This window comes from Cinclus cinclus, chromosome 8 (assembly GCF_963662255.1).
Source record: "Cinclus cinclus chromosome 8, bCinCin1.1, whole genome shotgun sequence".
Taxonomy (NCBI): domain Eukaryota; kingdom Metazoa; phylum Chordata; class Aves; order Passeriformes; family Cinclidae; genus Cinclus; species Cinclus cinclus.
In genome coordinates, this window is record NC_085053.1 from 28,875,590 (window position 1) to 28,937,423 (window position 61,834).

The 61,834-nt window shown below is 42.6% G+C and overlaps 3 protein-coding genes across 3 annotated transcripts; 2 read left to right on the top strand and 1 right to left on the bottom strand.

Moving 5' to 3' along the window:
- The first annotated feature begins 4,769 nt into the window (after nucleotides 1–4,769).
- Nucleotides 4,770–20,980, top strand: ALG6 (ALG6 alpha-1,3-glucosyltransferase). Its single transcript, XM_062497290.1, has 14 exons — nucleotides 4,770–5,614; nucleotides 8,412–8,496; nucleotides 10,222–10,311; nucleotides 10,962–11,050; nucleotides 12,723–12,805; nucleotides 13,415–13,479; nucleotides 15,342–15,527; nucleotides 15,733–15,868; nucleotides 17,798–17,883; nucleotides 18,261–18,345; nucleotides 19,362–19,432; nucleotides 19,689–19,757; nucleotides 20,168–20,366; nucleotides 20,529–20,980. The coding sequence occupies exons 1-14, from the start codon at nucleotides 5,464–5,466 to the stop codon at nucleotides 20,721–20,723; spliced, it is 1,590 nt and encodes a 529-aa protein (XP_062353274.1). The 5' UTR covers nucleotides 4,770–5,463; the 3' UTR covers nucleotides 20,724–20,980.
- A 3,104-nt stretch (nucleotides 20,981–24,084) lies between these two features.
- On the bottom strand, nucleotides 24,085–41,940 carry ITGB3BP (integrin subunit beta 3 binding protein). Its single transcript, XM_062497910.1, has 8 exons — nucleotides 41,911–41,940; nucleotides 38,070–38,112; nucleotides 35,234–35,372; nucleotides 33,064–33,136; nucleotides 32,255–32,333; nucleotides 31,443–31,536; nucleotides 30,262–30,321; nucleotides 24,085–24,197 (listed from the first exon to the last, which is right to left on the bottom strand). Exons 1-8 carry the CDS (start codon nucleotides 41,913–41,915, stop codon nucleotides 24,085–24,087), a joined length of 606 nt encoding a protein of 201 aa, XP_062353894.1. The 5' UTR covers nucleotides 41,916–41,940.
- Nucleotides 41,941–42,368: 428 nt separating this feature from the next.
- Nucleotides 42,369–59,708, top strand: EFCAB7 (EF-hand calcium binding domain 7). The gene is made up of 14 exons (XM_062497907.1): nucleotides 42,369–42,443; nucleotides 44,242–44,411; nucleotides 46,975–47,186; nucleotides 47,550–47,636; nucleotides 48,054–48,243; nucleotides 48,960–49,087; nucleotides 51,993–52,134; nucleotides 52,619–52,728; nucleotides 53,262–53,419; nucleotides 53,600–53,733; nucleotides 55,167–55,315; nucleotides 57,017–57,226; nucleotides 58,447–58,554; nucleotides 59,601–59,708. Exons 2-14 carry the CDS (start codon nucleotides 44,243–44,245, stop codon nucleotides 59,673–59,675), a joined length of 1,872 nt encoding a protein of 623 aa, XP_062353891.1. The 5' UTR covers nucleotides 42,369–42,443; nucleotide 44,242; the 3' UTR covers nucleotides 59,676–59,708.
- Nucleotides 59,709–61,834: the final 2,126 nt, after the last annotated feature.

Genomic DNA, 61,834 nt, shown 5'->3' on the forward strand with positions numbered 1-61,834 from the left:
AATGCAATATCCATGCTAATCTTGCCTTTTTCTAAATCAGAAATGAAAAATAGGTCAGGAAGGTAGAACCTTCCCCTTCCATTTAAAATGTGACATTTAATCTATTTAAATAACTAAGTAAACTTTATTAATCCGGGATTTGGTAAGCAAGACGATGAAGCAGGAACCGCGCGACTTTATTAAGACGGCAAAATATGAGAGGGAACGTCCTTGAACTCCAGGTGCGATAAAATCTCAGTTTTCTTGAGGTTCAGCGAAATGGGAAAAGCCGGGACACAGGAAAACCGCCCAACCTCTCCTCTCCAGGAAAGGATGGAATGTCCCGCTCTGCTTTACCGAGAACTCGGAGCATCCCTCGGGCTGGGATCCCCCGGCCGGAGGAGGGAAACTCCGTGTCCCTCAGGTGCCCAGAAAATCGCAGGGACTCCAGAGAAAACCCCAAACCCTCAATAATTTATAATTACTTTATTAAGTGCCAATATTTAATTGGAAAAAAAAATAAAAATAAATCCATCTCCCTGCGGGCTCAGGGAGTGGTTTCTTATACGTTTACTCCCGGTTTTGCTCGGCAAAGGAGGGTGCGAAAGAGCCGAGGCTCCTGAGGGTTCAGCTCGGGGTTCTCAGCGCCCGGCTCTGTGCCCGCTAAATCCCGGGCCATATCCTGGGGTCGGGATAATCTGGGAATCTGCAGATTGGGAATCTGCAATTTCAAAAGCCTCCAGAGTTTTTTCCCCTCTCGCTCCGGCAGCACGGCTCCGCTCAGCAACGAAATCGTGCAGGAGCTGGAACTTTTTATGAGCGCAGGCTTTTCCCCCCTCGCCCACCCTAGGAAAGATTTTCTCATTATTCTGGCCTCATTTCACTCCAAATTTATGGAATACCCGCCAGATTTTTGCCTTGCCACCGCTCGGCTGCCATCAAGCCATAGAGCCGGGGTGGAGGAGAGGAGGCAGCGGAGCTCCGAAGCCTCCCGAGAACGCCAAGGGTTAAGAAAAGCCGTTTATCTGCTCATTATCGGCTTCTCTTTACTCCCGAGCACCAAACCCCGCTCGTCTCCTACCCCGCGGTATCAATGTGTCCTGAATGCCTTTTCCAGTCATTGATCTGGTCAAAGTCACCGCAGAAACACAAGTGACAGAGACTCAATTCCAGCCGACGCGCCCGATGCGAGTATTTAGAAAGCATTCAATAAAAAAGCCTTCCCGGGGAGTGAATGATTTCACCTTGCAACAAAGAGCGCTCGGCTAATTGAAATAATGCACTTGAATGTGCGGCCGCGGGCTCCTGCTCGCCCATCTCAGCTCCAGCACAGAATTAGCAATAATCTCAAAGAAAAAATTCAAAAACTCCTTTTCTTCTTTTTCATTCTCTCTCTCTCTTTTTTTTTTTTCTATTTTTTTTTTTTTTTTTCCCGATTGGAGCCCACCGGCAACGGGCAGGGACTCGGGGGTGGCTGAGTTATCAGCGTTCCCCGGCCTTGCTGTTTAGGGAATTCCGGGCATGGAAAATCCTGGAGGGGAGAGTAGAAGGAGAGGAGAGAGGTAGTGAAATAGGTATCTCTGCCCTGGTGATTCTCCCCCGGGCTTAGGCTGGGAATTCACTTCGCATCGCGTGTTTCAGCGCCATAAAGCAGCTCCAGCCGCTGTGGGTTCAGGAGGTGTAACTCTAAGTTAGTTTGTAATTGATGAATTTGTAGGATTGTCCTTATTTTACAGACTTGTCATTTCCAGACATCCTGTCAAAATCCTGAAATGGACGCAATTTACCTAGTAGGAATATAAATTATTAATATCAGATTAGGCAAACTATAAAATTTGATGGTCATAATCTGCCCTTTCCTACAGGATTATGGCTCCAAACACCTTGGCGAACCAGCAGATGTCACAGGTGTGACAGTTTTCAGTCTCTTCACACCATCCCACCTGAGGCAACACCACAAGTGGCTGAAATAATTATGTCATGATTATGACAATTAGGTAAGAGGGACCAGGATTTTCACTCAAAAATGGTTGGGATAGTGGAAATCAGCATCCTGCATTGGAAGAATATCAAGGAAGAAAAGTTATGTCTGCTGTTATACAATATTATATTTATAGTGCTTATATATTTAAAAAAACACATCTGAAAAAAAAATCGCTTTGTTTTCCAGTAATCTCTATTTACTTTAATATTTCTGTTGTGAGTGATCAGACATTTCCTGATCACATTTGCTGTTTGTAGCAGCTGTGTTTAAATCCATCACAACTTTCAGCCCTTGGATTTCAGTCCAAGGAGAGCACTGCTGCCAGCTCACCTGGCAGGTGTGGCCGTGAAACCCTCAGTATGTGGTGTTAGTTTTAAGAATAAACAGTTTTCTATTCAGTTTCATGTCCGGACCTCAGTCAGACACACAACCAGAAGAAAACTCCACCAGGCTGGGTGGGGTTTGGAGTACCCCGGGATGGTGGAAGGTGTCCCTGCCCATGGCAGGGGGTGCGATGGGATGAGATGAGCTTTGAGATCTCTTTCATCCTGTGATTGTCTGATTTTTTGTGATGCTCTGTACTTTGTCAAGGCCTTCAAGAGAATGAAAAGGGCTAAGACTGAAAGGTTTAAAAGTGGGGCCTATGGTGCATCACAGAGAGATGCTGGACTCTTCCTTGCTGGAGATAATCAACCACACAGCCCTGTGTCCTGCGTCCAGGGATGGCCCCACCATGGTCCCTTCCAGCCTGACCCAGCCTGGGATTCTGTGCCAGGAGCTTTATGGAGCAATCGGTTCCCAGACGTCGCCTTCAAGTTGTAAAGGCTGAGGAGCTGCTCCTAGCCAGCTGGCAGGGTAGAAAAACATGAATCCCAGACTGGTTTAGGTTGGAAAAACCTTAAAGCCCATCCAGTGCCATAGCAGAACACCTTCTACTGTCCCAGGTTACTCCAAGCCCCGTCTAACCTGACCTTGGAAACTTTTAGGGATCCAGGGGCAGCCACAGCCTCTCTGGGCACTCTGTGCCAGGGCCTGCCCACCCTCACAGCCAAGAACTCCTTCCCAATATCCATCCATCCCTGCCCTGTGGCACTGGGAACCGTTCCGCCTTCCCCTACTACTTGTCCCCAGTCCCTCTCCAGCTGTCCCGGAGCCCCGTTAGGCGCTGGACAGGGCTCTGAGATTCCTCTGGAGCGCTCCCTCCCCGCGGAGCTGTCCCCGCACTCCCCAGTGCCGGCTCCAACCATGGCGGACCCTCCCTGAGGCGCTCCCGGCGCCCGCCCCGCGCACGCGCACGCGCGCAGCCCGCCCGGAAGGCGCCGCGCAGGCGGAAGCGCGCGCGCGCCGGCCCGAGCCCGGTAAGAGCCGCGGGCGGGACGGGCTGAGGGAGACGGGGACACCGAGCGGGGCTGGGGGAGGCTCGGGGAGGTGAGGGGGCTGTGCGGGGACGACCATGAGGGCGGTCAGGGGCTGGAGTGGCTCAGGGAGGCGAGGTGGGCTGTGCGGGGATGAGGGTGAGGGCGGTCAGGGGGCTGAGGGGACTGAGAAGGGTGAGGGGGCTGAGCGGTGAGCCGGATAAAGGCGCCGGGGGGTCTGAGAAGGGTGAGGGAAGGAGAATAGACTGAGGGGGAAGGGGCTTGGGGGGCTGAGGGAGAAGGGGTTTGGGGGGCCTGAGGGGCTGGGGAGCTGAGGGGGAAGGGGTTTGGGGGGCCTGAGGGGCTGGGGAGCTGAGGGGGAAGGGGTTTGGGGGGCTGGGGAGCTGAGGGGGAAGGGGCTCGGGGGGGCTGAGATGACTGGAAGGCTGAGGGAGAGCTGGTCGAGCAGCAGCCGGACCCGCTGGTGGCCAGGGGCGGCTCGGGTGGGCTCGCAGCTTGGCCCCGGTGCCAGCCCGCTCTGAGGAGGCTGAGGCAGAGTGGGGGTGATGTGAGGAATAAAGTCATCTCCTCACACGATTCGGGGAACAGCAGTGTTGTAGACAGGTATTGCTGCAAGAAATTAAGTTCTTTGTGCAGTGGGTGCATTTTTCGGCTGCTGAAATGTGTGCTGGCACTTCTTTTAGAACAAGTTCTGTTCAGGGCTGTGCATCTCTGGCTGAGTTCTTTCAGCTTCTTTGGGCCAGCAGCGGGTGGTTTGTATTGGTGTTGTTTACCTGAATCTTCGGGTGGTTTGTATTGGTGTTGTTTACCTGAATCTTCACTGTAGGTAGTGTGGAAGGATAGCTTTTTTGGGGTTTTTTTTAGTTGTGATTTTCACCTCACACTTACAGGTGGGATCTTGAGAGACCCTCAGGTGTTGCACATACAGAGGAAGGTGAAAAGTTTGGGATCGGCCAAACTGGCTTTATCGTCCCCTAAAAACTATTCCTTGTCTAACATTGTTGCCCAAGGCATACCAAGAATTAAGTGTTCAGTGCTTTAGAATCTAATACAAGCATAGCTTTTTATTTTAGGTACGATGTGGCAATTATTAAAGGCAAAAAATAAGTAGGAAAGAGTATTTTAAGAGCCACTTTTGGGAGCAGAGAAAAAAAACTCGATATCCCAGAAAACAATTGTTATTCCAAACATAGGGAATGGCAAAAGTAAACTACACAGAAAAGAAGGACAGCTGTATCTTTTATTTAGATAAAAGTGCCTCCCCTGTGGCTTAGGCACAGGTGAAAACATGCAAATATAAGTGTTCACCTTTCTACCTATAGATGGAGATCTACTGCCACAGATTTATATTATTAATTAATTTCTTTTTTCCCCTTGGTGGTGGTGTTGGGTCACACCTTTCTGTGAATAGTAAATAAATATGGGTGGAATTGGAGAAGAATAACCTGAACATGCCTTAGATGTTGCTTATCTGTTACTAAAACAGCAGCTCAGTGCTTCTGCTGTATGGGATTTTTGGTTTTGGCCATTGACAAGTGTATTAAACTCCCTTAAATCAAATTATGGCTTTTCTACAAGGAAAGTCTGTGGTGGTTGTGTCCTTCAAGACTGGAGTAGTTTCTTCCTCACTTTTTTTCCTGGTTCAGACTAAAATTTTTTTGATTTTTTGGGTCGAAGTTTGCATTTTCTGTAGCTAGTGGTTTGATTTTTTTTTTTCTTTTTTCTTTCCCCCCATAGGGCAACATAATAACTTTCCTGTTTCTTGATTTCTGAGTTGGATTCAATTTGACAGGCCTGGCAGTATTTCTTACTTTTACTGGGTCCTTAGTGGTGAAATAAGCTTGGTGGGACATCAGCCCTGTTGCTCTGTGAGTGTAGAAGGATCGATAATAATGTCTCCTGACACTAATGAAATTCTAAATGAATTTTATTTTGTTTAAACTAACAGTGGTGCCTATACCAGATGTGCACTTGGCATAATCTGGCCATGGTGCTCTTAACTGGGGAAAGACGTGGCATTAACTTAATAATGGGGCATTTACCCACTCTTTAACCCCTGTGCTTGTTAATAATGTAGTGAGTTGTTAATGCAGGGGTTGTTCAGCAGCACTGGCTGAGGACAGAATGCTGGCTGGTGCTGTAGCAATGTCCCTGCTGTGTTCCCAGGTCCCTGGAGTGTCCCAAAGGCCAGGCATGGAGAAGTGGAGCCTGATGACAATCACGGTGCTGCTGGCACTCACCGTGCGCTGGGCTGTGTCCCTGGGCTCCTACTCAGGTAAGGCAGCAGCCTCAGGGACAGGGTTATGGGGCTTCTGAGGGATCATTTATTCTATTGCTGTTTATTTAAAGTCATACATAGGTGGTGATGTGTTATTTCAACTGTTATATTTTAGTTCCTCTTGATTTCCCCGAGAATTCCTTTTTCTTATTTTTTGAAGTGTGCCATGATTAACATCACAGTTTGGAGCAAAACACTGGAAAGAACCACCAGAGTTTTTTTTTTTTTTTTTTTTTGGGTGGTGCTGATGATCATTAATGTTTTAGGATCAATGTTTGGCTGTTTTCCCCTGTGCCTTTATTTGCAGAATAATGCAGTCCACTTGTGCATTTGCCTCATATTGTCTTTTAAATTCTGTAGCAGATGTAACCTTATTATTTATATTTTTATTTAGCTTATATTTAGCTGATCCTGGTGCTGATGAAGACAGTGCAGAGGTGACATGAAGTGAACAGTGACTCTGCCTTGTAGCTGTAACTCCTTAAGCTTGTTTACAGCAGCAGCCAGAGCTACATTCTGGTAATGGACGAGTTTTTTTCCTCCTCATATCAGAAGGCTTGCAAAGAATTAGCAAGTTCCTTTCCAAGCCTCCCAGTTCCATTGCCACTCTTGGAATAAGCCTTCACAAGGCTTGCTCTCTGCAAATTTAAAAAAAAAAAAAAAAAAACCAAAGGAAAAAAGTGAACCAATACTTCCAATCCTCATCAGCCCAAAGAATCCCAAGCTGAATTCTACTCTGTTTTTTTGTGGCAGGGGGGAGCCTCATCCCCTGAGTAGCTGGAGCTGCTCAGGAGCATTCAGGTGATTTTAAACTGGCAATTCTGGGTTTCATTTACTTGAAGAATTTGCTTGAAGCTGAACAGCATTTCCAATTGTTGTGGTCTGAGTAAATACCATTTCTGAGAGATCTGAGGTTTTTAACCAGCTCTAGGCACCCTGCCTTTAGGCATACTCTGAATTTCTCTTGCAGTGTAAGAGGATTTATTTAGAGTTCTGTTGCTAACTAGATTTCTGTAAGTTGATTTAATTTCAAACCAGTCAAGATTGCGGAAGAGTGTCTAAAATAAAGCCTGAGCTAAAATAACAATTTTAAAATCTTACTTCCTCCACAGTGCTGATTTTGATAACTGCTTTTATAATAGTCCAGCAAATTATTAAAGCTTAACTTTGAGCATTAGCTGGCTGTAAAGAGACAAACCCCAGTGTTAGAGCTATCAAACACATAAATCCACTTGGATTATTTTTTTTCCTCTTTGACTTCCTGCAGATGTGATAAACTTTTAATTCCACCCTCATTTACTGTGCACCCTTGGATCTCTGTCTCATTCCCACCCTGCTCCTTGCCATCAGCTTGCTTTTGGATCTGCTTCTGGAATTAAATGAAAAAGTGGAAACTAATACCTGGTTTTGAAAAGTTACCATTAGTGATGACCTGGTCGTGAAGAATTATTGAGGAAAAATTTGGTTTCATAGGTTAATGCATAATTTTTAAAATGTATTGCCAGATTCCTGCTAAATCTAGGTGTTTGAGAGTCAGCTTCAAACCCTTAAAAAGTCTGTTCCCAGGTTAACAATTAAACTGAATAAGATCACTACTTTTGAGGTATTTGTGAGCCTTTTAAAATAAAATATTCCAGTTTTGTTAATTTTTTAAGTCTGTGTACTTGGTGCTTTCTGTAGATGGAGAAGCTAAATGTGCATTCTCAAAGACTGATCAGTAGCTGGCTTTTCATAACCAAACCTTTGCATTAAGGTATTTTGATCATTCTGAAGCCAGTTCATTTTTTTAATCTTTTTTTTTTTCCCCTAGAGATTGAGAGATTGATAGACACACACTCTAAAATTTGGATACTAACTTGTTTGCATTTCAATAATCCAGTGGCAGATTCTTTGTTCCACTGGGCTTACAGCTACAGAATTGACACTGATGTAACTCCAGTGCTCCAGTGACCTCACTTATCTGGGAAACTGAGTGTGTGAGTGGAGATAATCTGCTGTCTCCACCACCCAGGAAGGAATTAGCAGAGATAAGAGGTCCTTTCCACTTTCTGGGAATAATTTGCACATTGCAGAGCTCGTGGGATTCCCACATAGATCATGGGTAAAACCAGAGATGGCTTTCCTATATTTTAAAGGACCTCTTAAATCTCTGTCTGGCTCATGTCAATATTTCACTGGGTACACAATCAGTCCAGTTTCTGTTCTCAGTGATCAGGTTAATAGAAGTAAATAAACTCTGGGAAGGTGCTTTGCATGCTGCCATTATCACAGTTAGGCTCCATCAAGGGGGGTATTTAACATCTGAAGTATTTGCACTGCTAAAGCTTTTTTACCCATTAAAATGACAAATAATAATATTATAATGCTATTAATAGTAAGGTACCATGACATGGCTGAAACACAAGTGAGAATATTGACAATTATCACATACCAAGGGAGTGCAGCAGTTCCCACAGAATCACTATAACATGTCCATTATGTGCATTTTCCTAGTTCAGGGAAAGGACCACATTTTTCATCTGCACTTGGAAATGATTTTTTTTTTTTTTGTCAGATGAGGAAGCAGTTCTTCACAGCAGAATATCTTGATAAATGCTCATTGCAGAAATCTCCAGAAAGCCAAAAGAACATGTAACTTTTTTTTTTCTCTCTGTTAGACTGCATGATGAGGTCTCTATTTGCTCTCAATATAGAGGAATGGAGAATAAAGTTAATCATTAATATGCAATATATAACTGGGGGAAAGCAAATATAAACCAAATCATGTCCTGGATTCTGTGTCCTCTCTTTTTAGGGGCAGGAAAACCACCCATGTATGGAGACTACGAGGCTCAGAGGCACTGGCAAGAAATCACCTACAACTTACCCATCAGGCAGTGGTAGGTGGTGCTAACAAAGGGAGAATGGGAGCAAATCCTGCTTGGATTTTACACCTCTGGGTTCATTGTTTGCTCCCGTGATCCATGAGATTTTTACATGTGGGAATTCTGAATTCTAGATGTAACAGTAGCGAGCTTCATTTGTACAGATCATGTAAAACAGGAGGAGAATTATTCTAAATATTTTTATTTGTTTTTGCATTATTTCTAATATTCTTTAGAGTAAAAATTTAGTCTATATGTGTGGTGCAACTCCAATTGGAATATATTAGAATTCCAGCTCATCTTCCAACAAGGACAGAGGTGTTTTGTGTGTGTGTGTGGTGTAACTTTTCCCTGGCTGTCTGCTGGGGAGCAGACTAATCTGACAAAATAGAAAATTAATTCACTTGTGTTCTGTAAATACATGTGAACTCTGCAGATGGCTCAGAGTGACCTCAGATCATCCTGTTGTTCCTCTATTATCATTTTAGCCCTTTTTTTTTCTTTCTGGGATATCCAAACCCTGACTGTGCAGTTGGCATAAGAGGTGTTACATAATAATGGAGTTGACAACTTTGATCCACTCTGCTACACTGAACTGTATCTCCTTAAAATGAGGAGTTATAGCAGCCAATATTGCCAGGCATTCCCAGGAGGCAGATCAGACACTGCTGCAGGCTGGGTTTAGCTGAGGGGCTGCCAGGTGGGCACCTTGGCCTTGTATTTGCTCTCTGGTTTTATAATTGATGTAATTTTATATTCATAATTTAAGGATATTTTTGGGTTGGGTTTGCTTTGGGAATTGAATCTCTAATACAGCAAAGTGGGTGTTTGGAGCAGCACATCTTGGCCTGATGTGCTAGGGATTGCATGCTAGAATTTAAATATTTCTGGTTTATATTATTCTTTAAAGTCTTCACATTATTTACTAAAGGCTGCTTTAGGAACATCCTTTCTTATTCTACTGCTAGTTACAACTCTGGAAGCTTCCTTACTAAATATTACTGGATATATAAGGGTGTTTTTTCTTTTTTTTTATTGAAAACTTTATGGAAGGTAAAATGAAAATAAACCTCCAAAACTGGCAAGTTCCCTGAAAGTTGCAAACTGTGACATTCTGCATGAAGAATCTGCACTGCCTTGGCAGGAGCAATCTTCAGTTGTAGGATAAGAGACAGAGATGCAACTCAAAGAAATATGATTTATCATCAGCTCAGAAGACACTTCAGGCAGCTCATAAAGAATTCAAGAAATCTCATTTACTATAATAAATGTCAAAAATTGGCTGCATTTGAAGAGAGGAAGTGGAAAAGCCAAGAGCCTGGCCCGTGGCAGTGGGAGCAGCCAGGCAGTGGCACTGGGAGGTGGGAAGGGGCTGCTCCTCCTTGTGGAACTTTTCCTTGCACAAACCCCTCTGATCTCCTTGGGAAGTTTTGACTGCTGCCATAGAAATCCTGCCACAACATAATCCCAAATGGGAAAAGCCTTTTCTTTCCTTTCACGGGGTCCACCTGGGTTTGGAGGTAGAACCAGAAGTTCAACCACAAACGTGTGAACTCTGCATCACCTTTGTTGTTATTTTGTTGCTTGAGACTTACTTCATGTGAATTAAAATTAAGCAGGTGTAGATGTTGCCATCTGCTGTTTTGGATTTGGGATACATTTAATATTCAGCCTTTTCCTTGGGTCAAAACCAAGCTGGAAATGTCATCTTTAAACTGAATTTTGTTGGGTTTTTTTTAGGTACTTCAATACCAGTGACAACAACCTGCTGTACTGGGGCCTCGATTACCCACCTCTCACTGCCTATCACAGTTTTTTGTGTGCTTACATGTAAGTTCAGTGTTTTAAATCCTGTGTTACAGTTTTCTTTGTGGATATTCAGCTTTCCCTGCAAGCCACTGCTGGATGTGGGATGCCCAGGGAAAAGTGCTGTAGGAACAGGGGGCATTGCCTGGGAAAGCTCTCGTGTGTGCAGAGCCCAAGTGACATTTGATGAGTGGAGATCATGTAAATAGAATTCTGTTATTGGAATACTTTTTCCACAAGGGCTTTGCTAGTGGTGGAATGAGACTTATGGAATAAGAATGTAGGTTAAAGTGCACAGGCACAGCTATGTGGGGCATCTGTGTGAACTGTAAATGGTTTATATTTAATACTTAAGCATGAAAGGTATTTACAATTGTTTTTTTTAAAGTCCCTGGAAGCAGACTGGAGGTGGTTATCTTGTCCTAATAAATATTGTATTCCATTTTTACTGTTTCCAAAGGTTATTTTTTTTAATTGTGAAATAGTCTATAGTGTAAACTGATCTAGTGGTGAGGAAAAGCTTTCATTGATCACTATTGCTCTCTGAAATATTTCTTCTCATTCATCTTAATTCTTGGAATCTGCTCCCATGTGTGTCATCTTTATTGCTGCAAGGAGTGTAAAGGGAAATGAGAACTGTCTGCATTTTGATGTGTCTGTACTTTGTTTTACAGTGCAAAGTTAATAAATCCTGATTGGGTTGCTCTGCACACATCTCGGGGCTATGAGAGTCAGCCCCATAAGTTATTTATGCGTACAACAGGTAGGAAGATTATATTTCCTTGGGATCATCCTGCACATTTGTCTTGCTTACTAATTCAGCATGTTTAATATGCAGCTTCTCTGTCTTTGCTTTTAATGGGGTGGCTTTGCAGGCTCACTTCTGAGCCAAATTCCTGCATTATTTCCTCTTCTGCCACCATTTGGGAAGCTAATAAATAGGAAATATAGAAACAAATTTTCAACCCAACTTATTAATTAAAAACTCTAAAGCACAACTAGTCTTCGTAGCATAGACCCACTTTTTATTTTTGAAAATATTCCTGTTTTCCCTTCCATTCTGATAAACAGTCTTTTTATTTTTAGCATAACTTGATTCTTACTGCAAGATTATTTTACATGTAGCTTGGCATTTACTCACTTAAACCTCTGGAGGTATCAGAGATCTTCATTAGGAGCTGATCTCAAAGGCAGAGATATTTGATATTATTACTGTGAGCAGAAAAGCAAAAATTAATTTTACTACTTGTATTCTAAATCTGTCTTTCACCACTTGATTATTTTGAACTGCAAACAAATGCAGAAGAAGCTTTGTACCATTATTTAGTAGCTGTAGCAGTAGGACAGCAAACAATGTGGGCAATGAGCTCTTGTTTCTTGTTACTCTTTTCTTTCATTTGAAATGCTTTTTCTAATACAAAATGCTCTCTGATTGCAACAGCAGAATTTGTTGTTCATCAATAGCTTTTCTGTACTTCACAAACCTCTCAGTCTGCTCTCTGGTAATTGATTGAATTGAAAAAAAAATAAAAATCACTAGTATTTAATTACCCTTGAAATGGTCTTTATTAATTTTGAAATCAACTCACTTGACACAACACTGATGGATCTGGAGAGCTGATAAACACTTTTTAACCGGGGCCGTTAGAAGAGTGCATTAAAATAATTCAGGGTGGTCAATGGCAGCTTTATTTTAGGCATCAGTGTATTTGTTTTGCTAACACCTTGGGTACATTTGTATAGTTGTGACTTAAGCTGGCAAAACAATTCAGCCCTGGAAAACTGAAATATTTATACTTCTCCTTTCCCTCTTAGAGCCACTGCATGTTTGCTGAGAGTGGTTTGTACAAATAATCTGGGGTTTTCCTTGAGTTTTAAAGAGGACTCAAGAAGAATTCTCCTGCTGGACATACTCTGGCCAGGGGAACCTGCTGGCTCTGTTTTTTTTTTTTTCCTCTTTCACAGATCCTTGCTATAGGCAGGTGGTCAAAGCCAAATCCCTGCTTTCAGTCTCTTTATCCCCATCACTGGTAATTCCCACAGGGATTGGGATTGGCTGGAGTTTCTCCATTGTGCCCCAGCCTCTCTGTGCTGTCCCACAACCTGGGTCCGGGCAGGGCTGGTTTCTCTGGGGCATTCCCATGCCCCAAAATTCCAAATGCCTGCCCTGCTTGTGGCATGTGAGGAACTAGAGAGTGACTGAGGCTGTGCCAGGAGCCAGGACAGCTGAACACATGGAAGCAGCAGCTTTGGGACATCAGAAATGAGCCTTAGAAACATTAACAAGATCAAATTCTGTAGACCTGGTTCTTTTTGTCCTTTGAAGTGGAACTGCTCAGTTTGTTTCTGATGTTTTGATGTTTATTTGCCTGTGCTTTTTCCTTGCTTCCTCTTTGTGGAAGGATTCTAATGGAAAGTTAATCTTTATTTTTCAGTGTTTGTTGCTGATTTGCTGGTTTATATCCCTGCAGTTATTTTATATTGTTTTTCCTTGAAAGAAACATCTGCTAAAAAAAAGGCAAGTACCTGGTGTGTGCAAATTAAACAAAGGAAACACTGTTAGAACAGGGTAGAAATGTAACCCTGGGTTAATTAACACCTAGAACACCCTGATGGCTTCCATGTAAAACTGATTACAACCACTGTATCTCATATTACAGGCTTTTAACTTTAAAGTATTTTAAAAACCTTGTTTTATCTTACAGCAATTCTTTTAATGCTTTTAATAACAAGATTTTCCATGGATTTATTACTTGAGTAGTAAAAAAAAAAAAAGTTGTGGTGAGGCAGGGGGGATTTGGGAACTGCTTTGTCTTGAACATTCCTTACAGTAGATTTTGGGATAAAAAGTCTCCTGATTTTTGGAGTGGTTTAAGATAGGTGTAGGTGAACTTTGAGCTATAATAAAGGGCAGGCAATATTCAATATTTTGTCATTTATGGCAAATCTTGATCCTTTTTTATTCCTCAAAATATTCCTGACAGATGATGACTTGTAGAGAATAAGATTCCTACATATAGGATGCACCATGGAGGAGCACATTTTTGTACTGGAGAAGTTACTCTGTCTAATGTCTAATTTTGGACTAATTATATTCCCCCCTCTCTATTCTGATCCTTCTTGCCAGGTTTCCAGTGCTCTCTGCATCCTGCTTTACCCAGGCCTCATTCTTATTGACCATGGGCACTTCCAGTATCCTTGTTCTGCATGGAAATGAATTCCTGTTTATGGACTGCTCCTTAGCACTTGTTAGCTGAGCACGGGGTGACTTTTGTGTGCAAAGTCATCGGGGGTGTTCTGCCCACCCCAAGCAGATATGTCAAAGGAAGCTGCAATCCTGAAACATATTGGAGATAAAAATTATTGATATTGGCACAAATCAATCCCAACGTGAATATCATTCTTCCCATGCTCCACCTCATCTCCCTGTCAGTCACTTCACTGCAGGCAGCATCAGTGGGGTTGTGACAGGGAGGAGAGTGATGGGTTGTGCTCCTGTGATTTGTGTGTGCAGAGGAAATCCCCTTAGATCTTCCTGGGATGGCAGAGCAGTGGCAGGTGGAGCTGTGTGAAATGCTCAGCTCTGTAAAGCCTCCCCTTCTGCCTTGGCTGCACAGCTCAGGGAGGTGACTTCAGGCCTGGCTGCTCCTTAGGGGTGGTGGACACCCTCACAGGGGGGTTTTGTTAATAACAGTCCTGCTTTTATACTGGTTTTGTACAGGAACAGGCTCAAGTTCTGTCAGTTCAGCCCGTGCTGGAGGTGCAGCAGCTGCTGTGGAGGCAGGGATTTCCTGCAGGTTTCTGTGCCAGCCCTGCCACTCTGACGTGACCAACACCACCCTCTGAGCAGCTCCAGCAGGTCAGAGATTGGTTTCCCTGAGCTGCTGCACCTCTGCAAGATCAGGGCTCTCAGTGTGAGTCTGCTGATGTGAAATCAATGCGGTGTCAAATACACCTGGTGATGTGGAGTGGGAAGTGTGAGTGGGCTGAGAGCTCCGTGGGCAAGCTGGATGTGTTGTCACAGCTGCTTAGGTTGACACAGGGAAAACAAAATATTGTGACATTTCTGACAATACAGGAAATACAAAGGGACTGTTTACAAGGGATGGAGTGATAGGACAGGAGGGAACGGCTTCCCACTGCCAGAGGGTGGGTTTTGATTGGATTTTAGGGAGAAATTCCTCCCTGGGAGGGTGGGCAGGCCCTGGCACAGGGTGCCCAGAGCAGCTGTGGCAGCCCCCGGATCCCTGGAAGTGCCCAAGGCCAGGCTTGGAGCATCCTGGGACAGTGGAAGGTGTCCCTGGGCCTGGGTGGGCTCTAAGGTCCCTTCCAATTCAAACCACTCTGGGGTTCTGTGTTTACTGGTTTATCGAAGTTTTTCAAAAAACAAGTAAAAAGCAAAGCTGATACTTTGTTGCAGTTTAATAGTAAGTGTAGTTTTATTCTCTTCAAAATCTCCTGAGCCTGGGAAGATGTTTTCAAAGTCACAAGGCAGTAACATTGGTTTTGGCAGCTACTTCTGATTGTTTGAGCAGGATTAGCAGCTCAGAAAACTGGTCATGGATAAGGGTGCCTTGTGTGTGTAACAGAATCACAAACTCCTCAGAAGTCCTTGAACTAGATTATACATAATTTAAACACTGACATATTTGAATATTCTGCACGTTTCTTGTGGGAGCTGGAAGGGGAAGCTTGTGAGAGCTTTATCATTACTCACAGAAATATCGAGGAGAAAATGTTGCTTGTTGCAAAGAGCTGTCACTGCCACCAAAAGCTGGGTTGGCTGAGTACATGGTGCATGTGTAATTAACACACAGTTTGCTCTCTGATTTGCCTGGGCAAGCTCTGAATCGAACTTTGGAAATAGAAAAATGACACTTTCAATGGAAATGAATTATTTTATCTCTGGGGGCAGCATAGTCACAACTGGCAACGTGTTCTTAAAACTAACTTGGCAAAACTCATTTTATAAGCTATTTCTGCTTTCCCGCAGGGCATTAATTGCTGCCTTCCAGAAGTGAGATGTGTGTCTTGTCCTTGACATAAAAAACCATATACAACTCAGTGAGCCTTGGCTTGGCCTTGTGGGCTGTCCTTTGTTTGTCCCATGACTGGGACCTCCTGGGCTCTGTGGCATTTTGCTTGGCCTTAAATTACAAGCAAATGGAGCTCTACCATTCCCTGCCCTTTTTTTGCTATTTACTTGGAAAGTGCTTCAAGAAGGGACTGAAAGGAAAGGGGTAAGTGAGCTTCAAGTGTTTTCTCTCCCTCAGGAATCAGCCTGGCATGGGGAGTGGGATTGTCCTTACCTGCACCTGGGCATTCCTGGATTCATTTCTGTGGGAGGTGCCTTTGTGATGTGCCGCAGTCCTGCAGGATGGGCATTGCTGCAGGTTTCTGCCCAGCACTGCTGCTGTGCTGTGCTGATGTGCTGTCCTGTTGCAGGCTGGTGCTCTTGGCTAAACTGGCAGGGACAGTGCTGGTGTCCTTCGCTGCCTGCTGGCTCCCGTTCGGCACAGACGTGGAACAAATCATGCAAGTACTCAGAAGACTCTTTCCCATTGACAGAGGCTTGTTTGAGGCATGCATGTTTTCTTCTCCCACCCACTGCCCTGTCCTGTATTCTTAGATCCCTGGAGAAACCTTCAGCCTGACCTTTAGGATTTCATGGGGGAGACACAGCGCAGGGCGAGTAACTCGAGATGGCTTCTTCAGCAGTCCTTTCTTGCCAGTTATTTAATCCAGTGTTTAACCCCAGCTCAGCTGGCATCTTCCAGGATATTATACCAGGAGACAACACTTATCCCATCATCAAGCCCATACTTCAATCCATACATTTTTCCATTGAAATAGATTCCATAGTAATTGACAGTGTCAGAAGATGTAACCTTGAAAGTCAACAGCTTCAGTCTCTTGGGTTCTGCTCCTCTCTTTTCAATGGGATCAGTTATTTTTTAAAAATAATTTTTAAATGGTGTTTTAGGTACAGCATGGAACTTCCTTTTTGACTCACCTTGTGCAGTTTCCACAATATTTTCCAAAAGTTTTAGGCTGCTTTTGGTTTTGCTCAGGCTGTGGGCATGCCGATGCTGAAGGTGCTGAGCCTTGATCCAGTCACTCAGTTCCTCATTTACTGGATGGCAATGTCACAGGAATTCGGGATAAAAGGAAGGGTTCTCATATCCCAGGTGCCAGGGAGTTGCTGCTGTTTCAACTGGGGGATGAGTCACAGTACACTTTTTACAGCAGAGTCTCAATTTCAGGCTTAACCCAGAGAATGAAGTTTTGAGTTTCCAGGTTGTCACAGGGATTAAAGCAAATCCTGACGTAGTTTGATTGATCTTAGTCATCATTTTAATCTTTTGTAGATGTAAATATTATCACAACTGGCACTTCCCTCCACCTCCAAAGTTAGTGCTGATGTACCAAAGGCAGTGGAGGTGTTCTTTGAGTATTCTTTGCTAGCTTATTTTAAAAACCCCAACAAACACCAAACAACCTCTCCAAAAGACATCCCCCAAAAAAACCAATAACCCTTTTCCTTGAGAATTATTTGGAATCTATAAAGGAATCATTTTGCTCACCACACCTTTTATTCAGTACCAGCTTTAAAAATAAGATCTTTAAATGACAATAACCAATGAATCTGAAAGAGCTGGAGGATTTTGGTCTAATATTAGCCCAAATATTTTCTGAGCTGCTCGGGGCAGTGACTTGCTGGATGCTGATGGAGATAAAATGAGAATTTGTCCACGTAAGCAGCGCTCAGTAACTTGGCCTGGGGTGTGACAGGTTCTGTGCAGCTCCCATTTGCAGCCCAGGGTGTGCCAGCTCCCATTTGCAGCCTGGGAACACTTGCTGGTGGCTGGAAAATCAGCCTGGCTGTGAGGAGGAGGTTGCTGGTGCTGCCAGGGCTGTGTTCCCCGGAATCCCCGGCAGATTCCGGCGCTGGCAGCGGGGACGGAGGGGGCTCAGTTGCTGCTGGGAGTTGTGTCTACACAGCTGTGCCTCCAGCAGCTGTCTGGGGATGAGTTTCACCAGCAGGAGAGCTGCAGTTACAAATTTAATTTTGAAAGTGATCCTAGCACAAGTGCTAATGTCTTTAGGCTTCTTGATTTATTGGGGGTTAACTCTGTCAGTGCTAGCGAGCAGCGAGCACGGGCAGGTACAGTGAGAAAGGATTCACATTGGCCAGGGTTTACTCAGGGACACTTTCACAGCCTTAACTCCACAAAATGTCTGCTCTCATGGTTAAGTTGTCATTTCTTGTGCTGAAGAACTATTTCTCACTTATTCTAGAGCATTATTTAATTGGGTCCCTTGAAACTTTCCATTTTTGAAGAGCAGAGTCATCCCCAGTACATCAGAGAATGTGATGTACACCTGCAAGTGGTACTTGCACTCTCATGGTAGAAACCCAACAACCCCCCCCTCCCAAGCCCCATTATTTCCACAGACATGAGTCTAATTATATATAATTATCACTGATTACCTTTTTATTTCCTTCCAGGATAAAGTAGCCAATATTTGGTGCAGTCTAAGTGTCCTTATAAAGATAAAGAATGTAATATCCCCTCAAACTCAGCTGAAACTCAGGTAAGACATAATTGAAGGACCTTAGGTAGGTTTTTTTTTTTAATCTGCAATATTTTTTGCAAGAGGAGTAAATTTTCTCAAATTCTGTTCTTTCCTATACTGCATTTTTCTGCCAAGTCATGAGGGAGAAATACTGGGAGTATTTATGACTGAAAAATTCCCTGCTTGTTTATATAGCAATTTAAGATCCCTGGTTAAAACCGAGTTAAAATTTGTAAATTCAAAGAATTCAAACATCTTTTGAAATGCTCTTTAGACGTCAGAGCTCCCAGTTCTCCTTGACTCAGTGAAGAATTCAGGTCTGGCTCTGCAGAGTGAAGTGTTAATGGCTGTAGTCACTCATCTATTAAAACTATTTTTCTTCCCCAATCCTTTAGTTTTGCTGTGACATTCCTGAGCCTGCTCCCAGCCTGTATCAAGCTCACTGTCCAGCCTTCCCTGCGAGGGTTTAAATTTGCCTTGGTGAGTGTTTGCTTTCCACTTCTCCTTGTTTTCTATCCACCACAAGCACTGGAGGGCAACCAGCAGTGCCAGTAGCACTTGTGCAGGACACAGAGATCATATCAAATGAAGGAATGGGTTAAAAAGTGTTTTACTTCCTCAAATCCAGGGCTCTGATCTGTCCTTTAAACCAAGACTTGTTCCTTAAGCTCAGTTTTCTTTATTTAACTCTGGATTTTTATTATCTTCCTCTGAAGAGTCTTTGGAAGATACCACACACATTTAAACCTCATATAGAATTGGGATTTCTTCTTTTTGTTTGGCTTCCAAAGTGCCAGTTTTTCTTCCTTCACTGGCTGCAAAATTCCCTTAAAAATTCCCCAAATGGACATTGTGAGCTCACGAGTGGTTTGAAAATAAAATGATCCTATTTTCCAAAATGTTTGCCTTCTCTTAGTCGCATCATTGAATTGAAGCACAGAGCCATGGCTCCCATGTAAAAACTGACTTCTCCTTGAAATCTAAATTAGGTGGAGCTGGGTCCTGAGTTTCAGAGTTACAAGATAATTTCTCTTTTTAATTTTATCAAAACATTACCTAAAACTAACATTTTTCCTGGTTGGTTTTACATGTTTTTATTTGGCAGGGGAATAAAAAGACAATTTGTTTACTTTTTCTGTTGGCTGGTCATGATGAAGAGCAAAATTTTATGCCAAAAATGGGGATAACTCTTACCAGGAGTGGGATTTGCCAGTGCTTGTGTGTGGGGAATATTGTGATTCCTTGCTCTAGTCAGGGAAGCTGAGCAAGAGTGAGGCTTTACCTGCAGGACTCTGATTATTCTGATAAACTTCCAAACAAGGTGGTTTTGGTACATGAGGGTGGTCACAGGAGCTGCAGTGGAGGAAATGCAGCAGTTAATTAAAAAACCCAGCTCGTTTAGCTGCTGCCCCCACGCAGAGCCTGTACCTGCAGCCACCAAAGCAGAGCTTGGCTTTGCACTCTCAGGCTGACACGTCTCTGCTCTCTCCCCTAAGGTCAGCTGTGCCTTGTCGTTTTTCCTCTTCTCCTTTCAAGTCCATGAAAAATCTATTCTTCTCGTGGCAGTGTAAGTAAATGATTTTTTTTCTGTAGATAAAATTTGAGCTTTTCCTCATCTTCTTATTGCATGCTGCTTTCACGTACAAGTATATCGGATTTTAACAACTCTGCTCATTTGCTTTTCTAAATCCCTTGTAAATGAAGGTGTGCAAGTGCAGCCAGGCTGGTGTGTCCTGGCTGTGGGGACAGTCACCAGCAGTGCTGTTCCATGGGGATATCTTACATGCAATAGTTGATATCCCTTTTTCTCCTTCTCATTCTAGCCCGGTCTGCTTAATCATAAATGAAATCCCCTTTATGGCCACGTGGTTTCTACTCGTGTCAACTTTCAGGTGAGTTGGAAACTGCTAACAGAGCTGGAGAGGGACTTGGGATAAAGGGCTGGAGGGACAGGACACAAGGAATGGCTTCCCAGTGCCCGAGGGCAGGGTTGGATGGGTTATGGGGCAGGAATTGTTCCCTGTGAGGACAGGCAGGCCCTGGCACAGGGTGCTCACAGCAGCTGCGGCTGACCCTGGATCCCTGGCACTGCCCAAGGCCAGGCTGGAGCAGCCTGGGACAGTGGAAGGGGTCGGGGTTGAAAAAGGATGAGCTGAGATCTCTTCCAACCCAAACCCATCTGTGATCCCATGAGAACGCCGTTCTGCCCAAGTTCTAATGAGGATAAACTCTTTGCTGTTTTCCCCTCTTGTCCCTGCATGCTGTGGACCCCTGGCACGCCGCTGGCCCTGCCCCACCCCAGCCTGCTGCCGCTGCTGCTCAAGGACGGGCTGCTGCTGCCCTATGCCGTGACCGCGCCCGCCTTCCTGGCCGTGTGCCTGGCCTCCTTCTCCATCCTGGAGAAGACCTCTGCAGAGGACCTACAGCTCAAGGCTTTTTCCCTTTCCCTCAAGGGTTACGTGTCCTGGTTTAAGTCCCTTCCCAGGATCCTCAGGAGCCTGGTAAGGAAATGTCCTCCCTTTACCTCTGGCGGCTTTTCCCAGCTCCGCAGCGGCGGTGGAGCGGGGGCTGTCACCGTTTGTGCCCTGGGGAGGGCACGGAGCGGCCGGCAGCGGGGTGGCAGCTGGGCTGTCTGAGGTGTTCCCTCGCTCCTTGTCTTGCAGTTCCTGCTCTCCCTGTCCCTGATGGGAGTCCTGTCCGTGCTCGGAGCTGCGCTGCCTCCTCCCCAGCGCCTGCCCGACTTGTTCCCCGTGGTCGTGGCCGTGGTGTCCTGCCTGCACTTCCTGCTGTTCCTGCTGTATTTTAATGTTGTCATACTCTGGGACTCCAGGAATAGAGGGCAGAAGAAAATCAGTTAATGAAGCTGGAGCTGCAGGACTGAGTGCTCAGTGAGAGGTGCCAGCACTGCCGAGGAGCCTGTGTGTGATGGACACAACTCCAGGAAAGCCAGGAAAAACCTTTTACTTATTTAAACACAAAACAATCAAAGACTGTTTTAAAGGAGAAATATTTTGAAGAGCATTGGGAATGGGATTTGATTTGTTTTCTTTGGAAGCGTCATACTTTTGTTACCATTTGTAAACCTAAAATGCCTAATAAAGGACCAAATTTTGAATTAATGCTAAAATACTGTAATAGCAGAAGCAGCACGAAGCTTTCTCCTTTCCCAGCATAAAAAGCACAAGGAAGTAGTGCAGGTGAAGTGGAAGCTCGTGCCTGGCAGCACAGAAGCTGTGGTGTTGAATTGCTTTGTGACACAAACCTGGTTTGTGGCATCAGTCACTGGCAGCAGCTCTGGTGTGGCTCTAAAACTCCTGCAGCTCTTTAACAGGACTGAAACGCCAAAACTTTTTGGTTCTACTGCAATAAAAGCTGAGGTGCTGCAGTGCAGTTTGAAAATACCCAAACCCCTTATTAAATTTCACAGCAATTTGCAGATGTAAACTGAACTTAACTCTGCAATTTCTCCCTGGGCACAGCTCAGCTTCCAAAGCCAATACTTCAGAGAATACAAATTGATTGAGTAATTATAAACATAACAAAGCATAGAGGAAGAAAATAAATCATAAAGCAATTTAGGGTTGTATAGTTTAATTAGGAGTCAGTCTACCCTTTTTTCCTGTATCTATATATAAATATAAAAGAAGCTTCCCCCCTTGTTTAAAGGCTTCCCCTGTCACATTCCAGGCTGTCACTGCCCTCAGCCTCAGTGTGTGAATCAGCTGTTCTGGGAACTTCCAGCTGGGCCAGTTCTGAGCCCTGGCACTGGAGTCCCACACGCTCAGTGTATTTGTGAACTTTTTCCAGGCTTATTTGTTGTGGAAAAAATACCCCCAGGCAACACTGCCCCTCTGGCAGCTCAGAGAGAATGGAGAAGGGGCTCTGGAGTAGGAACTAGAAGGATATGGGGGGTGAGCACAGTTCAGTTTCCCTACACTCTAACAGTTCCCTATAAAACAACCAGACTTCCATCTTTTCACAAGGATTTAGGATTTTCTGTGGGTCAGACTCTAAGCTGTGGCATGCAAGAGCTCTGCCCACAGCACGGCCTTTCTGCAAGTGTAGGCTGAGTGGCACTCAGGGCCACGGGGCCTCAAAACAGGAATCTTTGTCTCCAGAGGCTGTGAAATCCCAAACCCACCTGATCCTTGCCGGCCTGAGGAAGGGCTGTCTGGTGTGGCAGGAGAACGGAGGTGGGTGGCAGCGGAGGGAGCCCAGGCTCTCATTAATCCCGTGTCCAGCAGAGCCCAGGCCCAGCCTTCCCCCATACCCAAACATTAGTTTTGGGTGTATCCCTTTCGTTTGTCCTTGAGGTGGCCTCGGGGGGGGGGTGATAAAGTGAGAGTCACCCGATCCACCTTGTGTGGAACTGGAAATGGTTCTTAACAGCCCCAGCTGCTTCAGAGGCAAAAGCCTGGTAGAGCAGGAGGTCAAAGACAGAGCTCCAAGGCTGGGCTGTGGATGAGGGGCTGAGCAGCAGCAGCTCGGTGCACAACTCCATCCCCTAACCTAAAAACGCCCGGTTTAGTAATTGCCACGTGGGAAGCTCTGCTGTGCCTCGCTGCTGCCCATCACCACCTTGGCTGTTGGTTCTGTACAAGTTCGATGCTGTTCTTCCAGGACTGCCCACAGCTGCTCCCTTGGGACCAGCACAGTTGGTTCCAGACTCAGATCAATAATTATTTCATTTCCAGCTCCAGGGGTTACAGACAGGTTATAGAAACTCTGGCTGGTTCAGGGACCCTCAGCCTACAAAGCTGGAGCTGGGGCACCTTACACACAGAGAGCCCCCAGCTGAAAGCCTGAGAGACATGGGGGAAATGAGAACAGCTGCCATGACTCCCTCAAACACTGCCTAACCTTCTTCCCAGTCAGACTGCACAGGCAGTGAAGTGCAAAACTTTTATTCATTCAAAACTCCCAAAGCTTGAGCACGTGCATGTTCAGCCACACCCTGAAGACATTTATCGTGTTGGTGCTCAGGATTTTAGTTGTAAAAATCAGTTTATTTGAGGATGGGACTTTGCAGTGGTAAGAAAGGACGTTCAAGTGTTAGCGAACTTTGATAAGAACAAATCATTTTACTGCACTTTTTCAGCCTAATTTGCAAGGATTTGAGATGCAGGGGATTCACTTGGCTGGAGGGGTGAGGCTGAGGAGAATGAAAGAGAAAAGCGGCTGGTTTATAAAAAAAAAGTTGGTTTATATAAAACAATTCTGCTCCTATAGCACTAAATGCCAAAACCAAACTCAAAAGTTGACCTAAAAGCAAATGTTACCAGAGCCCTGGGTTGGAGGCTGAGGCTTTTTTATTGTGGGGCTGGGGTTGACTTTAGAGGACCCCTCATGGGGATGACAAATCTGTCCCCAGCCGTGGCAGCACCACCAGGGAAAGTGTTTGCAAACAACTAAAACACATCCAGGGTGGGAATAATAAATCCCTGGCACTGCAGAGCTCCCTCCAGCCTTAGAGCCCAGGCAGTGCTGGAGAAGTCCTCCAGAACCCACAGTTAATTTCCACACAGCACCAACCCCACTGGCACAGGGCTGCACAGCACCCAGGGTGGATTATTTACATTGAGATTATCTGGTTGTGCACATTGTTAGGTTGAAATAGATGCCAGAAATGTTATCTGGACGTGCACCTGCCCGGCGCAGCGAGCGCTCCCCAGCTGGGATTTGCTGGGGAGATTGGTTTACACTCAGCTCTTCGCTCCTTTTAAGTCCAGTCCAGCAGATGCAGGAGTTTGGGGTGATGTGGAATGCATTTTTCACATAATGCCTGTGGGGAGATGAGGAATGACTAAAATAAATAGCAATTAGGCAGCAGCATCATTGTTCATGGGATCTGTTTGGAGTTCTGGATGTGATGTCCAGTAAAACACACACAGAGCCTAAGGCAAGGCAGGGCTCCAGCCCCTCTGCCCAGAGCTGCAGGAACACTTTGGGATGTTTCAAGGAACGAGGACAAGTAACCAGAGAAGGAACAAACTGGTGAGGAGAAATGCTGCAACAAGGACAAGTAGCCAAAGCAGCAACACATTGAGGAGAAAGAGCACAGGATGTTTTAGTGGAACAGAGTTTCTAGAGTCTTTGTCACCGTGCTCAACAAGCCAGGAACAAATCCCACATTCACAGAAACAACTGATTGTCCTCAGGCCCTTGCAGCCTGCAGGACACCCCAGAGCTCTCTGCACATGGTTGACAAGAAGGTCCTGGTCACTCTGGCTGTGCCTCGGTGCTGGGCAAGGCCAGGAGCAGGTCCAGGGGCTCCTTCCTTGTGTCCAGGAGTGAGGTCAGGAAGGCAGCGCTCCCGGCAGCCTGCATGTGCTCTGTGAAGGAGGAAGACACAGAAACGTGGCTTTGATGAACAACAGTGGTGTGATGACAGAATTTGTGCCAATCCTGCATCAAACATGAGTGAAATAAGTTGCTGTGGTGGTTAAAGAACCCAGCACCTCTTTTCCTTCACACAAGGTGTCTCACAGGGATTTCAGAGCTTGTCCTGGTGAGTGGCTGTACGTGTTTTACATCATTGGCAGTGATGGCAAAGCAGAACAGAACGTGCTACCAAGATGAGAAGCTGGTGCTGGCTTTTTGCTATCAATAATAAAAGAATAAATAAGAATCCCCAAGGGCTGTGCCAGCAGACTCCAATCAGGGATTGCAGCAGAGGAACAGTCAGATCACCCCCAGCCATCCCCGGATGACTCAGAGCCATCCCTGGATCACCCAGAGCCATCCCAGAGCCACTCACACCTGAGCCCGCAGCCCGGCAGGGCCGGGCCGGGTGAGGCTGAGCAGGTGGCTGGGACAAGCAAAGGAAAAGTGTGCAAGGGCAGAAAGGAACTCAGGGAATGAGAACATGTGGGGAAGGCTCTGGGAGCAGGTGCCTGTGAGTGCCAGGGCTGCCAAATGTCCCTGCAGCAGATGAGCAGCTCTGCTCGAGCACCCCGAGGGCTGCTGGCTCTGGGGAGTTGGATTCCCCCACCAGGCAGGGGTGAAGGGAGAATTCCCAATGAGCCTCAACATCCAGAGGGGGATGTCCAGCAGCCTGGAGCCTCTCAGCTGCAGACAAACCCAGCTGGGGAAGGCACCAAACCCCAGGACCTCCTCAGCTCTCCCCAGCTGGCACAGTGTGAGTGCACGGGGATGTCACAGTGCCAGGAGGGACTGCACACCAACACTGCCCTGGGCTGCACCTGGAGCTGAGCCACACCAACCCCGGACTCTGCCCTAAGCCAGCACCCACAAGGTCACTCCAGAAAAAGGAATCCCATCCAACTTGGCCTCAGGTACCACTTTCTACCTTTATTCCTAATGAACATCATTATCGACAAATTATCAACAAGAAAACCCCACAACTGCTAACAACAGAAAACTGTCTGATCTTGCATAGCAAATAACAGGAAAAAGATTCATTTACAAGCTGGTTTACTTGTGCTGAATGCAATTCCATAAAGCAAAGGACTGATTTCCCTTTAGCCAGGGATTGCAGCATTGGACTGTAAGGTGAGTAAAGAGCCCAAACGTGCCAAGAGCACTGTGCTGAGCTCTGCCCAGCACTCTGAGCTCTCCTGATAAACAGAACCTGCCCAGATTTACAAAAAATACCACGGACTCAGCTTTGTTATCCAAAGAACCATGGAATGGTTTGGGTTGGAAGGGACCTTAAAGCTCATCCAGTCCCACCTCAGGGACACCTTCCACTGTCCCAGGCTGCTCCCAGCCCCAATGTCCAGCCTGGCCTTGGACATTCCAGGGATCCAGGGGCAGCCTCAGCTTCTCTGGGCACCCTGTGCCAGGGCCTGCCCACCCTCCCAGGGAACAATTCCTTCCCAATATCCATCCATCCATCCATCCATCCATCCATCCATCCATCCATCCATCCATCCATCCATCCATCCCTGCATCACCTCTGAGTGAGAAGCTCTTAAAAGCCCCAACAACCCTTTTCTCTCTCAGGATTTTTCCATGCAGAGCTCCTGAGTCCAGCTCCATGAAACCAAAGAGAGCACTCAGGAACTCCTGGGTGAGGATGGCAGCTGGGAAGGGGCTCAGGGGAGGGAGCAGAAGGTGCCTGGGCTGTGGCACAAGGGGTGGCTGCTGCAGGCCCAGCCTGTTCCTCTCCTCAGCTCCAGTTTTAGGGTTCCCAGGGTCAGCAGTGGCTGCAGCCCCCCAGACCTGCTCCAGAGGGTTGTCCCTGCCCTTGGACACGGCCTCTCCCAGCCCTGGCCCACACAGGCACTAAAAGGGCTCAATGCTCCCAAGTTTCCTTTCCCCTCCAAGTTCCCCCACCATCCTCTCCCGACTCTGACTGCTCTAAAACATTTACAGATCTAAAAAGCAGAGAGAAAAAAAACGTGCACCTGTCAGGTGATATAAAACCAATCTTCTACTAAATGTGCCAGAATAATTTTTCTCCACCTCAACCACAGTTAAAACCTTCAGTCTATTCATTACTGTCTTTTTATAGTATTTTTATTTAATAAAACCTATTAAGACTACCATACAAATCTCTTTACTTATGCTTTTATCTTTTAACTGATCAATTTTTATATTGCTGACATCCCTTCTTCACCATTTGCTCATTTAAAAATTCATAGTATATGAGCTATGTCTCTGGAGAAAACGTCTATAAAATTTGTTACAGCTGGCAAATGTGTATGAGTCAGTGATAGCACATGACTAAATGCTTCACAGAAAATAAAATTTGTTTCTGTAGTAAGCAGAACTGTTTAAATGTTATTTATTTTTATGTTTCAAAGAAAATATATTGTGAAGTGCTGCATTGATTTAATACACAGCAATGTCTGTGTACACGCTGTACCGGGGAAATTTATGAAACCTTTGCACAACTCCTTTAATTGAATTTTCCAAATCTCTCACCACACACAAATAATCAATATCTTCTGCAGAGAAAACCAGTCAGAATTATTACAGTCTTTCTTTTCAATTTTGTTGTCATCAGCACATACAGAGCACCTGGATATTTGTAATGTCTGGATAGCAAGTTATTTACACCTCCTAAACATATAATTGCTACTAAGTGAGTCCAAACTAATGTTTCTTTTCTTTTTTTTATTTAAAATAATTATATTCATGGGAGAAAGCAGTATTTATTCTCATGTAGGAGTTGCTACATGTTGGAAGAACTACAATTCTTTCAAATTTTTCATTAAGCTTAATACTCTAAACTAGATCCACCAGAATTAAAAATTCATAGCTGTTGCACCTCTAAAAAGGCACATAGGAAAATTGAGTGTAAAAACAAGGCTGAAATCTGTGAATAAATGGGGCTGACACCTAAATCTCAAATGCAGGTTGACAGTTCTCTGTGTACTTGTCTGGGGCCTGCAGTCATATGTCTCATGTGCATTTCTGTATCTGCCACTGCAGTTAATGGCTTAATATTTCATCTGCATAGCCCAGGGTGCTCCATCACTGCAGAGCCTTGGAGCTGCCCCTTCTCCTTCCTTCCATCCCAGAGCTCCTCGTGCTGCTGGACCCAGACCTCTCCAGTCTCAGGCTGTGGGTAAAATTCAGGTGTGGGTACAGCCCAACAGCCCCAAAATCCTGCAGGCAAGGAGCAGTGGGAGGCTCCTGGAGCTGGCATGGACAGGATTCCTCACCTGTGCTGGGAAATGCAGCTGGAGGGGACTGGGCTGAGTGGGATCTGTTCCCTGTCCCCCACTGGGAGGGACTCACACGGTCACAACTCAAACCAATAGAACGAGGAGATAGGAATTCCAATTTAACCTGAGCAACAGCAGCTCTTCATGGCAGGACACAAAACTGAGCAATCCCCACTCAGTGAGGAACTGAGATCAGCCCTGCCCCAGGTGTGATGGCAGGAGAGCCTCAGGAGCACCAACAGGAATATTCTTCCACGGGGAAGGGCAGATGAACAAGGCCAGATCCCTCCAGCATTACAGTTTTTGCTCAGCCAGTTCCCACACTCACCTCACCCAGCAAAGGAATAGTGATATTTCTTCCCTGTATGTAAATACAAAGCTGGGCTGAGGAAAATAAATGTGGTTTTTAGGTTAGGGTTTTACAGTTGGAAAAATCCACTGCTGTATTCCCCTTTCCCTCAGAAGATCTCCAAGGAGGAGGAAGGAAAGGTGGGACAGACACCCAAGTGCATCTAAAGGTGCACTTTAATAAATTGTTATTTTATTTGAGGATGATGAAAATAAACCCCCAGCAACCACCAGAGCCAAGTGATTTAGTCTTAGGACACCCAAATTCTGAACTCAAAGTGACCCAGAATGGGATAAATGGTGGAATTGTGTATTTTTACCTTTTTACCTGGTTCGAGGAGGAGCTCTGATTATTAAGGAGACGTTCATATTTTGCAGTGGTTGTGAGATGGGATTTATGTTTTACCATTAATGCAGTCCTCCAAACTGGACTGGCAGGTGGGAACTCCTGAGTTTTCTCTGCTGATCTCTCCAGCTTTGCTTTCATCAGTGATTTCAAGTGGCATGGAATAAAACCCATCCAGTTAACCCTGCTCCAGTGTCTTGGAAAGCCACCACTACTGTCCCAAAAGCACAAACCTCTGCCACTTGTATTCACCCCACCATGAAAGCTGGGAATGTTCAGAACTCAGATTTGCCCCTGGGCTCAGCAGGATGAACAGCCCCACAGAAAAGGAAGTATTTTTTATTTGGAAAGTCTTTTCCTCACAAGTATTTAATCCCTGGAACACTCTCATGGGCAGCAGCCATGGTTCGTGTCAGGGTTTTGGGGAAGCAAAGTCCCTGTCCTTTGCAACAGTCAGCTGGAGCAGCTTCCCCTTTTACAAGCTTCACTCCTGGAATCTCCAAACCTATGAAACTTTCCTTTAAAATGTGCACATCCCAACCCACACATCCATTCTCAGCACATTTTGGACTCCCAGACACCGACTCAATTCACCTCTTGGCTGTTGTTTTACAATTTGCTTACTTTCTATTCAAAAACATTTTGTTTACTGCAAATTCAAGTCATGGGCTAACAATGATGCCCTTTTTCCACGCTGGTCACCCAAAATGATAAACTGAGCTCTGCACAATGCTGCCCATTGAGCCAGGAATGTTTTGTATGAAGTTGTTTTAAGAGGAGGTTGTTTATGTAAAGTAAATAAATTTCATGCCTCACCATGTGATGATAATGTGACATTCCATCTGGACCAAGCCACAGAACAGTCATAAGTTTTAAGCCTTGCCATAACTAATTAAAAATAATTATGTAAAACCCACATCTGAAACTAAAAGGCAAAGGAAAACATCTCCAGATGCTTCTCTTTGATCACAAACTCCTCTGCCTCTCCTGCTGCCTCATTTTCAAGAACTGCAAAATTGAATTTATTCTTTGTGAAAGCAAAACTGACATTGGAACTTCATCAAAGTCGGTCATCTTAAACTCCGAATTCTCTCTTCCACCCTACCTTCACCAAATCTCTCTCACCTAAGCAGCCGGGCTGTGTGTTTGGTGCCAGGGGCTGGTTTGTGAAGCTGGAGCTCTCAGTGTGTGTGTGGTGAGCAGAGCACAAAGGAATCAGTGACTGTGTCCCCGTGCCAGCCCAGCACTGCCAGCCCTGCCAGGCAGGAGCTGCAGCAGGAGGACACAGGGAGCTGTAAATCACCACCTGCACACTGCACAAATCAGCCCAGCTCCTTCCAAAGTGCTGGCACTCCTTTTCATTTGCAGCTCATCTGCTGCAGCCCAGCAAACCTGAGCTTGATCAATTTTCTGTCCTTTAAGAGAATTCCCCACAGCAGAGATGCCACCACTGCTCCTGATTTTGGGTTTGCTCTGCTTTCAGATGGAAAGTGTGAAGATAACAGGAATATCAGAATATCCCTGGGGGATGGTTGTTGATTTTACTGAGTGTGAGGGAATTAAACTGCCCTCTGTGTGTCCCCTTCCCTCCTGCCAAGGCACCAAGGCAGCTGAGGATGAAACACCACCAGCTTCAAATATTTTCACAGCTCTGGTTATGAAGAAACCTCAGAGCTGGGATTTCACAGCCCCCTGGAGTGGGTGAATTATCCCCCAAAAAACACAGAGTGGAAAAGGTTTTGCTGCAAGACTGTGATATTGAAAACACAGTGATGAGGAAGAACAAGGATAATTGGGATATAGAAAAAGTATAGAAAGTCTTCTGAATGATTCTGAATGAATGATTCCTTCTCCTTGCACAGTCTCATGGGGAAATACCCAATACAATGAAAATAGCAGCAAATATTCAATTCACATTTGCAGACTATTCAGAAGAAACACATTTGATTATCATAGTTTTTATATCCTAAAGGTTGCCCAGCTTATTTCAAGTGAGAAGAACTGAAAAGAAACCAAGCAAAAGGAATCACAACATCTGTTACACAGGAGTTATGAAGAGTTTCTTACCTCGGGCAGAGACTTCTCCATGGTTAGCTTTCAACAGCTGCAGTTTTTCTGCTTGACTCACTAGTGAAGAAATAAATCCAAAATCAACAAATGTTGCCCCAGAGCTTTCAAAGAAAATAATACCTCTGCTGCCTCCTTCACTTTCAAAGCATTTCAAGGGAAAACACCACCCTCTTGCTTATGTAACAGTGCTCAAAAAAAAAATTAACAAAAAATTTTAGAATTCAGATAATTCTGACCAGCTGTGCTTCCAAGCCTCATCCCACACTTTGTCCCAATTCTTTTGTCTTCTGTACTGAGGTGGTTCCTAATTCAGAAATGGGAGAAGGATATTTTTTTCCCCAAGGGGCTGAGGAAAAGAGTGGACACAGCAGTGTCAGTGAGAGGTCTGAGCTGTCCTTAGGGCTGTCTGTCTGTCTGTCTGTCTGTCCCACCCCGATGGAAACCCAGACTGTTCCCAGGTAACTCCATCCTGTCTCAGAAAGGATTTGGCATTACAGAGGGAACAGAGCAGTGCATGCCCATGCAGAAGGAAAATGGAATGAGATTTGGAATACAAGTCAGGGAAGAAATGGGAATTCAAACACCAGCAAGTGATGCATCAATTCCACTATTTGGGGAAAAAAAAATGTCTCTGGCACCTGTGGCTTTACTGTCCACCTGTTCCCAAGTGCAAAAAGCTGCAGTCCAGGCACTCCGGGTTTGCCTTCTGGGCTCCTTTGGAAAAGCAAGCATTCCAGATGTGCCAGCTGTGAAGTGCCCTTATCCCAACACAACAAGCATCTGGAATGTCCATCATTTCAGGAAACATGAATAGTAATTTCTAAAGCCTGGAAATTTAGATTCAGCCTAATCCTGCTGACAAGCAAACAAACAAACAAACCAACTTCCTCGGGAGGGGAGAAGAAAGGCCAAGCAATCCGAGTGCAAACGTTTATCCTAATCCCCACCTAAGTACCCACTAAGTATCTAACTATTTACTGACCATTTCCATAAGAAAAGGTGTTGCTTTTCCAGGTTTTCCCTCCCGGGTGTGCCTGGCTTTTATGTCCCTGCTTGCATGTACAGGGACACTTGAGGTGATTTTTCCTGAATCCTGGGGAGTACCAGAGGGAACATCTGCAGTGATCCCTGGTGAATGTTCCAAAGGGATAAATAAATGTTCTGAACCCTCTCCTCACCCAGCTCTTGCGTTTTCTGCAGTTCAGCACTCAGGACACAGGAAGAGTGCGAGGTCCCGAGGATATTTTCCAGCTCTCTACTGCCCTCCAAAGCCTGCAAAATAACAATTCAAATCCTTGTTAAATCCCATTCCCAATATCTACTCCATGTTCCAAAACCATTTTACAAATTGTTCATAAGCTCTAAAGTCTTCCTTTTCTAAATAAACATTGCAATTAAAATAGTTTTAGTTAATATCATTGGGATGTTGTTTTTTTTTTTCAATAAAACCTTGTCCACATGAAATAAATAAACACAGTCCTCTGAGGACACTGAATTATTTCTCAGCTATTGATGTACAGCAACGAACCTGTGCTAAATCTAGTCAGGAAACAAAATGGGAATAAAAGAGAGCAGTGATTTGCATTTTAACATATATGGGACTATTAAATAATGATATTTCAGTGGTAAATTAAATGGTACAATCACTTCAACACAAAAGCATCTTTAATTTTCAATGACATAAAAATCTATGCAGTTAATTCATGTTTCGAGTTATAAATAATAATTGACAACTACTTCAGATTGGTTTTATTTGTGTACAAATTAAAAACAGAGGACATGGAAAAGCAGCTCTTCTAGTTTAAAAAAGCCAATAAGTTTTGAGGGGATTTTTTGCATTTTCTGGATTTCCAAGTCCAACTTGCCTGGTTTCAAGTCTTTTGTTTGTTTCCCAACCCCTTCAAACTCAAACACTGCCTATAAAATCCTAATTTTGCAGTCAAATCCCAGATTAGAAGTAGTTTAAAGGACAAATCAGTGTAAACCAGACCTTCAGGCTTGTCAGATTTGCTCTTAGTTTCAGAATTCTGGGCAAGGAATCTCTCACTTGTGAGTGCAGCTGCAGGTACCTGTGTGAAAAAGGTAAAACAATTCCAATTATCCAAGCTCCCACTCACTGAAAATCCATGTTTGCAATGCTTCTCAGAGTTTTTTCTCATTGGAATGGGGATGGATCCAGTTCAGCTGTGAGGATTTACAGCAGTGTACTGGACAATGTATTTTCCAGCTGTAAAATTAAGTGTAGGGGAGTTCACATGAATATTAAGTGTAGGTGTTGGTTTTTATTTGAATGTCACTGCTGGTCTCCTGCAAACCTTTTAAAAACATTCTGAATTATTGAACGCAAACATTTCCATGTCAATGAGGTCTCTAGTTACTCCAATTGTTCTGTAATTCCGGGTTCCTGTCACTAAGAAACAAGGCTGGATGTGTTGGCAAGGGATTCACTGAATCACAAAAAACCCCCAATTAATCAATTTACAGTTTTACACCCTTACAATGCTATTATTTTATTCGCCACTGTTTCAATTTCCAAACAATTCTGTCCAGCTCCATCACTTGGAAGACACTACCCTACAGTGAAGGAATTTCAGCCTAATGATGTGGGAAAACATCCAGCAGTGGCAAAAAATACCCCAGGAAACCGACTGTGACTTCAAGTGCAATAATGAAAAGGAAGAGCTACAACTTCAAACATAATAGTGAGGTGAATAAAAGTCACAACGATTGTCTGGTGGTGAAAAAGAGATGCAGTCACAACCCTGCACCCATAACAAACCTCATACTGAATCCACTTACACATCGTGCTCTGTTTGAGGCTGCCCTCTCCTGGATAATTTGCTCTTGGAATTGCTCGGCTCATTCCCATCTCCTCGGAGGGCCACAAGGAAGAAGAGACACAATAAAGATAAAAATCAGATGTGGAGTACTTGAAGCACCTGAAGAAGGTGTTGGTGTGAAGCCGGAGTGCTGAAAGATCTTTTGGGAAGAGGAAAAATCCCAAAGCTCACTTGGAAAGCAGGGCTTGGAATGAATCACACTAAATTATTTATAATTTACACTTTTGGAATTTGGCCTCTCCTCAGTTTCTGGAAACCTTGGGATTACAGCATTAATATCTGAAAGCTGGAATCATCCTGTGTTCTTCCAGGAGCTTTTTATCCTATTAACTGCAGATGAACACAGAGCATTATCCTAATGCTGCAATGACTGAGCTATGAAATTCTCATTTCCCTTTATAAAAACTGCCTGGCCCCAAGTCCATTTTCCAAACAACCACAAAGATGCTGGGAATTGCTTCCAAAGGCTCCAAACGTGCTCTGCTGACAATATAATATTCCAGTGTGGCATATGATGGATGGGGCAGGATAAATGTGACCTCTGACCACAAAAGCCACTCTGAATTTCCATGACTTACCCAATTCCCACAGGAATCAGATCAGAACAAAACCAGACTAAAATTTTAGCTTGTCTATCAATAAAAAAAATCACATCTGACTATCAGAAATTATTTAATTGTGGCTGAAGTTGAAGGCATGACAAAACATGGGGATTTTATAAATTCACCTGCAAGTGAAAAATCTGGAATTTACCATGGACTTAACAAATGCACAGATCCCAGACAGGCCCTGTGGAATGAGGAGCTTTCCACATTCCACTGTAATAAATCTCCTTCCTGCCATCAGACTGAAAAAAAGAGACCACACTCAGCATGAAACACTTTGATTTCTTCTTGTTAGATCTAAATTATTACACACAAGTCTCAGCACTCAAGGATAAATTAACTTTTAATTTTAATATTTTGTAAAACATTTAGAAACACTTCAGGGTGACAAAGTGCTCTGAAAAGTTTAAGCTTTAATACAGTAGCTAAAAGTTAAGATCCTCAAAGATTTAATTTTAAATCTCAGTAGTCAACAGAACTTGGAATTCAGTCATCAATTATCAAACAGGTCATACTTGTACAGTGGATTTTTAGAAGGAGAGCAGAAATTGTGGGTTTAAATGGACAACGTGGAACCTGGGATTTGATAATTGCACACCACCATTTTGTAGCTATATGAACACAGAAAAAATAAAAAAGAATTAGGATAAAATAGAAAATCCTGGAGGGAAGCTCCACTTTTGCAGAACCATCAGGAGAGGACATGGTGCAAGAGCTAAAATCTGCAGACACCCAGATTAATTGTTCCACCTTGCTCAGAATATTTTTACCCATCATAATTCATTAATGTTGGCCTCAATTACTGTACATAAATACTAAAACCTCTGGGGCAAAAAAAAAAAATCTGTAACCCAACAAGAACCAGTGGCTTAAAATTAAAGCCAGACAAATTTAAAATCAGACAAGGGATTTTTTTTCTTAATGACTAGAATAATTGAACAAGGAATTTGCTAACAAGGGAAGTGATGTGTTACTATTATTATTACTATTATTATTATTATTATTAAGACTTAACCATATTTTCTAGAGTTGTACTGCAAGGAAATAAAAGCTCCATAGGGAAAGATGACAGAAGGTCCCTCTGTATTCTTCTTTTTAAAATAAAAAAGTTACACCAGGTCACCTGAGGGTTTCTCAACACTTAAAGAGGCCACAACCACAATATTTTTTATGCAGCCATAAAAGCAGCTCAGGCACTGAAAATCTGCTTCTTGAGCAGTCAGAGTCAAAAACTGTGACTGTGTAACTAATAAAGTGAACTGGAAATAATAGAATTATAATCTTACAAAGGTGTATTTTCTGAGAGCTGATGACATTCAGTGCTATGTTAATTAAAAATTGCCTCAGTTGTTTTATAAACACCTCCAAGATTTACACTGAACAAAAAAAAAAATAAATCAAGATTTAAGACTCAACACTGGCTTTTCCAGAAGAGATTGTTGGAGAGGAAAAAAAGAGAAGTGCCTAAATCCAGCCAAAAGGCAGGGAAATGCTGCAATAAGAGAGATGGGATGTTCAGCTCACCCTCTGCTGGGGCACTGCTGGCACTGTGTGCCCTGTGGCTCATGGGAGAGGAGAAGGGACTCATCTGGCAGGTGCCTGTGGTTGGGGAGTAGGGACCCAGATTGATCCTTTTGGCCTTCTGGGGGGTTGCATCAGGTGGCTGAAATGGAGGAAAAAAAAAAAAAATAAATCCAGATGAATATTGACAAAAGCTCTCTGAACTTTTACCACCTAAGATTTTCCCAAGTAATTCACTGGGTTTGTGTATTCCCATTATGTTAAATGTTGTGGTGGGGTGACTTTGTGCTCATCAAGCTTCTCTATCAGTCCCTTTTCTCAATGAGATCAGTTTGAGTCTAAAAGATAAAAAATCCTTTCGAATACTTTGTCTCCCAGCTCCCACTGAGAAAAAATATGTGTTTTTCCAAGGATTTAGGTATTCTGGCATGAGCACCTCAATGGTTGGGTTTTTTTTTTTTTAAAGCAGCCAAACCAAGTTATTATTTTTCTTCCAGTAATAAAAATTTAAGACACTTAAGTATTTAATACACATTAAGTATTTTTAGATTTTAATTGCATAAAAAGTTATTTCAATATTTTTTTTTAAAAAGGGTGAATTGAAAAAAATCCAAAGTGAGTCCCTTAAATCCAAAATTTTCCCTGTGGTTCAGGGGTTCAATATGTCTAATGATGTAAGAGGAATTATTCAATGATGTTAAAGGATTCATGCAGAGAAGTTTTCAGGAGAACAAGCTGGAATTATCTGGGACACATCCTAGCATGGATGCTGAATTGCAAGGATGAGAAACTGGAATTTTCTGTACAGAAAAAAAACAAAAAAAACAACCCAAACCTTTACTTTACAACCCACAAGTGCTACTGCTGGTCATCAGTTCTGGGACTTGAAGCAGATTTTGAAAGATTGAAGTTGATGCCCACTTGCCTCTGCCTTGTTTTAGTCTCAAATACCTGAAATAATTTCCCACCTCTCATTTATACTCTTGTTGCAGTCTAGCAGCATTTAAACTACACCTGATGGAAATCCTCACTCTGTCCTGCCACATTCAAGCAGACTGAAGAAATGTTTCCAGTCATCTTTAAATGAAATATTAATTGAGGTATCAATGCCAATTTAGGGGTTAACATGTCATCAAATCTCCTTTTCAACAAGGAGAATCTCCAAACATTTCGGATTAGTTTTCCTGTTTGAACAGCAGTCACCTCTCCCATTTCTTGATATGGATAAGGTTATTTTAAATAAAATTCCTGCAGCATTAACGTGGACAGATTTTATTTATCAGTGAGATTTTTCTCTTCCAGGAATAAGAATTTTACTCCAGTTTTGCAATTTTTAAAGAATACCATGCTAAGATTCCAAAAATCTAAAAACAATCCTAAACTGGTTAGTTCATGAATATTTTGATCCATGGAATGAGGAACTCTTGATAAAAGCAGGGAAGGAATGACAGAAACAGCAAAGATTAAACATATATTTCACCCAAACCATGAGTTTACTACTCTCTGTTCCTTCTTTTCTTCTATAAAGTTATTTAATTTAAATCTTTTACATGCCTCTATTAGAGATATTGTGTGAACTAAAAATCAGTGCAAAGCCACATCACTGAGCCTCCACTAAAATTTTTATCATTCAGGTGGGCTTTGCTTCAGCTTTTTGCTGCACAAGAACTGCAGGTAAGCACTGAGTAACTCCTTTAATCTCATGGGGAGGGCTGGCTTCGGGGCAGGAAAAGCATCCCATGGAATTTCAGCTGGAGCACTTGTCTACAAAAATGTTACTTCAGCCCAAGAAACAGATGCAAAATTACAGTCACAGCTGCATTCTGAGCAGAACAAGTTGGGTAATGGTACACTAAGCTGCTAATTAAACTGCTAATGATTTTTTTGTTTTAGTGCCTCTGCGGTATTTTGCCACCTCCGTTGAAATTTTCAAAAAATAAGTATCTAGAAATTTTTTAAATGGCCTATTTCTACCTTGCTCAGTACCAGTGAGGCCTCCAAATATGTGCTGGATCTGCAAAAACCTCTTCCAAACAACACAGCCTTGGAGATTTATTAGGAGCTCGTTTGCTGACCAGCTCTTTCTCTCTGTACTTTCCCAAAATTTTCCTTCCTTTCCACCCTGCCATCCTCCCCAGCTCCTGTGCACTGCTGGCTGCAGCAAAAGCCACTGTGGGAGATAATAAAGTGACATATGTCATGACATGCTGGTGGCTGGGAGGATGCTGGAGCTGCATTCACAACAAATAACAGCACCAGTACAATTTTATTTTTATTGTGATAACTGCGGTGAAATTGATGGCAGCGTTAGGAGTTTATTGTTTCATTATGCCAGATTAGCTGAGGGAGGTAATTACAGCCCTGACATGGAAATGCCTTTAATGTTTTCATTTCAATTTTGCAGTTTCTAATATGCAGATTACAGCATTATCATAATTCCATATTGTCACATGTACAATTACATGGCAGAACGTTTGCTTCCCAGGATAATGGAGCTAATTTCTAATAAATGATTTCACCAAGGATCTTAACTCATTCAGCTCTTGGGTAAATAGTGATGGCAATAACAATATGCACATTTTTCAAGTGATTCATGCAGATGTACATTACTTAACGCCAGGCAGCTCTGTGACAAATGAAATACAATCAATTTTATACTAATATTTGCAGCAGTAATTTTGTGCTTTAAGATTTGCCCAGACAACATCCAATCTGTAACAACATAAAGGAAGCTAAAATGAAATAGATTGTTTATATCCACATTTATTTTTGCACATGGATATATATACGTATGTATTTATACAGCCCAGATGGCTCCAGACACCAAAAAATTACTTACATCATCTTTTTTAACAGAGTCCAAATTCAATGCTCTCTTAACCCTGCAAGAGAAAAATATGGAGAGGTTTTATGGTCATTTAGACACAAAGACTTCTGTTAGTAAGGTCTAGAATTATCTCAAAGACAGTTTCCTTTTTTGGTTTCACATTTACTGATGGCATCCAAAGTAAATCCATTCCCTGCACCAAGAATGCTGCTTGTTTAGAAGGATAAAGTGTTTGCCTAAGAAAATCTGATTCTCCATTTTATACCAGAGATAAAACCACTGAAGTGAAATCCTGCTGAGTATTTATCTTTTCTCCAAGACTATAAACAACAACCTCCCCCTCCCAAAACACACTTCCATTTACATACCTTCTGAGCAAGGCTTGGAATTATTTTGCCATTAGTCGAAATAATGTTTAAGACATTTAAGACACGGGTACAGGCAAGGTGAAAAAAGTAGTTTTCCCCATCATTTTAGCTCTTAACATGATTCAGTGCTACCAGACTATGACTTAACTGGGGAACAGATGCTCTATGTCTTTACAGGTCCCCAAACCATAAGAAACTGTTTGCTTCCCTTCTTCCCTCTCCTGATTCAGGAACATGCCAAGCTCTCTCTGCAAAATCTGCTCCTCTGAACTGGATGCCCAGCTGTTAATGGCAACACTGGAAGAGGAAAGCTGAATATTTATAATACTTTATATGGTACAGCTGTCTGCTAAAGAGCAGTCATCAAAATTTTATTGAATGCAGGCAAAATGCTCCAAGGAAAGAAAGGTCAACATAAATTAAGACTATTTTTCCCAGAGACAACTGAAACTTTTTAAGCACATTCCTAAATCTTAGCAATAGTTTAAAGCATGATGTAAAACGAGGAGGACAAAAAAAATCTTTGTAAGAACAGTTCCCAAGAAACAAATATATTACATTGAATTAAACAAGGTTTGGAATATACATCATATTTCAAGAACTTAGTGCAGTTTTCATCTTGGAAAAAGAATGTTTTGCCTTGTAAGGAATTTAGATGACCTCATTCCAAACATATCCTTTTCAAATTTATGCTGCTATTCCAAAACTGTAAATTAAAGGAAAATAGAACAGAAACACATCTTTGATATGTAACTCAGGCAAGGATCTCACATGAGAACTGTTTTACAGCTATCTCTATTACAAAAAGGGGAAAAGAAATATCCTATCTTTAAAAAAGCCAAGTAAAAAGGTAACATTTTAATTAAAAAAAAAGCCTCTGAAATTCTGGCCAAAGGGCAGCCCAAGCTGTAACAGTTTGATGGAATTCTTTACAATGTATTTCTTTTTTAAAGAGAACCCCATATAGCTCAAGGAATCCCCACTCCATTGCAGCTTCCAGCTCATGGCAGCAGAGAAATATTCCATTTATTAATGCATCCACACTGCAAGGATGCTCTGGGGGCCAATGCATTTGCATATTACACTAAGGCACGCTCTGATGGAAGTTTTTATGACAGACGTCAAAAGGAGCTGAAAGCCAAAGGAAAGCAGGATCAGGATCACAGCTGTAGGATGAAATAAATGAGAAACTACATGAAAATCCTGCTAAGTTATAAACACTGAGAACATTTCTTAGGGGGAAAGTCGTGCACTGATCAAAGCCACGTTCTTTGAAGGCTGTCAAATATTGTGTACAGCAACAAAGCAGCACACAGCTCAAATTTCTCTCTGCAAGCACCCTGAACCACGGGAGCAGAGTTGGAGCCTCACTCCAAGCTCTTCAACATTGGAAAGAGCTGGAGTATTGTGCTAGAAGATTGAATTTTAGCTTTAGGATATCAACCTTGCCTCGTGTCACCCAACAGCCTGGCTTGCTTGAATTCACTGACTGTCTTTCCAACAACATAATGTGAGAAGTTCAATCAAAATAATTTAAATTGTGTGCTCCAGCTCTGCACACAAACCCCTGAAACCAAATTCATCCCAACACCTCACATGAAAAGCCTGGTGGCTGAACTGGCATCTCTCAGCTCTTCCAAAAGAAGAATGTGGGGGGAAAAAAACAATACATGCAAACAAAATTCCTCAAGTATTTTAAGAAACAACATGAAGAGCACCACTTTTAGTTTGGTTTATTTTTTTTAACATGGCTCACTTTGACTGTGGTGTAAAACCAAATGTCAGAGCGGAACATGAAAAGGAGACAGAGAGATGAGGCACACGTGGTGAGAGTATTTAGCCTGAGTTTCCTAGCCCTGAATTAGCCTGACAAGGTTTAATTTATTTTCTTAACCATGCAGAGTATGATGGCACATGTTTACAGTCACCTGTACAACCTGCAGTGATTACTTGGTGCCTAATACTTACCAGGTTAAAGAACTTTCTTTATTGATCTCCACAAGTCCACGATGAACAGAGATACACAAGAGCAGCACCAGACTTACATGACTTGATTAATTACATACTGCTTGATAAATTGCAAAATATAGGAGAAAAATGAGCAGGATTTATTCCCATTGGAGACAAAATGAAGACAGCCTGATGGAAAATGGGCACGGGAGGGGGGCATCATGCCCTGATCTCCACAGGCCTGCAATTCCTTCCCACATTTCTGCACCTGAGTGTGTGTGAATCTATAATTTAGTCACTGCTGTAATTGTAGTAAATCCTGCTGAATCACTTTATAAATATGAAATCAGTCAGTGATTAAGTGCTGCTAAACTCTTTTGCACCTGTACCTTTTGTATCCATATCCTTGACACCATGACCCTTTTGCATCCCTGGTTTCTGTGTAAATCATTCCAAATTGATTCTAATCCCATTTTCCTGTGTATGCTCCATCTGTGTAGTGAGCAGTGGAGTGAACCTTGCCATCAAACCCTTGAAGCCACGCTTTCACAAATTGATACCAAAACCTGTTTATTTTGCCAATCCCTTCAGTGGTGGCCAAGGGAGGGGTCAGAGGATGGAGCAGGCTTTGCCTGGTGTTGTCCAACCATGCAACAAGACGCAATGGGCAGAAAATGATGCCCAGAAGGTTTCACCTGGACACGAGGAAGAATTTCTTTCCTGTGCAGTGACTGAGCACTGGAACAGATTGTCCAGAGCGTGGAGCCTCCCTCACTGGAGATATTCCAGACCTGCCTGGGTGCCAGCCAGGGAATGACCCACTGGAGTCCTTTCCACGCTAAACTATCTTGTGATCTTTCTTCTTGCCCCTCTCAGCCCCACGGGTGTTTTCCATGGTGCGTAGAGAGATATAGAATTAGAATGACAGGGACTGGAAGGGATCTCTGGAGATCATCCAGTTCCAACCCCCTTGCCAAGGCAGGCGACGCAGCCTTTGGAACGTCTCCAAGACTCCAGCAGCTGTTCCAGAGCTCTGCCACCCTCAGTGTACAAGATTCTTGATGTTGAGGTGGAACTCGCTGTATTTTAGCGTACGGCCATTGCTCCTCGTCCTGTCACTGGGCACCTCTGAGCAGAGCCGACCGCTCAGAAATCAGAATAGCGAGAGTACCACCCACAGCAGCACCGGCCGGCCAGCCAGCCCCAGGAACCGCCACGGCGAGCATTTCCCGCTCTGTTGCCATTCGGAAACAAATCCCGCCCCTTCTTTAGCCGCTCCTGCCCTCCCCGGGCCCACTCTGAGCGCACTTTTCCCCTCACGGAACGAGCTCGGAAGCCGCAGCCCACCGGGACAAGCGCTCCCCTCACGGCGCCCCGCGGAACCGCCCCGCTGCCGTGAGGGAGAGGAGAGAGGGAAGAGAAGCGGGGAAAGGAGAGGAGGAAGGGGAGAGAGAGCGGACGGAGAGGGAAGGAGAAGGAAGGAGAAGGAAGGAGAAGGAAGGAGAGCAGCGCTGCCCCGCTCCCCAGACACCTACGACATTACGGAGCCGTTCCCGCCGCCTCCGCTTCGGAGCTCCCGCCGTGCGCCCGCCAAACGCCGCCGGCTGGAAACGGCGCCGAGGGCGGGCCGGGCCGGGCCGGGCCGGGCCGGGCAGGGCGGGGCCGAAGCCGGAACCACCGAGCCCGGGATCACCGGGAGCGGGAGCGGGACCGGGAGCGCTGTCGCTGTGGGCTCGTCGGGTCCCGCTGTGCGCGGTAGGAGCCGGGCCGGGGCCGGTGATGTTCGGGGCGGCCAAACGCGCCTCAGGGATCGCCGAGCAGGGCTGAGGGAGGGAAGGAGAGCTGTTCCCCTCAGGGCTGGGGGAAGGGGGTTGTATTTCTTTTTCCTTTTTTTTTTTTTTTAACGGTGGGTAGCAAATTTGCCCTTGTAGCCCGCTGTGCCCACTAAGGAGGGAGGTGATGTGTTCTATGTGGGAAAAATTTCCTCGTTTCAGGTGGACGAGTCTGGAGCGGGGCAGAGCTTCCCTGTGGAATGTAGGTTCTGTGTGAATGAGCCTCGGACATGAAGGTCAGTGCCATGGAGGGTCTGACTTTGGGCATCAGGAGGAATTTCTTCACCTAAAAGGGGCTGCCTAGGGAGGGATGGAGTCCCCATCCCTGGAGGTGTCCGAGGAAGGGCTGGACATGGCACGCAGTGCTCTGGGCTGTGAATATGACATTGGTTTGGGTTGGAAGGGACATTAAAGCTCATCCAGTTCCACCCATGGGCAAGGACACCTTTCACTGTCCCAGGCTGCTCCAAGCCCCAGTGTCCAGCCTGGCCTTGGGCACTGCCAGGGATCCAGGGGCAGCCACAGCTTCTCTGGGTACCCTGTGCCAGGGCCTGCCGGTCCTCACAGGGAAGAATTTCTTCCCAATCTCTAATCTAAACCTACTTCTTTCTCCCTATTTGGAAGCCTGGGCTGGATTGCTCCCCTCTGTCTATTTTTCTAAAGTGTCATTTACCAAGTAAAAACGGCCCAGTCTAAGCCAGGGGGCTGCTGGCAGTGCTGTCACTAAGCCATTGCTCACTGGATTTCCCAGCGATGGATTGGCAGCACCTCCTGGCCCACATAAGAAATCTCTCAGTAATGGGAAGCCCAAGGAGTACAAACAGGAGTTCACATTTTCTAAACTGGTTACTGGAAAATTAACATTTCTTCTTCTTCTTCTCCTCCTTGCCTTTCCCCTCCCCTGCTTCCACTCCATGTGTGTAACACTGGTGCTTAATTATAGTGACACCCGTTTGCAGGAGCCAGGCTGTGCCAGGGGGTCCCTGTGGGGTCCTTCTGGAGCCTGTGTAATATTAAAGTGTCAGGGTGTTACAAATTGGGTACTTCATCCTTGATAAGCAATCATTATCTGCCTTTCCCAAGTGTAAAAGACCTGTATAACTCAACAAGGTGCCAGTGATTGAGGCCTCCTGAGTAAAAATCCAATGAGTCCTGAAGGGGACCCTGGGACAGCGTTGTCTTGTTGCTGAACTTGAGATATTCCATTTATTATACTGGAATATATTTCCTGAAGTCAACGTTGGGTTAAATAATACAAGAGGCTGTTAAAGCAACAGCACAACAGGATTTAGTGTCCCTCTGTGATGGCCTTCTAAAAACCTTAATCACCCCTGGTGGAAGCAGAAAGCTGCTGTCAGAGTTTGCTGACCATTGCTGAGCAAACAGCATTAGTTGCTGCTTTGAGTTGTTAAAATAATTGAGAAAAAAAGAAGTGCTTCTGGTTTTTTTTCCATTCATTTATAATTGTATGGGCCCTGGACTTAAAGGGCCTGAGTTGCTCAAAATTTTATGCACATTTATTTCTATTACTTATATTTAGGTAACTCTAAGGAATAGAATTCTGTGCTTAACCTGACATTTTTGAGATTAAGAGTTCCAATTTTGACCAGTTTTATTATTATCCATATGTTTTGTTGAGTTATAAGAGTAAAAAGAGAAAACATGGGTGGCAAAGCTTTGTTTCACAAATAACATGAAAATGTTTTTTTGTGCTTTCAAGAATCAAGACTACATAATATTTCTATGATACTTGTAATATCAAATGTCTGCAACTATATAAAATACTGTGAAATTAAACGTTTTGCTGCTAGTGAAGGATAAACTGTGAGTAATAAGTTGAGCTCAAACTCTTTCTGCTTGTGGATCTCACGGTGCTTACCTACAAGTGTAGATAATTATTCCCATCCCAGATTTAGAGAAAAGAAAGGATGTGACCTGGATGTTTGGATAATTGGGGCTAGTCTGTATTTCAGAGGACAAACAGAGGCATTATTAATTAGTTACAAATTCTGACTGGAATTTCATCCCTCACAGGATGGCCAGCACTCCTGGGAATCAGAAAGCCACACACTTGGAAAATTCCCAAGGGAAGAAGTCCCAGCATGCAGAAGAAGCCATCTTTTACATGAACTGCAGAGCAGCTTATCTGACTGTCTTAAAAAGCAGCTTAGAAAACATTAAATCAAAAGAACAACTCAGTTTAGGTAATGACTGGATCTTTTTCCCCTCAAACTCTTACATGGGATGATTGCAGTGGGAGCATCCCTGTGCATAAGCTCAGCAAGTGGTTGAAGGAATTGAGAGTGGTTTTGGATGCCTGGTGGAAGTGGGAATGCCAGACAGAGGCATTTTATTGTAGGTTGTTTTATTTGTAAATCACCAGTAGGAAAGGTCTCAGTTCAGTTTAGAGTGGGCCATTGCCCTGGCACAGAAAACCACCATAACTGGTGTTCCATAAGAATTCTTACTCCTTATCTCAGCTCCTGCTAAATTACACTTTCATTAACTAGAACTAGATTCTAAATTTTATTATTATTATTATTGTTTTTTTTTTTGGCCAGACTATATTTGTGCATACGTGGTGGTGGTGTTGGCTGCAGTAGAACAGAAAAAATAAAATGTCTCTGATTGCTTCAGCTGCACTAAATAAAACTGTTGGTAGAAACTGAAAAACTGGAAACTGTGGGGCTTTGTTTTGAAAACTTCAGGAATTTCAGAGGGGAGTGAGAAAAATTTACCTGAAAAAAACCTGGAAGTTTCTTAATAATATATCTTAGTGACCAGGTAAGGTAAGGAAAGAGTAAGGTAAGACTGAGTAATAAATAACCTCAGTTTTGGAGGAGGTTTCACTATACCAGATGCAAATACAATTCCAACTTTGCAGTTTCTCAGAGTTGTGGGATTGTGTGCTCCATTTGGGTGGCGATTTTTTTTTTCCTTAGAGCATTTTTGTTCTTTTTTAAAAGGTTTTCCATGGAAATTACCACTGTAAAAGCTGAGTACCCTGATTGTAGCTTCTTTCCCTACACTAGAACATGAAATTCTACCCATTAACAAGCATATTCCTACAGCTTGTGACTTGGTGCTCTCCAGGCTTTCCCAGCTGCAATAAAAGGGCCTTTATGACATCCTAATGATAGTTTGGGATAATCTGGATTTTAACAGGGGGGTGGTGAGAACAAATGTCATCTCTCTAATAAATGCTTTGGCTTTCAGCTCTATCCATATGCCACTTGGCTACACAGCAAGGGTTTGGGCATTTTGCTTTCAAGGTCAACTTAGAGAGGGCAGTTAGTTGTTTAGACTCCCAGTCCTTTCAGAGATATGTAAGAATTTTGTTTAGAATTTGTAAGCATTGAGAATTAAAGACTTAAGTAAATTTTGGCATTTCTCAAACGAGTGGTGCCAATGTTTAAGCATCTCTTGCTTCATGAAGTTTGGTTGATATTCCAAACTAAAGTGCTCACTGAGAGGGTGGCCCTGTGAAATTTTATTTGTAGGAGTTTTGCTTATCCCCAAATGGTAGCTTCATTTCCTGTCTGTTTTAATATTACTCGGGGGATTTAGCAGAACCAGACCATAAAGAAATATAAAAAAAAGGTGCAGTCTGATTGAACTTTCACAAATACAATTTGGGAGGCACGAAGGGAATGGCAAGTGCTGATTTCCCTGGAGATGTAAAATTAAGGATTGTATATTTGAAGGATATCTGTCAGATATAATCCTGTGCTGCCCTGACATTCCAGGGATCTCTTCTCTCCATGGAAACAAACCCACAGAGTCACTGCCCTTCCTTCCTGGCTGCCCTTGACACTGAAATCCCCAAACCACTGCTCCGTGCCCAGGCGTGGCTCGGGTGAGGACGTGAGCCCTGCTCTGTCCTGGCTCCTCCAGCAGAGGTGGCAGGGCACAAATCTTTATTTAGTGCTTGGCACCGAGGCAGGGATTAACAGCAGAGGTGCCTGGTTGGTTGGTTTGTTGGTTTGTTTGTTTGGTTTGCTGGTGACACAGGTCCCACTGAGCATTGTCACCGTGCCACCGCCTCATTTCACAGATGCTCCTCAGCAGTTCCCAGCACAGGCTTGGGTTCTGCTCAGCTGGCTCAAAATCAAATGCCAGCCCAGGTAGAGATGAAGAGTCTCCTGTTCTTCCCTAAAAGATTATTTGGGAAGGTACCAATGCCCTCCCAGATAGACTGCATTTGAATTTAATTTCCATTTAACGTAATACCTTCATCACACTGAAAACCAAAAAGGTGTTTTCAGTAAAGACCTTGAAGAGGCAAATAGATCCAGAAAATTAATTTTGGAGAATGCCAGGTGTAACACCCGTGGCACTGGCTGCATGTGTGGTATCATTTTTCCTTTAAAATTTGTGTTGTATAATTGGAATTTATACATTCAAATGCACAGCAGAGACATAAAACATTGTCTCAGATAAATTCTACTCTAGATCTCAGTTCTTGGCATAGGAAGTGCAAAGATGATGTTGGTCTTAGTAGAAATAGGATCTAATAATGTGCAGACTTAAAAATAATATATTCTTGATATTAAAACACTGGATATAAGCTGAATTTTACACTTGAGACTGTGTTTGAGTTCATGGATATTTTGATTAAGATCATAACCTAAACTGCCCTTCAGACCCACTTTTGGGGTGGTTTGATTTTAAAAAAATCTGAACATGGAAAGTGACTCAAGGATGTTTGGATAAAACTCCTTTTCTGACAGCTGGAATAAAGATTTAATATTGTGTTTTATTGTTCAGTACTTCAACAGGCTGGAAGAAATCCTTCTCAGAAGACCATTAACAAATACTGGACTTCACAAACAACTTCACTGAATTTTGATGATTTTTGTGCCATTTTAAAAAAAGAAAAGCCAGCTACAAAAAATGAACTTCTGGAGGCATTTGGAAAACTAGACACAAATAAGGCTGGATATATTTTACATGATGAACTTTGTAAAATTCTTACAACAGTAAGTATCACTAGAAACTTAATTATCAATCTTTAATTAGCAGACATTTTGGAAATTAGATGGTACTGAGAGCTGGGTTTCCCCACTTTATAAAAGATTTTCATGGTTTCCAGAGGACACCACAGAATTACATAAACTGATACAATAGATCTCTTTGATATTTAGTAGCACTGCAAGGACATAATTTTTAATGATTTTGACCTCTGTTTTCATGATTCAAATCAAAACCTGTTGAAATCCATTGCAAGGTAAGATTCTCTGACAGATTATTAAAAGACTCTTTCTTTGTTTATAAAATTTGTGCTGTAGGTGAACAGGACTCTTGATTAGGAAACCAAACTGAGCTGCTTTTTTTTCTTGCAGAGAGGTGATAAAATGACCTGGGAGGAAGTGACCAGCATTATTAAACAAGCTGATTTCAACTGCAGTGGCAAGCTTGACTACAACAAGGCATGGCCAAGAGTGGGATTTGTTTTTGTGTGTTGACAATATGAGCATTAGTGATGACCTTACCCCAGAATTCTAAATTTTGGACTGAATAAACAGCCTAGAAGATTTGTACAGAAATATGGTTTTATAGGAGGAAAACTGCTAAGAATCCTATGTTAAAAATCAGTCTTTTAATACCTAGAAAGGAAGAGTTGAAAGTTGATTTTTGTTCAATATTTGGACCTCCTTGTTGAGTCATGGCTGCATTTTACTGTGATACTTGAGTGGTTTTTCTGATTAATGAAAACTAAAATTGTATTTGGCTTCAAGAGGAAATGCATTCTATCTGCTGAGCCTTGCTAATGCTACATTTTACTCCTTAAAACCTTTTGAGGAATGTAACTTGTTAAGTGAAATATTCTTTTTTTTAATCTGCAGTTCTGTAAGCTGTACCTGACCACCAGTGAGCAGTGCTGCAAAGCTGCAAGGGACAGGCTGGAAATGGATCCCAAATTGAGGCAGCAGCACTTTGGGAATCAAACTGAAAATTTCTCTGAAGGGATCTCACTGCCAGGGTCAAAACCATCCCCAAGGGTCTCCAGGAAAACTGATCACAAACTGCCTAAAGGTATTTATATTGCTTACATTTTATGTTTTCTTTCTGTTGGAGATGAAGCTGTGGCTCAATGAGCAGTCGAGTTTTTGTTTGATTTTTCTCAGATTAGTGAAGATTTTATTGATGAATATAATTTCTACTGTGCCAAGTTCAAATGGCTGCATCTTTGAAACTCTTAAATTCCTAAGTGTGGATTTTGTTGATATTCATGTGACACAGTCCAGAGGGAAGAGAGAAAAAATGCTCAGGTGTGTTGCACTGTAGGAAAATTATTTATTTCCTTCCTAGAGCAGAAATGAAACCCTAAACATTTCTCAATAAGCTGTGTGCTTGTTTCAATTATTGAAGCTGCTTTTTAAGCACAATTAATAAGTTATGGACAGTTTAATATCCTTCCTGAAGTCAGGAAGATACTTCAAAACCTTCCTAAATTGGAAAAAACTCCACAGGGAGCAGACTGCAGAGGCACCAAGTATGAAATTTTGGGATGCAGTTTGTGCTGTTCCAAGCTGCTTCAAATCAGGGAGGTGCAAAAATGACACAACAGGGGTGAAGGGAAGTTCTCTGATGGACTTCTTGTCATCCAGTTTTCTTTGTGCTTCTAAATGCAAGGCTTATGATAAATGCCACTAGGAGAGGCTTGAAATTATGTAATTATGAATATAATGAAAATATAATAATGAAAACAATGAAATATTGTAATTTTAATTAAATATCTCTTTTTGTAGCTGACAGCAGAGCTCCTTCAAGACCTTCATCAGCTCAAAGCAACAAAGCTTCCACCTCCAGCACTGTCACTGTGGGTGCCAGCAGCAGCAGGAACACCAAGCTAATTATTGAGCCTGACACAATGAAGGTATCACACTGAAATGATGGTGTTTTCCTCTAGGCACCTGTGTTATTGCATTTTAAAGAAGCTAAAAATCAGAGAAAAATGGTGTCTTATGTTTTATTAACAGTTTGTCAAGGGCAGCTATAAACTACTGAGAGCTTTCTTGATATGTATCATTATTATTATTAACATTTTTATATACTGTTGGTTTTGCTGACAACAAGTTATTGGAAATAATTTTTCAGGTGTGAAGGTTTAATAGAACAAAATGTGTTTTTTATAAATGAAAGCACTGTTGGAGAAAACAGTTAATGACTTCCTGAGAAATTTAAAATTGAATAATTTATTAGGTTGGTGAGAACTTTAAATGCTTAAGTAGTCTGAAAGATTGTGTATCATAAACCTTTGCATGAAAGGTAATTGGAAATAAATAACAGATTTGTGAGCATATTCAGTTTCTTGGGCATTGCTTGGTAAATAGATGGTGTAACCTGAAGATATTGATTTTTAGTTAGACTAATATGTTCTATCAGTATTTTCTTTTAAATAAATCACTCATTCAATATAAATTCCTGGGGGAGAGAGACAACAAAGTCACTTTGCTAAGTCAATATTTGTAGAGTGTTAATATTGATCTTTTTCCCTTTGTTTTCCCTTTCTTGACTGAACCTTTACTAGTTTTCTTTCAACAGAAAATAATGGCTATAGAAATATAAAACATTAACTGGGAACTGCTGGGATACATTAAAAATGTGCACCTGGAGACTCTTGTGTAAGAGGGAAAAAATGGTTCTGACCACACAATGTAACTGCTGCTGGAAAACTGAAGTGATTGTCCTCAGGAGCTGCATTTTTGTTTCAAATAACAACTCTGGATTTGTTATTGAACTCTGAAGTCCTTTATATCTTCCCCATTGCTATACAGTGACATTTGTTCTATATTAAAATTTTAAAACATCATCTCCCAGGGATTTTGTGCAGTCTGTTTAGGTAGCTGGACCTCCATGCAATTTAACCTGCAATCTCACCTTGTTCAAACATCAGGTGGGGTGGATAAAAGCAGCACACACTTCCCCGAGGTTGGATTCTTTTTTTCTTTCTACAAGCCAGTAAAAACTGAGTTTTTAAAAAAATATTGATTAGTATTGCTTGGCATCTCCAAAAACTGAAATTAATAAACATGGGAAGGTGTGAGTAAGTAGAACTATTAATTTTTTTAAACTTCATTTTACACGATGCAAGCTCTGCCAGAATCAATGAATAAATACCCAGAGATTTATTTGTGGTACGAATCAGAATCTACCACCCAGAAGTTCTTTTTATTCATCTTCTTTCCAAAAATTTTATTTTATTGTTTCACCTGTTTTTTTGTAGAAATAAGAAAATATTGTCCTCAGGACCTTGGAGCAACAGCAATTTCACATTTCTTACAGAGGAAAACACTGGAAGGCAGAACATGGTGAAATGTCTAAAATCAAAAACCCTTAGCAAATTCCTCTCAATCATTGCTTTTTATTAGGAATTATGCAGCAATGTGTGGATATTTTCAATATTAACTTAATTTTCAGTAGCTGTGACCAGCAGCAGGTAGTGCCTAACATTTCTTTCCAATTAACATTTCTAACACAAACATTTCCCACTTCAGCTGTTTTTTAACAACTTCTGTTCTGCTTTGAAGTAACAGAAGAAAACCCAATCAGAAAATCCTCTTTTAGCTTCCCAATTTTCCATACCTGCTTGAAATTTGATAATTTAGGACTTCTAGCACCACCTTATGCTCTCTGCCAGAATAACAGGATTTGATTTCCTAAAAGGAGAGGGTAAGGTTTTTGTCCAACAGTTTTGCCAAGTATCAAGCTTGGAACAAACAACCAGTTATTTCAGATGTGTCAAGTTTTAAGAAAAAAAAAAAAATCAGTTTAAAAAATTTCCTTTTAGATGAAGGCAGGAGTCATGGAAGTGTTGGAATAAACAGTTTAGGAACAGCAGTGGAACTGATCCAAGGGGCTGAATTCCATGCTGGAATTCTGGCACTGGTTTATGTTAATCCCAGCTCCCATTATCCACTTTGTGACTGACACAGCCCCAGCTATTGCCCCATATTCAACCCTCACCATTATTTAATATTTAATCTCTGATCACTTTTTTTCCTAAGTATTTTTTATGATTGGTCCTTTTTTTTCCTTATCCTGTCACTACAAATCCGGTTTCCTGGATAAAGATGAGTATAAAATTACTGGATGGATTTGTTCATTAGGTTTATTCTGCTCCATAAAAGTTGGCCAGGGGCTGATCTTTGGCTCCATGGTCCAGAAATAGCTGCACTTCCATAAGGATTATCCATAAAAACTTCTCCAGCAGCTTCTCCCCACAGTGAAAAGATGATGGGAAATTATAGGAGAGGGACTTGGCTAGCAGTGCCTTCCAGGGGTTGGACATCCCACTTTATTTTAACCAACTTCATTAATCTTTTTCTTTTCCACAGCCTTTGAAGGTCTTTTACAACTTATTTAGCAAAATCTTTATTTGGAAAAAAAAACAAAAAAAATTCCAGACCTCCAAAGAACAGCAGAAAGGGAGTTGCAAAGTGTATAATATTTGTATTTAAATTAATCCATGCTGTCAGCTGTTTGCAAATAAAATTAGCAGAATCTTAGTGGCAGTTCCAATTTAATTTTCAGCTCTAGGAGCATTGGGGTAATCTTTGTGCTTTTCAGGCATTTTCACAAGTGTAGCAACCTTACTTTACAAAAATTGTCTATAAAAAGGACTATTTGGGATATTTTTAAAAATGAAAGTATATTGATGCTGTATCTCCTGGTGTGTTTTATTCAGGGTTTATTAAAAAATCAAATAAACTAACATTCCAGAGAAAGCACTTCTATCTATCCCAAATGAAGAAAACACTGAATATTTACTTGGTTTGCAGGAATGGCAACGTGCACAATGCAAAGGCTGCTTCTACCTGGAGGAAGATGGGGAAATCATCAGTCACAAGTACAGGCTGCACTTAGCCCAAAGATCTGCACTTTGTGTCACCATCAAACCCTTCCATATTCCCCAGGCAGAAGGTCAGTGTGTTTCTCTTTCACTTTCTTCTGCACAGGAGGTGCTGCCTTGGAGATTTACCATGGGGCTTCATCCACTTGAAGCTTTAGAATTATTTTTTTTATTCCCTTTTTAGTCCAATAAACCAGAAGCCTTTAAAACCTAAAATTGTTTTGAAGTCACCTGGGCTGGCTTTTTTTTTTTTTTTTTTTTTTAAAATTGGGTGGTATGTAACCATTCCTTGATATTCTTGACCCTTAATGATAGTACTATTTTATCAATAATTCTTAATGATAAAATTGTTAATTATCTGTCAGATAATCACAGGGAATAATTTATCTGCTTGGCCTAAACAGGAAGAAGATCTCAATAGCATAGAATAGATTTTTATTCCATTTTTCATCAGCAGGGATCTATAAATACCATGGGAATAGCTATTTTGAGATGCAAAAACCTCAATTTTGGACCATTATTAAGTATTTTTTTGGGGATATTTTTTCTTTTTAGGGAAATCTTGTCACTGGTTGTCAGTGGACACAGCTTTGTTTATTCTGAAGGAAAATGAAACCCAAGAGAATCTACAGCTTGTGAGCTTTACTGAACTCCAAAACAAAGAGGTTAGAGATTTTTGGTGTATTCCTATTTTAATTGGTTTTTTTTAGTGTGTGTGTTAATGCTGGAGGTGTGAATTCCATGTGTTTGAAGGAATTCCAGCTGTACCTGGAGTTGCTGAGCTGCTGAGTGTATTTACAGCTACTCAGTAAAAACTCAGTTGCATTTCTGCACCTTCAAACACAAAATTTCCAAGGCAAAATTTGTTTAAATTTCCTCTGATTTTCTTTCTTTTTGCCATTTGAACTTCCTAGTGCACAGAATATTCTTCTCCTGTGGCAGAATTAAGAGAGCATTAACTGATTTTCCCCTTCTTTCCTCATCTCTCTCCTGTCTGGTTTTTTAGCTTTTATTCTAAAAGATTCACTATTTTTTATCTTTAAAGTGGCATCACACAGCCATTATTTTTTTAAGGAGAGAACCCAGAATTCCCAGTGTTTTCAAATAATTAATCGCTTTTGTATGAATATTACTGGCAATAAAGAAAAGCCTCATTGGAGAAGTTCTCACAAACTTTTCTGTCTTCCTTTAAGAGCAGATGTTTGGCTGGAGAGGGGAGCTTGGAGCTGGGATTTACTGGCTGCTCCCTTTCACAACTGGCTGCAGGCTGAGAAAGGAAAAAACCCAAATTTCTGGAGAAGCCAAACTGGTGTGGAGGGATGAAGATGGAGAGCTGGCTCTTACCAAAGAATTCCAGTGAGTTTTATTCCCATGTCTGAGAATAAAAATGTCTTTTCCAGCTCAAATGTGGCTTTTAAAATAGTAGTGTTTTGTACAGAATAATCTCAAACAGGCTGAGCAGTTCTTGGCAATATTATGAGACAGAAAAAGGAAATGGAAGCCTTTGGAAATAGTTTGGCCTTTTTCCTCCCTCAGAGCTGCTTTGTTGGATATATTTGAAACAATTGATTTGGATGGGAATGGCCTCCTGAGTCTGGAGGAATACAACTTCTTTGAGCTGAGGACTAGTGGGGAGAAATGTGATCAGGAAGCCTGGGCTGTGTGTAAGGGTAAGTTCATCACTGTGGTACAGCTAATTAAGGCTATCAATTAACTTCCAACTGGATAGAAGTGGGTGTTCTGTACCTATTCCAAGAACTTGTGTGGATATTTTTCTCTTCCTTCTCTCTTCTTTTTTTCCAGTTTGCTGTCCTTTGCTTTGCTTCATTCTGCTGTGTGTGCTACTGACCTTCTGCTGAGAAAGTTCTTCCCCTTCCTAATTGTTTTGTAGCTGCCAAAACCTACAGGGTTTGTAATCCTGGATCCTATGGGGAAGGAAAGTGGCACAGGTATTTGTTTGATCCAACTCCTTTGTGCAGAGTGGGCTGGTGCTGCTTTTTTTATCTCACCAAGTGTGGAGAGGGACATTTAATTAGTGTGGATCTGATGCTGTAAATTAGCATCCAGAGTTTTTGTGGATTGCCAGTGTCTCCTTTTATAATATCCATGTCATGTTTGACATAATTCCTTTGGAGGCTGTGGCATGTTGGCAAAAATACTTGAAATCTGGCAAGCCCTATTAATTATCTGCACCCAGAACACTCGGAGGTATCAGAATTTCTCCAAGCTGATGGAATGCTCCTACAAAAATACATTTCTAGAACTGAATTTCTCCTCTGTTTCATCCCTGGATGTGCTTTTCCACACCTGATGGCTTTGTCAGGGTGATACAGGTAGGAGGGGTGGGAATGTGTGAATAAATAAGAGAGGAAAGAGGAGAAGCTGGGGAATGTTTCACCAGGTCATCAATCAGTGGAAGGGTTCACACGAATATCATCAATCTTGACACCAAAGTTCAAGCCATTTATTACAGCATCTGTACCCTTGGATAGATTTATTAAATTGGTGATCCCTTTTTAATAATATATAGTAAAGATTTAGCATTGTTATGAAGATGAGAAAACCATTTTTAAAAGTCCCTGACACGAGGACATTTCAATTATGTGTTTGCTGACATTAGAGTGGTGGATCTATGATATTCTCTCTAGAGAGGGGTGTTAGGATTACTGGATTTTTATTGCTTTTTAGGAACTAAGTAAATCATTGCTTTATCAAAGACCTGAAGCATTTAAAGGTGCTGGCTCCAGCTGGCTTTCATTTCCCATTCCTAAAATACCCCATTCTGCAAAGCTCAACCACAGTCTTTTAGGGAAAAAAAAAATCAATATGAACTCATTTTCTTTTGAAATCTGCCCCTTTTTTTGGGGTTATTCAAGGAGCCAGCTGTTTGTAGGCATTATCCCAAATCCACAGGGGAGCTCTGCAAACAGCTCATGCCTGGTCAAGGACACTCTTTCCTAAATAATATTGGAGATCCTGAAGCTCTAAGTTGGCTCCAGCTTTCCAACCTTGTTAACAGGAGGGGGATTTTGACTTTGGAAGGACAAAGGTGCTTGCAAAGAGAACAGATTTTTTAAGTGTTGTTTTTATTCCTTTGAAACAGAAAATTTTGAGATGAAGAAGAACGAGCTAACAAGACAAGGATTTCTGGATTTGAATCTCATGGAAGCCAACGACCGGGATGGGGATCCTTGGGACCTTTGGGTCACTTTGTTGTCCCTTGGCTACAACAAAGCTTTAGAAATGACAGAGGTAGGAGAGGCACAGAGCAAAAATCCCTGCACATTGAAGTGCTGCTGTGTTTGTGTGTGCCACAGAGTGATTGCAGGAGGGCAGGGGCCCATTGCCACCAGCCAGGGCTTCCACTGCCACTGTCATTGTCCTGATTCTTAGGATAGCACTTGGGTCTATGAAAAAAAAGAAATTTTCATTTGCTTTAGAGAAAGCCAGGATTTTATGGGGTTATAGAAGAAGAAATTTTGGATTGTATCTATTAAAAGAATCCCTGCACTCTGTTGGTGGGGAGTCATAGGAAGATAAGGATGGTAAGCCATGATCTGCCAGCAAATGTAGAAAAAACTGGACTTTTTCTCCTTAAACTAGTCAATTCTGTGACCCAAATCACAATAGAAGTGGACCAAGGTATTTTTATCCACATGATTCAGAATTGCTAGTTTCCTGACATAACTATTTCTGTTATTGTTGCCTTTCACAACAGTGTCTGAAAAGGTTCAGTGTTAAATTTTAATGCTTCATTAAAATTTTTGGGTTTGGGTCACAGATTGTTTACTTTGCAGGACCAAGGATTATTTCTCTGGTGTTTCTGTAAACTTACAGATTTTTTTGTTATTTATTTTTATACTCTGAAATGCATATTACATATTTCTGATGTTAGCAATTCTTTCTAAAAACGAAGATTTCTCTTATGAAGAGAAGAAATTATGAAAAATTCAAGCATTAAATCTACAGATCAATCATTTAATTCTCAGGAAAAGCAGATTTTTAGGATCACAGTCTGATATTATTTAACTTTGTTCAACAGGTCAATGTAGTCAGTATATAAAATATATAAAGACCTAAAAATAGTCAGTATGGGAGATATCAGTGAAAACTTTGGGATGGTGCTGAAGGATTTAAGGTCAAGCTCCTTTTCCTCTGGTTTGCAGAGCCCCTGCAAAGTTGTTTTTCTGCATTTCAGCCACAAGAGAGAGCCCTCCTCCAAGAAAGAACATTTTGAGGAGCTTTTTTTTTCTCCAGTTAGGAATTTTGGGAAGGTGTTTTGTGCCTTGTTCCAGCTGTGGTTTCTGGCTCCAGCCTTTGCTTTCCAAAGGACAGCACAGCTATCAAATGCTTCAGTAATTGATCTAAAAATCTCCAGCTGTTAACTCATGTCTCTCACTTAATTCTTTAATTCTTTGATTTCAAATAGTTTTTGGAGCACTGAGACAGAACTTGAGCAGTCCTGGTGGATTCCAACAGCCTTTAGAAAGGAATTGAGGTGCTGTGACAGTCTGAGAAAACACAAACCCCTGGTTGTTACACCAGGAGCAAAATACAGCCAAGATACTCCCAGAGTGCTCAGTGCAGCGTTGCAGAGGTGTTAAATCTGTGTGGAGTGGCACAAACAGCAACAGTGTGAAAGGTTTATTTCAGACCCTGGAATACATTCAGTTTTCATCTGAATTCCTGGACGTTTTGCTGTTCAAGCAAGGATTTGCTGTGATGAACTATGTCAGGTGTACTGGGAATGGCATGAAAAAGGCCCCTTGTCCTGGGCTTTCATTTGGTGTAAAAGATTGCCACAGCTCACAGTTTATAATATTTAATATTGTAGGAAATATCTGTATCTGGGTCATTCTAGTTCAAATATGCAAATGCTTAGGAGCTGTGGGTGAAAATCTGGGGGGAAAACTACAGCTCGAGTGATGCTAAAACTCATTTTCTTCACTGCAGGCCTGCCCCTTTGTCATTGACTTGTGTGCAGAGAGGTGCAAGCCCAGAATTAAAGCCATTTCTCTGGAGGCAGGGGGCTCCCAGCTCAGCAGGGCTCTCTGCAGGTCTGTGGTTAATAAAGGAGAGGCCAAAGTTCTGGATGGCTCTGAGAACATCTTCATCTACACCTACAGATCAGGCAGCAGAATCACCTCTGTGATTGAAAATAAGGTATGGCCTGGAACTTCCACACTGTACTTTGTGTTAAGGGCTGGTGTTGTTCCTGCTCCTTCCTTGGGTCGTACTTGAGAATTGCTTTTCCTAAAATCAGGTTTTTGTGTCTGTTTCATTAAGAAAAATCCCTGCCTGATGTGCTCCTTGTGGCTTCAGAAGAGCCTGGGTCAGTGTTCTTGGAAGGGCCAGATTGTTGTAACGAGGCAAGCAGTTCTAACTGCCATGTAGAAACTGAATATTTTTGTTTCACATCCCAGTTTTTCAGTATTTTGTCACAATATCATCATCTATGAGAAAACAAACACTAACAGCAGGAAATTCAATTGGAGCAAGGGCAAAGAACACAGCATTTACACTACTGAGTATTTTCAGTGTCCATAAAGAAGTCAAAGAGCAGAGATTTTTAGAAGTTTGTTATGGATGGGTTTTTACCTGATTATTCTTCCAGGTGTGTTTTATTAGTAGCTCGAGCTGAAATTTGTAAATCCAAGTAGAAGTGGTTGGTGAGATTTGAAACCTTTTTCCATACATCACCATGGCTGTTCTCAGTTTCCTTTACACCAGGAACTGTGAGTAAATAAACACAGCACAGTAAGATGTTAAACTTCAAATGCTTTAAATCTTAAAAAATCACAGCAAGAGGTGTATTTTTAAATGCCCAGCCATGCACAAGGGGGTGACTTGGGGGACTAATATTAGGACTGGATGCTGAGGCTCCTGGAACTCTGGATTTGGCTTTGCACTTTGCCCTTTAGGGTGGCTATTCTAGAGTTATTTATGTTTGGGGATATGTCAGAGGAGATCAGGGCTGCACTGAGACAACTGGATGCTCTCTGCTCCAGATCTCTGCCCACTCTGTTCGTACCACTTGGGTTTGGTTTGCAGACCTCCCCAAGCTGGGTGGGAATGCTGGGGAAGCTCCACGGGGGGATCTGGGCAGGTTGTGAAGATACAGCAAAGCCAGGTTTGTATCTTCACAAGTGCTTGTGTTGTTACAATGAGTCTTAAACTTCTTCTGACCACACTGTGGTGCTGAGGTACATTTGAAACTGTTACTCCTCACAGAGCATGTTACTCTTCAGAGTATCCATTGAGCATTTCCATCCCTAAAACAGCAAGGTCACAGGAAGTCCAAGGATTGTGCAGTTGTTACTCAAGGAACAGACATTAAACCAGTAAAATCTTAATGGTTCCTTCATTTTTTTTTTCACCTGCAGTCTGAAAACAAAGTGATAATTCATGTCAACAATGAGCAGAGTAAGAACTGCCTAAACAATAGGGGACTGACAGTTTTTGCTGTGGAAGTGGCTCCAAAATCAATGATGGTAAGGTTTTTAATTGCTTAGCCAGCTTTAGAGAAAATCAGGTGACATCTTTGTATTTTCTTTTTGTAGGGCTTTTATCACGACAGTGAGCATGTGGACAGTGGCATCTGCTGACCAGAAGAGATCAGATGCACTTTTTGATATTTAAAAGCTAATCATGTATTTGATGTATCCCTGTTTTCCTGTGCAGTTTGCTCTAAAAATCCATAATCCAGTTCTTCATACAAGGGCCTGTTTCACTTGTCCTTTCTATACATGCACTATTCACTAGTATATTTAGTACTCTTTTTTCTATGGCTGTATTTTATTTTTTTTTTCACTTAGCAATTTTTAATCCCACGTATTGATGATGCCTGTGAGGGCAGACCAAGCAGGCACTAATCAGAAAGAGAGATAAAAGTATTGCAGTCCTTGTGCACACTGTGATGTGCTAGTGGTTAATTTTTGTTAAACCTGATTTAGGGATATGTTAACCATGAGACAATTTGATTGCTGAGCCCTTCTGCAGGGCTGGGCAGGCTTTAGTGACAATTCCAAATGAGGGTTCTGAGGGATGGAATGTGATGGAAAATGCATTACAAATGCAGATTGTGGGGGTTTTTTCGTTTATTTATGAATAACCCCCTGGTTTTATTTTTCTAAAAGTACAGCCTCTTTGTTTAAAAGCAGAGACATCCAAGCTATTTTATATTTCCCAGCTTTCCAGGGTGGGTTCATTCCAGCCTGTTACAAACAGAGCAGTCCCATGACACAGGCAGGGCTGGGGCCTATTTAAATTGCTGCTGACACTTTAGATATTCATTGCCTCATCCTGTAAGGTGCTTTTTAATTTGAATTTAGGCTTCATTCATTATGAACTGTAGGCTCAGTCCTTCTGGATATTTTTCTGTTGAATTCAAGAGTGATTTTTGAATATCTGTCAGCATAGATGATGAATATTCGTCATTTAGTGACACAAGTACTGAACATTTTGCTTACACAGCACATTGGGTAGCAGTTCTCCAGTGAAGAGAACTTTCTTTCACCTCTGCTTTCTCTCCTGCCAGGTCTCTCAGCACGTGATGGCCCTGAATGAGCAGGAAGAGTGGATTTACAGCTGTGTTCACTCCCTTGTGTGTTAAACCTCCCAGTGCCAAGGCTGGGAGCAGCCAGACTCAACCAGGATTAGCTTTGGGCAGCTTTTAGACAATTTATAGTCTTGTCCTTCTCAAAAAGCTGGCATGCATTTGTATTTCTTGATAATTTGGGTATGAAAACACTGAGGCACAATAAAAACTAGTGCTGTCCAGTAATCCAGATGCCAGTTGTAATATAATTGTGCTTCAGAAAGGATTGTTTCCCTTAATATGCTCTTATTTTCCATACCATGGATTGTAATTCCATCACAACTGCTTCACTGAGGAAAAACTTTGTTGAATGGGTTCCTAATTAAACATTCCTGTAGTTTTGATGTGAGAAGTATAGAGGGATGAGACTCATTTTATTTTGTCACTTGAGAAAGGATTTGTTCCTTTCCAATTTTTTTGGATCATTTGCTGATAATCTTCATCTTACCCTTGTTCGATAATTTCTGCCTGATTTTATATTCTTTTATATAAAATAAAGTCTGCCTTTTCATATGCAGTAAGGAACTAATATCATTTGAGAAAAATGAAGGTTTGTCTTTGGCTCTTGACTGTTAACAGCAATTAATTATTCCCAGGGCAGCTGAAATAAGAAGACTGAAGTGTGCCAACTTCAGGCTGCAGCAGCAATGAAAATCATCTTTGAGGTACTAAATACATCCAGCTTATTACATTTTTCTGGTTCCTCCAAAGATCTGTTAATGTGGAAAAAAAATGATGGCCCTGGCCACTGGATGCTTAAAAAAAAATGTTTGAGTTTAAAATAGCCATTAAATGTCTGTGACCTCATATGTGAGGGCAGCAAGTAATGTTGCAAAGTTATTTTTATCTTCCCCAACTCCTGTTCTCTGCTGTTACTCTGCTGTAATCTTACACTGGGCAAGTAAATGTCAGTGGCAAAATGAGAGCTGGGCTCTGATTTACACACTCAGGCAGGATTCCTGGTGAGCTTTGAGTTTTCCATGTATTTTCCTTAGCAAGTACCACACTTTCTGTTTTCAGAACTGTCTAAAAGAAGTCGAGGCCCCAGAAATATTTGGTGATTTTTTTAGCTCTGACTGAGCTCTGCAAATACTGCCTCAGGCAATGTGTGGGTAAAGCAGAAATTCCCAACTCCTTGTCTAAAAATGAGTTGGGAAATAATGAGACACTGTGTGGAATAGACACTTCAAAATGAGCAGTGAATTATTAACATTTCTTTTGTTTGTAAAATCAGCCTGTTTAGGTGGGGCAGGAATTCATATGCAACTCTCTCTTCCTTTCAGGGTTAAAGCTGAGAGAAGGGCTTAGCTGAGAAATCAGTGCACGTGGAAAGAGTTGGGTTTGCTGCAGGTAAAAGCCATGGCACAGCACTACACAGGGAACCTCATTTGTTTTCTGATTCTCCTGCTGCTAGGAGAGGCTTAATTATCCAGTTTTTAAAGTGGGGACCTAGGCAAATTCTCCATGGCAGGTTCAACCTTCCCTGCCCAGGAGGAGGTGAGATTAGAGATCTTGGTTTTATTTGCAGAGTCTTTTTCATTTTGCTCCAAATCCAGGTACCACCAAGACAGAAAAAATTCCAGCTTCTCTTTTTAAGGTTGAACCCAGGTACCAGTTTATTCTTTTCGAGGGGAGACATTTAACAGGCCTTTAATCATTTAACAGAAATTACCTGTAACAGGTAATTTCAATTTCTGGAACGTTACCTTTCTTTTGAGAACTAGAACTATAACAAAATTCAGCTTCTTCAAGGCTTTGCTAATGCTGACCTTCCTGTCCCCACTTCTGGGGCACTGGGGGGCTCCTGTTTCTGTGGGGTGGTCACCTGAGGCCAGAGCCTGTCTGTAAGGCCTGTGGGGACATCCTGCTGGTGGCCACAGGGACAGGCAGGGTCTGGGGCACCTGCGGAGGCACACCTGGAGAAAAGGAGGCTCAGGGGGACCTTGTGGCTCTGCACAACTCCCTGACAGGAGGGGACAGCCGGGGGAGTCGGGCTCTGCTCCCAGGGAACAGAGACAGGATGAGGGAAAAGGGCTTCAAGTTGTGCCAGGGGAGGATTAAATTGGATCTCAGGGAGAATTTCTTGATGAAAAGTGTCTGGTCCTGGCACAGCTGCACAGGGCAGTGGTGGAGTCCCCATCCCTGCACGGATTTAAAATCCCTGTGGGTGTGGT

Excerpts from the sequence above, each read along its gene's own strand:
- ALG6 (XM_062497290.1), top strand. The coding sequence starts at position 5,464 with ATGCTGGCTGGTGCTGTAGCAATGTCCCTGCTGTGTTCCCAGGTCCCT. Across the intron at positions 12,806-13,414 it reads AAACATCTGCTAAAAAAAAG|GTTTCCAGTGCTCTCTGCAT; the intron begins GCAAGTACCTGG and ends CCTTCTTGCCAG. Across the intron at positions 18,346-19,361 it reads GAGGGTTTAAATTTGCCTTG|GTCAGCTGTGCCTTGTCGTT; the intron begins GTGAGTGTTTGC and ends CTCTCCCCTAAG.
- ITGB3BP (XM_062497910.1), bottom strand. Across the intron at positions 35,373-38,069 it reads ACTCTGTTAAAAAAGATGAT|CCACCTGATGCAACCCCCCA; the intron begins GTAAGTAATTTT and ends CCTCCATTTCAG. Across the intron at positions 30,322-31,442 it reads GCAGAAAACGCAAGAGCTGG|TGAGTCAAGCAGAAAAACTG; the intron begins GTGAGGAGAGGG and ends TTTCTTCACTAG.
- EFCAB7 (XM_062497907.1), top strand. The coding sequence starts at position 44,243 with ATGGCCAGCACTCCTGGGAATCAGAAAGCCACACACTTGGAAAATTCC. Across the intron at positions 48,244-48,959 it reads TGATCACAAACTGCCTAAAG|CTGACAGCAGAGCTCCTTCA; the intron begins GTATTTATATTG and ends CTCTTTTTGTAG. Across the intron at positions 57,227-58,446 it reads CCTCTGTGATTGAAAATAAG|TCTGAAAACAAAGTGATAAT; the intron begins GTATGGCCTGGA and ends TTTCACCTGCAG.